This window comes from Apodemus sylvaticus, chromosome 14 (assembly GCF_947179515.1).
Source record: "Apodemus sylvaticus chromosome 14, mApoSyl1.1, whole genome shotgun sequence".
In the NCBI taxonomy this organism is placed as follows: Eukaryota; Metazoa; Chordata; class Mammalia; order Rodentia; family Muridae; genus Apodemus; species Apodemus sylvaticus.
In genome coordinates, this window is record NC_067485.1 from 82,465,145 (window position 1) to 82,537,233 (window position 72,089).

General features: G+C 38.7%; 1 protein-coding gene across 2 annotated transcripts; it reads right to left on the minus strand.

The window, feature by feature from the left end:
- Positions 1-32,342: 32,342 nt before the first annotated feature.
- LOC127665261 (aldo-keto reductase family 1 member C13) lies at positions 32,343-46,835 on the minus strand. Of its 2 annotated transcripts, none has more exons than XM_052157721.1 (9): positions 46,752-46,835; positions 40,378-40,545; positions 39,864-39,980; positions 38,397-38,474; positions 37,776-37,898; positions 36,968-37,077; positions 36,231-36,396; positions 34,265-34,347; positions 32,343-32,385 (listed from the first exon to the last, which is right to left on the minus strand). In XM_052157721.1, the coding sequence occupies exons 1-9, from the start codon at positions 46,833-46,835 to the stop codon at positions 32,343-32,345; spliced, it is 972 nt and encodes a 323-aa protein (XP_052013681.1). The 2 variants fall into 2 exon arrangements, with proteins under 2 accessions (XP_052013681.1, XP_052013683.1); XM_052157723.1 differs by having other exon boundaries at positions 38,397-38,470; positions 39,860-39,980.
- Between the last annotated feature and the right edge of the window lie 25,254 nt (positions 46,836-72,089).

Sequence of the window (72,089 nt, forward strand, 5' to 3'; positions counted from 1 at the left end):
GGTATGCCTTTATATGTTATTTGGAATTTCCCCTGACACTTTTACTATTTTTCTTCATTCTGTGCATTTAGTGTTTTGATTATTATGTGATGAGTGGATTTTATTTTCTGTGTAAGCTTTCATTATGTTTAGATATGTGCATTTAAATTCACAGAAGTTTATGTTCTTGAAGAGGAGTTAAGAGTCTTCAACTATTTTGAATGCTTTGGGAAATATGAATATTCTAGTGAAGAGAAGAATTGATAGCAGAAATATATTTTCTTCATTAACTGTAGGCTGTAACCATGTATAATATCACTGTAACCCTTTCAGAAACATTATACATAACAGGAACTAGAGAACGAGTGAATTGTATGTAATGTCAACTGAAAGTCCAAATCTTCCTCCCATGTTTCCTGGACCTCCCTTCATTTGTATGCTGAGATCATGTTGTGGCTGGTAAAGCAGAATGCAGTAAAACAGGAAATTATGTACTAAGCAAAGAAAAGCCACACTAAAGGGATGGGGGGGGGTGTTGCAGAGAGGAAACCAGGAAAGGGAATAACATTCGAAATATAAATAAATAAAATATCTAATAAAATGAAAAAAATATATTTTATCAGCATTTTTATTTTCATAATAACTTCATGAATATTTTATCACATCTTGTCTGTATAACTGCAAATATCATCAAAAACGAAAAAGAGAAAAGAAAAAGGAGAAAGACTTCCTTTCTTTTTCATTTTCTTTCTTCTCAGTATTTGAACTGATGTGTGCTCATTTTGTACTTTGTTGGTTCATATAGATAATTTCTTTCAAGTAGATCCTATATTAAGTTCATATTATCTGCTCTTTAACCCTCCCAAGTTTAGAGTTCATTCTTACCCTTTTATCATATATGTTATCCAACATTATGTGAGTACAGATACTGTTAGACTTTTTGAACTTTTACTTTACACATTAAACATATATTTAAATATTCTTCATTAACATCAAATGTATTTCAGTTTTAATTGCTTCATAGCATTTAATTTTCTTGGTGTACCAAAGATATCCACCTATTTAAACATTTAACAACATATTTTTCACTTTTTTCTCTCAGTAACATAAAGAAATAGGTGGATCATATTAAGTAGTTATCTGCATTGTAAATGTTATTTTTAATATAAATGTTTGTAGTAAATTAACACAGCAGTTGTATTTCTGTATCCTAGGTTTTTCCCAATAACAATGCAAAAGACAAAGATTTATTTTAAAGCCTCATCTCAATATCTGGGCAGTCTATTAGTTTATATTAAGTTCCCTAAGCAAGTATGGCTACCTCCCAGTCAAGAATCCCAATAATACTTGCAGTTATGGTTTTTCATGTTTTCGCTGAACTCTCAGGGACTCTTTTCTCCTCTTCCTAGTTGCCAACCTGCCTCATGCTACTTCTGTTCATTTATTCCCCTGAATGTCCACTGGTGGACATTCTATTTCTCTTCTATTTTCTCTTCTGCCCAGCCATTAGGTGATCAACATTTATTGACAAGGCAGAGAATAAATGGTAAGAATTGAGACAGGAGATTCTTCACATAAGCACTACAATACCATATTCAGATTGAAACAAGGTATAAGAACAGAGAAGTCAATATTTGAACAATTCAAGGATAACCTTTACCCAATGCTCAAACACATTATGCCTACACTGTATTTTTGCTGTTTAGTTATTGAAAATATGTATGTTTTAACAGGTGAAAGGTATAATAAACTCCAGCTTTTTGATTATACTTTCAAAATAGTTCCCTGCTCTCCACAGCCTGCTGTGTTACCCTTTGACGGTGTAGTTATTCTTATTGTGCCTTATTTGAGTGTAATACTTACAAAGCAAGAAAGGAAGCCAACTTTTTCTTCAATGAGAATGTTAAAAACAATTTTATCTTAAAAAGCTTAGCTCTTGAATTTTATTTGATGGTAAAATTTTTGAGAAATACTCAATAATCATTATTTATTATTGTGTGTACTGCATGGTACGAACGGATTCAAATAATGCAATATTTAAAAGCTGTGTAATAAAAAAAATACAGAACAGAAGGAGAGCGGCGGCAGCAGCGGCTGATCCAGAGGAAGGGCCATCAGCAGTAGAACCAAGCGGACAGGGTCCAGGCAGACCCGGCGCCCACGAACACTGGCCATCGCTGGCCAGCCAGGCTGCAAGCAGCGGCGGATTTACAGTGCCTTTCACCACACAGAAGCCACATCAGAACTCTGCCTCCCGCCAGTCAGTTACCAGGGCTCCATATTGGTTCTCGGTCGCCAGAGAAATCAGACTGAGGTACGCAAATATAACCCGAGACCAACAGCGCGGGGGTCTAAGCCCAACGGGCGTTGGCCTGCACCCAGGCCCTGGGCTGATCGGGGGTCCACCGGGGTGCAAACCCGGCCAGGAGGTTTTTTTCCTCCCGGGCCAGCGCGCGCACCACCACCATTTTGCCTAAGGGAAGCCAGGGAGACCTAGCAGGCAAAACCAAACCGGCTAACAGGCATAGCCCGAGGCGGACATAGCAGGGGTCTCAGACGGTCAGGCCCTGGACTGCCCCCAGGTCCTGGGCTGCTCGGCGGGCCATCTGTGTGCTGACCCAGCCAGGAGCTTGTTTGCCTGGGCCGGTGCGCACCGCCACCATTTTGCCTACGGGAAGCCAGAGAGACCCAGCAGGCAAAACCAAACCAGCTAACAGGCATAGCCCAAGGCGGACATAGCAGGGGTCTCAGACGGTCAGACCCTGGACTGCCCCCAGGCCCTGGGCTGCTCGGTGGGCCATCTGTGTGCCAACCCGGCCAGGAGGTTGTTTATCCTGGCCAGTTTGCGCACCACCGCCATTTTGACTATGGGAAGCCAGAGAGACCTAGCAGGCAAAACCAAACCAGCTAACAGGCATAGCCCAAGGAGGACATAGCAGGGGTCTCAGACGGTCAGGCCCTGGACTGCCCCCAGGCCCTGGGCTGCTCGTTGGGCCATCTGTGTGCTGACCCAGCCAGGAGGTTGTTAGCCCAGCAGACTCTCCCAGCACTCTCAGGGAACTCGCGCACACCACCATCCTAGCCACCTGACACACCCAATTAACACCCACAGCTGAGGGGAACTTTGGACATTGGCCTGCCAGGCTTTTGCCTAGACTCAGGGCCTGAGCAGCTAGGCTAGCCTTGTGTGCACCAACCCGGTTGGGAGTTCTGCTGCCCAGATCAGCCTGGGCGGAAGCACCACATCTCCAAGTTCTGCAAGTGGCTAGCTGGGTTTCCGGGCGGCCAGCTGGGAGAAGTCAGTGTGCTCCAGTGAATCCAGCGGGCCCCAGCGGGAGCCTTCGGGTGCCTGCTTTGGGATCTGAACAGCCTGGGCAGCAGCACCCTGTCTACAAGCAGCAGAGGAGGTAAGCTGTGCACCAGAGGCCAACTGGGAAGGGGCAGCTTGCACTGGTGAGTCCAGCACTGACAAGAAAAACTAACACCAGTGAGAACTAGATGGCAAAAGGCAAACGCAGGAACGTCACTAACAGAAATCAAGGCAATATGGCAACATCTGAACCCAATTCTCCTCTACCAACATGTCCTGGATACCCCATCACACCAGTAAAACAAGATTTGGATTTAAAATCACTGGTCATGATGCTGGTACAGGAACACATGAAGGACATACTTAAATTCAGGAGAAAATGGATCAAAAGTTAGAAGCCCTTGCAAGGGAAACACAAAAATCATTGAAAGAAATTCAGGAGAATACAAAAGCCAACAAGGAGGAAATGCAAAAAACACTTAAAGAAATACAGGAGAACTTTGGTCAACAGGCTGAGGTCATGAAAGACGAAACACAAAAATCTCTTAAAGAAATACAGGAGAACTTTGGTCAACAGGCTGAGCTCATGAAAGAGGAAACACAAAAATCTCTTAAAGAATTACAGGAAAACACAAACATGCAAGTGAAGGAGCTAAGCAAAACCATCCAGGATCTAAAATCAGAAGTAGAAACAACTAAGAAAACTCAAAGGGAGACAACTTTGGAGATAGAAAGCCTTGGGAAGAAATCAGGGGACAGAGATGCAAATATCAACAACAGAATACAAGAGATAGAAGAAAGAATCTCAGATGCTGAAGATTCCATAGAAACCATGGACTCAACAGTTAAAGAAAATGCAAAATGCAAAAAGCTTGTAACCCAAAATATCCAGGAAATCCAGGACACAATGAGAAGACCAAACCTAAGGATTATAGGCATAGATGAGAGTGAAGATTTACAACTTAAAGGGCCAGCAAATATCTTCAATAAAATTATGGAAGAAAACTTCCCTAACCTAAAGAGAGAGATGCCCATGAATATACAAGAAGCCTACAGAACTCCAAACAGACTGGACCAGAACAGAAATACTTCCCGTCACATAATAATCAAAACACCAAATGTTCTAAACAAAGAAAGAATACTAAAGGCAGTAAGAGAAAAAGGCCAAGTAACATATAAAGGAAGACCTATCAGAATCACAGCAGACTTTTCACCTGAGACTATGAAGGCTAGAAGGTCCTGGGCAGATCTCATACAGACTCTAAGAGAACACAAATGCCAACCAAAACTACTATATCCAGCAAAACTCTCAATCACCATAGATGGAGAAACTAAGATATTTCATGACAAAACCAAGTTTACCCAATATCTATCCACAAACCCGGCCCTAAAAAGGATAATAGGAGGACAACACTAATACAAGGAGGGAAACTTCACCCTGAAAAAAGCAAGATAGTAACCTTTCATCAAACCCAAAAGAAGTTAAGCATTGAAATTTAAAAAATAACGTCAAAAATGATAGGAAGTAACAATCACTATTCCTTAATATCTCTTAACATCAATGGACTTAATGCCCCAATAAATAGACACAGACTAACTGAATGGATACGTAAACAGGACCCTACATTTTGCTGCTTACAGGAAACACACCTCAGGGTCAAAGACAAACACTACCTTAGAGTAAAAGGCTGGAAGACAATTTTACAAGCAAATGGTCTCAGGAAACAAGCTGGAGTAGCCATTTTAATATCAGATAAAATTGACTTTCAACCCAAAGTCATCAAAAGGGACCCTGAGGGACACTTCTTGCTGGTCAAAGGAAAAATACAAAAAGAAGAACTGTCAGTCCTGAACATCTATGCCCCAAATGCAAGGGCACCCTCTTTCGTAAAAGAAACTTTATTAAAACTAAAAGCACACATTGCACCTAACACAATAATTGTGGGTGACTTCAACACTGCACTTTCCTCAATGGACCGATCAGGAAAACAGAAACTAAACAGGGACACAATGAAACTAATTGAAGCTTTGGACCAATTAGATTTAACAGATATATATAGAACATTCTATCCTAAAACAAAAGAATATACCTTTTTCTCAGCACCTCATGGTACCTTCTCCAAAATTGACCATAAAATTGGTCACAAGACAGACCTCAACAAATATAAGAAGATAGAACTAATCCCATGCCTCCTATCTGATCACTATGGAGTAAAAGTGGTCTTCAATAGCAACAGAAACAACAGAAAACCCACATACACGTGGAAACTGAACAATACTCTACTCAATGATACCTTGGTCAAGGAAGAAATAAAGAAAGAAATTAAAGACTTTTTAGAACATAATGAAAATGAAAACACAACATACCCAAATCTACGGGACACAATGAAAGCAGTGCTAAGAGGAAAACTCATAGCCCTGAGTGCCTCCAAAAAGAAAATAGAGAGAGCATACATTACCAGCTTAATGACACACCTGAAAGCCCTAGAACAAAAAGAAGCTATTTCGCCCAGGAGGAGTAGAAGGCTGGAAATCATCAAACTCAGGGCCGAAATCAATCAAGTAGAAACAAAGAGAACCATACAAAAAATCAACAAAACCAGGAGCTGGTTCTTTGAGAAAATCAACAAGATAGATAAACCCTTAGCCAGACTGACCAAAGGGCACAGAGAAAGTATCCAAATTAACAAACTTAGAAATGAAAAGGGAGATATAACAACAGAAACTGAGGAAATCCAAAAAATCATCAGATCCTACTACAAGAGCCTATACTCAACACAACTGGGGAATCTGGAGGAAATGGACAACTTCCTTGACAGATACCAAATACCAAAATTAAATCAGGACCAACTAGACCATCTAAACAGTCCCATAATGCCTAAAGAAATAGAAGGAGTCATAGAAAGTCTTCCAACCAAAAAAAGCACAGGACCAGATGGCTTCAGTGCAGAATTCTACCAGACCTTCAAAGAAGAGTTAACACCAATACTCTTCAAACTATTCCACAAAATAGAAACAGAAGGAACACTACCCAATTCCTTCTACGAAGCCACAATTATGCTGATACCAAAGCCACAAAAAGATCCAACAAAGAAAGAGAACTTCAGACCAATTTCCCTTATGAACATCGATGCAAAAATACTCAATAAAATTCTTGCCAACCGAATCCAAGAACACATCAAAACGATCATCCACCATGATCAAGTAGGCTTTATCCCGGGAATGCAGGGTTGGTTCAATATACAGAAATCCATCAATACAATCCACTACATAAACAAACTCAAAGAACAAAACCACATGGTCATTTCATTGGATGCTGAAAAAGCATTTGACAAAATTCAGCATCCCTTCATGCTTAAAGTCTTGGAGAGAACAGGAATTCAAGGCCCATACCTAAACATAGTAAAAGCAATATACAGCAAACCGGTAGCCAGCATCAAACTAAATGGAGAGAAACTTGAAGCAATCCCACTGAAATCAGGGACCAGACAAGGCTGCCCCCTTTCTCCTTATCTTTTCAATATTGTACTTGAGGTACTAGCTCGGGCAATTCGACAACATAAGGAGGTCAAAGGGATACAAATTGGAAAGGAAGAAGTCAAACTATCATTATTTGCAGACGACATGATCGTCTACCTAAGTGACCCAAAGAACTCCACTAGAGAGCTCCGACAGCTGATAAACAACTTCAGCAAAGTGGCAGGTTATAAAATCAACTCAAGCAAATCAGTGGCCTTCCTATACTCAAAGGATAAGCAGGCTGAGAAAGAAATTAGGGAAATGACCCCCTTCACAATAGCCTCAAACAGTATAAAGTATCTTGGGGTGACTCTTACCAAACATGTGAAAGATCTGTATGACAAGAACTTCAAGACTCTGAAGAAGGAAATGGAAGAAGACCTCAAAAAATGGGAAAACCTCCCATGCTCATGGATCGGTAGAATCAATATAGTTAAAATGGCCATTTTGCCTAAAGCACTATACAGATTCAATGCAATACCCATCAAAATCCCAACTCAATTCTTCACAGAGTTAGAAAGAGCAATTATCAAATTCATCGGGAATAACAAAAAACCCAGGATAGCTAAAACTATTCTCAGCAACAAAAGAAAATCTGGGGGAATCAGTATCCCTGACATCAAGCAATACTACAGAGCAATAGTGTTAAAAACTGCATGGTATTGGTACAGTGACAGACAGGAGGATCAATGGAACAGGATTGAAGATCCAGAAATGAACCCACACACCAATGGCCACTTGAACCTCGACAAAGAGGCTGAAAACATCCAATGGAAAAAAGATAGCCTTTTCAACAAATGGTGGTGGTTCAACTGGAGGTCAGCATGCAGAAGAATGCGAATTGATCCATCCTTGTCTCCTTGTACTAAGCTCAAATCCAAATGGATCAAGGACCTCCACATAAAGCCAGACACTCTGAAGCTAATAGAAAAGAAACTGGGGAAGACCCTTGAGGACATCGGTACAGGGAGAAAGTTTCTCAACAGAACACCAATAGCATATGCTCTAAGAGCAAGAATTGACAAATGGGACCTCATAAAATTACAAAGTTTCTGTAAGGCAAAGGACACCATCAGGAGGACAAATCGGCAACCAACAAATTGGGAAAAGATCTTTACCAATCCTACATCAGATAGAGGGCTAATATCCAATATATATAAAGAACTCAAGAAGTTAGACTCCAGAAAACCAAACAACCCTATTAAAAAATGGGGTACAGAGTTAAACAAAGAATTCTCACCTGAAGAACTTTGGATGATGGAGAAGCATCTTAAAAAATGCTCAACTTCCTTAGTCATTAGGGAAATGCAAATCAAAACAACCCTAAGATTTCATCTTATACCAGTCAGAATGGCTAAGATTAAAAATTCAGGAGACAGCAGGTGTTGGAGAGAGTGTGGAGAAAGAGGAACACTCCTCCACTGCTGGTGGGGTTGCAAATTGGTACAACCACTCTGGAAATCAGTCTGGCGGTTCCTCCAAAAACTGGGCACCTCACTTCCAGAAGATCCTGCTATACCACTCCTGGCCATATACCCAGAAGACTCCCCACCATGTAATAAGGATACATGTTCTACTATGTTCATAGCAGCCCTATTTATAATTGCCAGATGCTGGAAAGAACCCAGGTATCCCTCAACAGAAGAGTGGATGCAAAAAATGTGGTATATCTACACAATGGAGTACTATTCAGCCATTAGAAACAACGAATTCATGAAATTCTTAGGCAAATGGATGGAGCTAGAGAATATCATACTCAGTGAGGTAACCCAGACTCAAAAGGTGAATCATGGTATGCACTCACTAATAAGTGGATATTAACCTAGAAAACTGGAATACCCAAAACATAATCCACACATCAAATGAGGTACAAGAAGAAAGGAGGAGTGGCCCCTGGTTCTGGAAAGACTCAGTGAAACAGTATTCAGCAAAACCAGATCGGGGAAGTGGGAAGGGGTGGATGGGAGGACAGGGGAAGAGAAGGGGGCTTACGGGATTTTTGGGGAGTGGGGGGGCTAGAAAAGGGGAAATCATTTGAAATGTAAATAAATTATATCGAATAAAAGAAATTAAAAAAATACAGAAGTCAAGAAAATGGGGTTTGAATGGTTTTAATGTAACACAATGTCAGTAATTACTCTTCAGAAAATTTATGAAAATTCTCAGGAAATTGAAGAGCAAATTTAGCTTAGCTACTATTTTCTGTGTCATTATACAATTAAATTACAGGACTTCATTTATAGAAAATAACAAATTAATTTTTGTTTGTTCACTATACTCACATTCTTCCCACAAGTTGAATGTCAGACAGTTAATAGGAATGCCAGTTTCTTGTTATTCTTGGACTGCATGAAGGCCAAAAGGAAGAAGACTGCATTAATTTAGATGAGTGACAAGTAGTGAATTTCACATATCAGCATATGGAACTCAATGTTATCCTCTTTAGTCTTTTTCAAATCTCTTCCGCTTGAAAGAAACTAGATCGATAATGACAGAAGAGATAGGGATGAAGATTAAAAGAAAATAAATTAAAGATGAATTTAGTTAGTATATCAACAAAAATTGTCAATAAAACGTCAAGAAAGTGGGATTCTGAGTGTTTTTTTTTCGATTGTATTTTTATATCTTATACTTTTTCTTTTTTTCTTTTTTTTATTCGATATAATTTATTTACATTTCAAATGATTTCCCCTTTTCTAGCCCCCCCCCCCACTCCCTGAAAGTCCCGTAAGCCCCCTTCTCTTCCCCTGTCCTCCCATCCACCCCTTCCCACTTCCCCGTTCTGGTTTTACCGAATACTGTTTCACTGAGTCTTTCCAGAACCAGGGGCCACTCCTCCTTTCTTCTTGTATCTCATTTGATGTGTGGATTATGTTTTGGGTATTCCAGTTTTCTAGGTTAATAACCACTTATTAGTGAGTGCATACCATGATTCACCTTTTGAGTCTGGGTTACCTCACTTAGTATGATGTTCTCTAGCTCCATCCATTTGCCTAAGAATTTCATGAATTCATTGTTTCTAATGGCTGAATAGTACTCCATTGTGTAGATATACCACATTTTTTGCATCCACTCTTCTGTTGAGGGATACCTGGGTTCTTTCCAGCATCTGGCAATTATAAATAGGGCTGCTATGAACATAGTAGAACATGTATCCTTATTACATGGTGGGGAATCGTCTGGATATATGCCCAGGAGTGGTATAGCAGGATCTTCTGAAAGTGAGGTGCCCAGTTTTTGGAGGAACCGCCAGACTGCTTTCCAGAGTGGTTGTACCAATTTGCAACCCCACCAGCAGTGGAGGAGTGTTCCTCTTTCTCCACACCCTCTCCAACACCTGCTGTCTCCTGAATTTTTAATCTTAGCCATTCTGACTGGTGTAAGATGAAATCTTAGGGTTGTTTTGATTTGCATTTCCCTAATGACTAATGAAGTTGAGCATTTTTTAAGATGCTTCTCTGCCATCCGAAGTTCTTCAGGTGAGAATTCTTTGTTTAACTCTGTACCCCATTTTTTAATAGGGTTGTTTGGTTTTCTGGAGTCTAACTTCTTGAGTTCTTTATATATATTGGATATTAGCCCTCTATCTGATGTAGGATTGGTGAAGATCTTTTCCCAATTTGTTGGTTGCCGATCTGTCCTCTTGATGGTGTCCTTTGCCTTACAGAAACTCTGTGACCTTATGAGGTCCCATTTGTCAATTCTTGCTCTTAGAGCATACGCTATTGGAGTTCTGTTGAGAAACTTTCTCCCTGTACCGATGTCCTCAAGGGTCTTCCCCAGTTTCTGTTCTATTAGCTTCAGAGTGTCTGGCTTTATGTGGAGGTCCTTGATCCATTTGGATTTGAGCTTAGTACAAGGAGACAAGGATGGATCAATTCGCATTCTTCTGCATGCTGACCTCCAGTTGAACCAGCACCATTTGTTGAAAAGGCTATCTTTTTTCCATTGGATGTTTTCAGCCTCTTTGTCGAGGATCAAGTGGCCATAGGTGTGTGGGTTCATTTCTGGATCTTCAATCCTGTTCCATTGATCCTCCTGCCTGTCACTGTACCAATACCATGCAGTTTTTAACACTATTGCTCTGTAGTATTGCTTGAGGTCAGGGATACTGATTCCCCCAGATTTTCTTTTGTTGCTGAGAATAGTTTTAGCTATCCTGGGTTTTTTGTTGTTCCAGATGAATTTGATAATTGCTCTTTCTAACTCTGTGAAGAATTGAGTTGGGATTTTGATGGGTATTGCATTGAATCTGTATAGTGCTTTAGGCAAAATGGCCATTTTAACTATATTGATTCTACCGATCCATGAGCATGGGAGGTTTTCCCATTTTTTGAGGTCTTCTTCCATTTCCTTCTTCAGAGTCTTGAAGTTCTTGTCATACAGATCTTTCACATGTTTGGTAAGAGTCACCCCAAGATACTTTATACTGTTTGTGGCTATTGTGAAGGGGGTCATTTCCCTAATTTCTTTCTCAGCCTGCTTATCCTTTGAGTATAGGAAGGCCACTGATTTGCTTGAGTTGATTTTATAACCTGCCACTTTGCTGAAGTTGTTTATCAGCTGTCGGAGCTCTCTAGTGGAGTTCTTTGGGTCACTTAGGTAGACGATCATGTCGTCTGCAAATAATGATAGTTTGACTTCTTCCTTTCCAATTTGTATCCCTTTGACTTCCTTATGTTGTCGAATTGCCCGAGCTAGTACCTCAAGTACAATATTGAAAAGATAAGGAGAAAGGGGGCAGCCTTTTCTGGTCCCTGATTTCAGTGGGATTGCTTCAAGTTTCTCTCCATTTAGTTTGATGCTGGCTACCGGTTTGCTGTATATTGCTTTTACTATGTTTAGGTATGGGCCTTGAATTCCTGTTCTCTCCAAGACTTTAAGCATGAAGGGATGCTGAATTTTGTCAAATGCTTTTTCAGCATCCAATGAAATGACCATGTGGTTTTGTTCTTTGAGTTTGTTTATGTAGTGGATTGTATTGATGGATTTCTGTATATTGAACCAACCCTGCATTCCCGGGATAAAGCCTACTTGATCATGGTGGATGATCGTTTTGATGTGTTCTTGGATTCGGTTGGCAAGAATTTTATTGAGTATTTTTGCATCGATGTTCATAAGGGAAATTGGTCTGAAGTTCTCTTTCTTTGTTGGATCTTTTTGTGGCTTTGGTATCAGCATAATTGTGGCTTCGTAGAAGGAATTGGGTAGTGTTCCTTCTGTTTCTATTTTGTGGAATAGTTTGAAGAGTATTGGTGTTAACTCTTCTTTGAAGGTCTGGTAGAATTCTGCACTGAAGCCATCTGGTCCTGTGCTTTTTTTGGTTGGAAGACTTTCTATGACTCCTTCTATTTCTTTAGGCATTATGGGACTGTTTAGATGGTCTAGTTGGTCCTGATTTAATTTTGGTATTTGGTATCTGTCAAGGAAGTTGTCCATTTCCTCCAGATTCCCCAGTTGTGTTGAGTATAGGCTCTTGTAGTAGGATCTGATGATTTTTTGGATTTCCTCAGTTTCTGTTGTTATATCTCCCTTTTCATTTCTAAGTTTGTTAATTTGGATACTTTCTCTGTGCCCTTTGGTCAGTCTGGCTAAGGGTTTATCTATCTTGTTGATTTTCTCAAAGAACCAGCTCCTGGTTTTGTTGATTTTTTGTATGGTTCTCTTTGTTTCTACTTGATTGATTTCGGCCCTGAGTTTGATGATTTCCAGCCTTCTACTCCTCCTGGGCGAAATAGCTTCTTTTTGTTCTAGGGCTTTCAGGTGTGTCATTAAGCTGGTAATGTATGCTCTCTCTATTTTCTTTTTGGAGGCACTCAGGGCTATGAGTTTTCCTCTTAGCACTGCTTTCATTGTGTCCCGTAGATTTGGGTATGTTGTGTTTTCATTTTCATTATGTTCTAAAAAGTCTTTAATTTCTTTCTTTATTTCTTCCTTGACCAAGGTATCATTGAGTAGAGTATTGTTCAGTTTCCACGTGTATGTGGGTTTTCTGTTGTTTCTGTTGCTATTGAAGACCACTTTTACTCCATAGTGATCAGATAGGAGGCATGGGATTAGTTCTATCTTCTTATATTTGTTGAGGTCTGTCTTGTGACCAATTTTATGGTCAATTTTGGAGAAGGTACCATGAGGTGCTGAGAAAAAGGTATATTCTTTTGTTTTAGGATAGAATGTTCTATATATATCTGTTAAATCTAATTGGTCCAAAGCTTCAATTAGTTTCATTGTGTCCCTGTTTAGTTTCTGTTTTCCTGATCGGTCCATTGAGGAAAGTGCAGTGTTGAAGTCACCCACAATTATTGTGTTAGGTGCAATGTGTGCTTTTAGTTTTAATAAAGTTTCTTTTACGAAAGAGGGTGCCCTTGCATTTGGGGCATAGATGTTCAGGACTGACAGTTCTTCTTTTTGTATTTTTCCTTTGACCAGCAAGAAGTGTCCCTCAGGGTCCCTTTTGATGACTTTGGGTTGAAAGTCAATTTTATCTGATATTAAAATGGCTACTCCAGCTTGTTTCCTGAGACCATTTGCTTGTAAAATTGTCTTCCAGCCTTTTACTCTAAGGTAGTGTTTGTCTTTGACCCTGAGGTGTGTTTCCTGTAAGCAGCAAAATGTAGGGTCCTGTTTACGTATCCAGTCAGTTAGTGTGTGTCTTTTTATTGGGGCATTAAGTCCGTTGATGTTAAGAGATATTAAGGAATAGTGATTGTTACTTCCTATCATTTTTGACGTTATTTTTTAAATTTGAATGCTTATCTTCTTTTGGGTTTGATGAAAGGTTACTATCTTGCTTTTTCCAGGGTGAAGTTTCTCTCCTTGCATTGGTGTTGTCCTCCTATTATCCTTTTTAGGGCCGGGTTTGTGGATAGATATTGGGTAAACTTGGTTTTGTCATGAAATATCTTAGTTTCTCTATCTATGGTGATTGAGAGTTTTGCTGGATATAGTAGTTTTGGTTGGCATTTGTGTTCTCTTAGAGTCTGTATGAGATCTGCCCAGGACCTTCTAGCCTTCATAGTCTCAGGTGAGAAGTCTGCTATGATTCTGATAGGTCTTCCTTTATATGTTACTTGGCCTTTTTCTCTTACTGCCTTTAGTATTCTTTCTTTGTTTAGAACATTTGGTGTTTTGATTATTATGTGACGGGAAGTATTTCTGTTCTGGTCCAGTCTGTTTGGAGTTCTGTAGGCTTCTTGTATATTCATGGGCATCTCTCTCTTTAGGTTAGGGAAGTTTTCTTCCATAATTTTATTGAAGATATTTGCTGGCCCTTTAAGTTGTAAATCTTCACTCTCATCTATGCCTATAATCCTTAGGTTTGGTCTTCTCATTGTGTCCTGGATTTCCTGGATATTTTGGGTTACAAGCTTTTTGCATTTTGCATTTTCTTTAACTGTTGAGTCCATGGTTTCTATGGAATCTTCAGCATCTGAGATTCTTTCTTCTATCTCTTGTATTCTGTTGTTGATGTTTGCATCTCTGTCCCCCGATTTCTTCCCAAGGCTTTCTATCTCCAAAGTTGTCTCCCTTTGAGTTTTCTTAGTTGTTTCTACTTCTGATTTTAGATCCTGGATGGTTTTGCTTAGCTCCTTCACTTGCATGTTTGTGTTTTCCTGTAATTCTTTAAGAGATTTTTGTGTTTCCTTTTTCATGACCTCAGCCTGTTGACCAAAGTTCTCCTGTATTTCTTTAAGAGATTTTTGTGTTTCGTCTTTCATGACCTCAGCCTGTTGACCAAAGTTCTCCTGTATTTCTTTAAGTGTTTTTTGCATTTCCTCCTTGTTGGCTTTTGTATTCTCCTGGATTTCTTTCAATGATTTTTGTGTTTCCCTTGCAAGGGCTTCTAACTTTTGATCCATTTTCTCCTGAATTTCTTTAAGTATGTCCTTCATGTGTTCCTGTACCAGCATCATGACCAGTGATTTTAAATCCAAATCATGTTTTACTGGTGTGATGGGGTATCCAGGACATGTTGGTAGAGGAGAATTGGGTTCAGATGTTGCCATATTGCCTTGATTTCTGTTAGTGACGTTCCTGCGTTTGCCTTTTGCCATCTAGTTCTCACTGGTGTTAGTTTGTCTTGTCAGTGCTGGACTCACCAGTGCAAGCTGCCCCTTCCCCGTTGGCCTCTAGTGCACAGCTTACCTCCTGCACTGCTTGTAGACAGGGTACTGCTGCCCAGGCTGTTCAGATCCCAAAGCAGGCACCCGAAGGCTCCCGCTGGGGCCCACTGGATTCACTGGAGCACACTGACTTCTCCCAGCTGGCCTCCCAGAAACCCAGCTAGCCACTTGCAGGACTTGGAGATGTGGTGCTGCCGCCCAGGCTGATCTGGATCAGGAAGCGGAGGGAGTATAGCTGAGAGCTTCCGCCTGAGGCCTTGCCCCAGATTGTGTCTGTGGAGCAGATGGAGCCCGTGTGCAACCCCAGGGAGTGCCGATGGTGTATGCTGCTGTGATCTCCCCTGTGTTCCGCTCACTCCGCTGGGCAGCCGATCCACCAACCGGGCTGTCGCACACAAGGTTAGCCTGGCCGCCCAGTCCCTGAGTCCAGTCAAAAGCCTGGGAGGCCATGGTCCGAGCAAAGTTCCCCTAGGGCTATGACTGTTAATTGGGTCTGCCAGGTTACTAGGATGGCGGGCGTGTGTGCCCGTGCTCCCTGAAAGCGCCGGGAGAGTCTGCTGTGCTAACAATCCCCTGGGCGGGTTGACTCACAGATGGCCCACCAAGCCGCCCAGTCCTTGGGGTCAGTCCTGTGCCTTTTGGGGCCTAGACCCTCTCTTTGTTAGCCTCAGGCTATGCCTGTTACAGGTCTGCCTGCCAGAGCTCTCTGTCATCCTGCAGGCAAAATGGTGGCGGCACGCGCGCAGGCCTGGGCAAAAAACCCCCTGGCTGGGTTGGCACCCCGATGGCCCCCCGACAAGCCCAGGGCCTGGGTGCGGGCCAACGCCCGTCGGACTCAGACCACCGCGGTGTTGGCCTCGGATTATGTTTGTGTACCTCAGTCTGTCCGATCCCCGGAGTCCGGAACCAAGATGGATGCACCTCTCCTGACTGGTAGGAGGCCGAGTTCTCAGTGGTTTTTAATCTAACACAATGTCAGTAATTAGTCTCCTAATTAACGTCCAGTTACCTACCTATGTGAATCTGGAGGCTTTGCTTGGTTCTTAGTTATTCTGCAGGCTACAACTGTTCCATATTAAGACATAAAATTGTCCCTCCTGCGTCTGGCATCAGTGTTGTCACATCACCTGTTGCTTACTCTGGTCAGTGAGCTTTCCCTGTTGCAGACTGTTAACCAAGCTGGTAGGAAAAAGTGAACATGGGCAGTCAAGAACATTGTCTGTCACCTTCTTCACATGGATTTTACTTGCAGTGGGAATATCTTCTTTGTTTCAAAAGTTCAAGAGTTCAAGAACTCTTTTTTTTTTTTTAATTATGAAGAGACAAGATACACAGAAATCATTGTGGCCAAGGTTACTGGAAATATGAGTGAAGTTGCTGTTTTGTTCTGTCATTACCTTCAGTGATTCAAAAAAAAAAAAAAAACAACAACACACAAACAATCTTACCTACAAGAAATGCAGGGATGGGGGATGGAGCAAAGATTGATAGAATGGCCATGCAACAACTGGCCCAACTAGAGTCCCATGCCTCAGCTCCATTTCATGACACTATTAATGGTACTCTGATGTGCTTTCAGACAGGAACCTAACACGTCTGTCCTCTGGGAGGCTCCACTCACAAGCTGGCTCAGACAGATGCAGAGATCCACAGACAAGCATTGGATGGAGCTCTGGGACTCTTTTTTTTAATTAATATTTTTATTTTCTATATTCTTTGTTTACATTCCAAATGATTTCCCCTTTCCCGGATCCCCCCTCCCCATATGTCCCATAAACCTTCTTCTCTCCATCCATTCTCCTATTACCTCCCTCCTTTTTTTCTTTGTCCTTATATTCCCCTCCAATGCTAGGTCAATCCTTTCCAGGATCAGGACCCTCTCCATACTTCTTCATGGGAGTCATTTGTTAAGCAATTTGTGTCTTGGGTATTCAGGGCTTCTGGGCTAATTAATATCCACTTATCAGAGATTGCATTCCATGTGTATTCTTTTGTGACTGGGTTACCTCACTTAGGATGATATTTTCCAGATCAAACCATTTGCCTAAAAATTTTGTGAATTCATTGTTTCTAATTGCTGAGTAGTATTCCATTGTGTCAATATACCACATTTTCTGTATCCATTCCTCCTTTGAGGGGCATCTGGGTTCTTTCCAGCTTCTGGCTATTATAAATAAGGCTGCTATGAACATAATGGAGCATGTGTCTTTATTGCATGCCGGGGAATCCTTTGGGTATATGCCCAGGAGAGGTATATCAAGAGCTCTGGGACTCTTAAAGAAGAGTTGGGGAGAGGATTGAGGGTCCCTTGGGAGATAGGAGCTAGAAGTACAGAGTCAACTAATCTGGACCCTTGGAGACTTTCAGAGACTGAACCACCAACCAAAGAGCATACATAGGGTAGACTTATGGCCCTGAATCTATGTAGCAGATGTGCAGCTCAGTCTTCATGTGGGTCTGGAACAACTGGAGTGGTGCTGTCCCTAAAGCTGTTGCCTATCTGTGGAATCTGTTTCCCTAACTCAGCTGGTTTGTCTGGCTTCAGTGGGAGAAGAAGAGCCTAACTCTGTAAAGACTTGATGTCCTATGGTGAGGGGAAACCATCAGAGGCCTCCACTCTCTCAGAAAAGAGGAGGAGGGATGAGGGTAGGGACGTGGGAAGATGGTCCAAGAGGTGGGGATGGCAATCGGGATGTAAAGTGAATAATGATAAAAAATGACATGAAGTTGGAAGGGCAATGCATTGAGGGAGATACCGAGAAGAGTTGTAGGGGAAAATGGTAGATTGTTTGCTTACATTTCATTGTATATACTTATGAAATTCTCAAGAAATATCGTTTCTTGAGATAAAGAAATATCGTTTGAATTACTATAGATATATAATTGTAGATGGATAAAAAGAAGGAAGTCTGTCTTTAATGTGATGACTCGAAAAAAATCTCTTACATAAAATGGATATTTCTTCTTACTTACAAATCAATAATACTGTGTGTGTGTCTCTCTATCTATCTATCTATCTATCTTTTCTGCCATTTGGAGTTAATGATTGTTATGAAGAGTTAATCTAGCTCTTCTGTCCAAGGTCTTGTCATTCGTGTAACTGACTTGGTGTCTAGAAACTTTGACCTTTCATCATTTCAAATCAGATAAGGACTGGCTGGGCCTGAGTGGTTTGCATAAACAGTTTAATTTGTGCAAACAGTGTCATTTTTGCCTTCTATTGCAAGAATAGAATTTTAGTGTGTTCTTGCAAGCTCCAGTGTAGATCTTTGAAAAATTATTTCAATAGTTTTCCCCTGAAGATTACAATTTACATGTGCTTTAAAGCCCATTGTAGGGAGACATTAGTGTGCCCTCTGTGTCTTTCCTGAATAGGACTTATGAAAACATTTTCTTTCACTTCTTATTTTTAATGTCTATTTTTAAAAAATAGTTGGGATTATAATTACAATATTTCTCCCTTCCCTTTTCTTTTAAACCAAATGGTGTCAACCTCATTGATGTTGTAACTCTTTAATAGAGTTCTCCATGTCGTATTGACTCCCCCAAGCATAGCATTGTATTTGTTGCTACTTCATAACCATAATTTTGCTATCATCATGAAAATATTTGTGTTTTCCCATGGTTTTAGAAAACGCCTATGAAAGGGTCATTTGACTCACAAAGATATCATGACCCACAGGTTGAAAACAGTTGCTCTAAACCCTTCAATATAGCCCTTCCAGCTCTCCTTTAAGTTCATGTATTCTCTATAAACTAATTGCTATTGCATGCATATGTGTATATATAGATATATTCTTTAAGATAATTTGACATATACACATGTGTATATATTCAAGTGTGTATACAGATTGTCATTGGACCACAGATTGATGTGTTCTTCTCTGGGAAAGGCCAACTGTCACTCTCCCAGCTTTCCTAAGTTGCCTCTTTGTGTATGGTTGAGGCCTCATGAACCTTTTCCTGTTCAATGTAGCATGCCTATTGCTGTAATCCTTGTTCAGCTCATGTTTAGGCAGTCCTGTTGGTGACACCTTATAGATGTAGTTTCTGACATTAGTAGGGACAGAATGTCACAGTAAACTACCTGATTCTCTGGCTCTTAAAATATTTCTGCCTCATCTTTTGCAATGTTCCCTGAACCTTAGGTACAGGTGTGTTTTGTAGATGTATCCATTTGGAGTGGTATAAATAATTCTTGGTTGTGTTGAGCCTTAAATAATCCCACTGATTCCTGCTTCCAGAAATACTTTAAATCTCCACATTTTCTACCACTTGGGAACTATGGTATGCCTTCATTTTCATGAAATTTTAATAATCCAATATTTTATTTAAGAATTTCAAAGTATCATTTGATACAGTGATATTTATCTTAGAATCTTCTTTTCCATGAAAATAAGATGAATTAAAGAAAGGGCAACCAGACTGGAAACATCCAAGGAGAAATAAGGAAATGGATGTGAGGTAAAGGGGCCCGTGAGGGTTCTCACCTAGTTGCAGACAGACTTGTATTTGAGCCCAGGCTTATTCAGAATTTTCTCCAGCTGTCTGCTATTAAAGTTGGACACCCCAATGGACTTGACCAGTCCTGCATCCTTACACTTCTCCATGGCCTAGGAATGACCGAGTTATAAAGAGTCCTATTTATATTGAAACAAATGCAGGATGGGTCTGTTAAAATAACAGCATCCATCTCTGCACATATAACTCATTGGAAGAGCCCTTGCCAGAGTGTGAAACACCCTGAATTTGACATCATCACAGTAACATTGAGAAAGTCCCCTAGGGAGACACTGCCTGAATGATCTCTGACAAACCAAAAGACTGAAGATAATAGAGGAAGAAAGTGACAACCACACAGGATCCCTGGGGCCTCGCTAAGAAGCAGTGATGTTCACACTGAGTATCACAGCAGAATCCAGTCATTCCTGTTGTCCTGAATACTCTGCTTCCCTCTGTCACATCATAGGAACTCCAATAACACACTCCATAAACATAACAAATGCCTGCACCCAGAGGTGCATTCCCATATTCTACCCTTGAGGCTCCCTCCCTCACCTCCTTCTTTGTCCCTCTTGCAACTGCTCACCTCCCATGTGGCACAGATATCCACTGTGTCTAATAATGTTTTCCCATGCTCATCTACTGGAAATAGATCTTCCCCTGGCTGGAATAGAAACAGTCTGCATGATGGTCTGAGTAAACATGGTGTCTCATAGGAATAGCTAGAATTGGAACACTAAATATTCATTAAGTAGAGCAACATGCTATGTATTTATATCTACAGAGTGATTTGCATGTGGAATTTTAAGGAGTATTTTGAGGTACTTGAACTGGTCTCTTGTATAAATCATGTAATTTTACATATCTATTATTATTAATTATTGTTATATAATTAATATATATTCTCACAGATCTACCTGTGGCCTCCTAGCTAATATCTATTATTTTGTCACTTTTTATTGATAATTCTCTGTAGGGAGTCATTTTGCCTGCTTCTGTGAATTCCTTCCTGTCAGGCAGAGACAAGTCAGGCCAGGGTCTACTTACAGTTTTACTGGACAGCTGACCCATAGCACGATAAGAGGGGATACATTTGAAATCTAAGGTGAGGGCCTGAATGTTCTGTTAATCTTGGAGGAAGGAACAAGGAGGAATAGGGAGGCCTCCAGATGGGAATCAAATATCAAGTCAGATATCAAAGGTACGTCAGCCATTGTCTCTGCTGACTTTTGACATTGTATCCCATGATACTGTAAAATATATAAAGCGTAAAAGAATGAAACTCAGGGCTGCTGCAGTACTGACAGGACAGTCCCCCAATTTATAACCTTTGCCCTGAAGTCTTTTTTTCTGTCATTTATATAATCCTCATTTCCAGCTCAGAGGATTGCTCAATTTCCTACCAGCTGAACCAGTACACTTCTGCTGAGAGATTTCTCTATCACTGAGAAATTCAATAGCCATACAAACTTGATTTCTAGCAATACTGAAATTGAGTCCTGACCCAGGCCAATCAGCTATTTTTTCTATCTAAGTTTATTTTGGCAAAAAGCAACTATACCCACAAATTAGGGTTATATTCAAGAATACTTCTGATGGTAGAAAACTCCAAGATGCTATAAGGAGGTAATAACTCAGAAAGTTGAACTGTCTCAATGCCACAAGTAAAAGTTTAATTTAATCCAATTATGTACTAATGCAATATAAGAAATGCTTAAACAGTGGCATTTTTGAAGATTAGTTTTAAATCTGAAATTCTAGTAATTGTTTGGGCTTCCCATTTTATGGTCTTTTGTATTGTATAATCTACTTTGTCTAGACTACAGAACACAGCAATTGAGTTTACAGGAAAATAGAAACTTATCTTGAACATTGTGAAAAAGAATATCCCCAGACTTGTCAAAGTTGATTAAGTATATGTTACCTGAAATTCAGTATAATAAATGAGGGATAGAATTTAGATAACCCCAAAGTTGAAAAGCTCACTAAGGAAAAAGTGTAGCACCACTAGGCAAACACTTCCATATGAGGAAATTCCTGAAGTTTGGTTGAACTTATCCAAATGAAGTCAACCACTTACACCTGTTGTTCTTCCTGTCCTAGTTGGGAAGCCTAGCTCTGGCCCAGTGAGGGTGAACGTGGCCAAATATTGTTATAATCTGTTTTACCCACTAGCAGCATCTACACAACCTATTGAGGGCCTAGAATTATCCCAGTTATAATGACCACTACTATGGTACAATAACCCTAAGTGTATAGCAGTGGCATTGATATTTTGGTGGTAAGCAACAGATGTCTAATAGGACTTAAGACTTACTCAACAATGGTGAAAATAGTCCTGGTGTTGAAAACCTAGCCAGCCTTCCAGGACTAGTAAAATCAGGGACCTTCGAGAAGAACCTATAACTACCACATTATTAAACAATTATAATCCCTAACTACATTCTAAATACTTGTTCTTATTCTCAAAGTTAAATTTAATCCCCACTCCTCATCAAGAAAACTTCTCTATGAAGCAGATTTAGACTATCATAGAACAAAATCACAAATAATCAACACACACATTTGTGGAGCCTGGTCCCAAGGGACATTTATAACACAAATCCTGTACCTAAGCCTCATGGGTTATCTATGGCTCTTTACATCCTGATTTGAGGAGATCGTTGGTCAACTAGACTCCTGTTCAGCATTAGGCTCTTAAAAGTTTCCAGGTAACAGGGGCAGTGGTTCTCCACCTATTCCTTGCTGGGTAAAGGCACTGTCATAAGGAATATCTAGATGAGGAACTACAGATTCCTCCAAAGAAGGTTAGTTCAGGGAGTCTTTAAAAGAAGAAAGTTATTGTAATGGTCAGGGTTAGGGTCACTTGGTTATCATCAGCTGCATTTTGGCAATGGGAAATATTGAAAACATCCCTGCTGGGTACTAAATGAAATAAGGACCAAAAGATGAAAGACAAATGTCAAACTGTGAGGAAGAGCTTGTGGGAGCCTATTGGTATAAGTTAAATGTAACTTATTTTTTACCTTTAAAAATCCCCAAGAAAACTTGTCTCTTTTTTTTCTCTTCGATATATTTTTTATTTACATTTCAAATGATTTTCCCTTTTCTAGCCCCCCACTCCCCGAAAGTCCCATAAGCCCCCTTCTCTCCCCCTGACCTCCCATCCATCCCTTCCCACTTCCCCGTTCTGGTTTTGCCGAATACTGCTTCACTGAGTCTTTCCAGAACAAGGGGCCACTCCTCCTTTCTTCTTGAACCTCATTTGATGTGTGGATTATGTTTTGGGTATTCCAGTTTTCTAGGTTAATATCTACTTATTAGTGAGTGCATACCATGATTCACCTTTTGAGTCTGGTGACTCACATACCCCACTTAGTATGATGTTCTCTAGCTCCATCCATTTGCCTAAGAATTTCATGAATTCATTGTTTCTAATGGCTGAATAGTACTCCATTGTGTAGATACACCACATTTTTTGCATCCACTCTTCTGTTGAGGGATACCTGGGTTCTTTCCAGCATCTGGCAATTATAAATAGGGCTGCTATGAACATAGTAGAGCATGTATCCTTATTACATGGTGGGGAATCCTCTGGGTATATGCCCAGGAGTGGTATAGCAGGATCTTCTGGAAGTGAGGTGCCCAGTTTTCGGAGGAACCGCCAAACTGATTTCCAGAGTGGTTGTACCAATTTGCAACCCCACCAGCAGTGAAGGAGTGTTCCTCTTTCTCCAAATCCTCTCCAACACCTGCTGTCTCCTGAATTTTTAATCTTAGCCATTCTGACTGGTGTAAGGTGAAATCTCAGGGTTGTTTTGATTTGCATTTCCCTAATGACTAATGTAGTTGAGCATTTTTTAAGATGCTTCTCCGCCATCCGAAGTTCTTCAGGTGAGAATTCTTTAACTCTGTACCCCATTTTTTAATAGGGTTAAAACTTGTCTCTTTTAATCCAATGTAGGCTATGATGTGTGTGTCAGGATGTGGTCCAAGAGAGGTGTACACTTAATACCTGAAAAGAGCATTAGATCCAGCATAGATGGTTGTAGGCCACCATGTGGTTGCTTGGAAATGAACTCAGGACTTCTGGAAGAGCAGACAGTGCTCTCAAATACTGAGCCATCACAAAGATTTGCCATGAATCTTTGAATGTGCATCAATGTTATTTTGCCTGCATGCATATTTCTATGAGAATGCCAGATTCTCTGGAATTGGAGTTGTGTGCTCATGAGGATTGTGAGTGTCCATGTGGGTGCTAAGAGTTGGACTCAGGTCCTATGGAATACCAGCCAGTTCAACAATTTTTTGCATAAATATTCGAAAAGTAATCTCTTGAATTGTGGAACAAACCCATTTGCCCATTAAAAAGGGGCAGGGACTGAAAATGTTCAACAACATAAGAAATGAGAGGGCCTATCCATGGCCATACTTGTTTAAATAATGTTAGAAGCATCAAAATAACCAGCTCAGGGGAATTCAGTATCTTTTGTCATGAGAAAGGAAGTAAAATGGTTTCATCTGGATTAAAGCTGTAGGAAAAGGAACAAGGCAATGAACGTCCTTGGCCACTCAAAAATTTCAGTATGTGTCACACAAGCAATATAACAGAGGTAGCTGTCCTTAGGTCATTATTTCAAAACAAGAAGAAAACAAGAAGAGGACAAAGAAGAAGAGGAGGAGGAGGAGGAAAAGAAGGAGGAAGAGTAAAGAAAGAAACCCACAGACTGGATGGCAGAGACAGTTAAACAAGGGTTATAAGTAGTGATAGAGAAGAGGAAGTGGGGAATGAAGCATTGACGGTAAAGGATTCTCATATTAGAAAAAGCAACAAGAAGGAAATTATTCAGTACACTTAGTAGTAAGAAGATACAAGTAGCAAATAGAGCAGAGCCCTTTTGTTGGGTGGGGTAGTGAAGGCAGAATGGTGTCCTTTAGCTAAATAAATGGAACCTGTATTGAACAGCAGACTTCCTGGGGGAGGTCTCCAGTTTCCAGTAGTCTCAACTCTAGCTTCACTCTTGTTTCTTCTGAATTCCAATGTGAATAACATAGATGGAATGCACAATAGGGACAGCAGTCTAGTGTTTCATTTTAGAAAACAAGGAAGACTTCTCTTCAGAATTAGAGCAGGCTGAGCCCAGCAGCAATGCCTGCAGCCTGGAAGGCAGGGACTTCTATTTCTCTCTACTTGATAATACTTTCTCTGCCTCTCCTCCAGGGAAGGCACTTCTAGAAAAGAGGCTTTTTTGTATTCCATTTTTTCTCTAAGGCATTTTCAAAAGTTCACGAATATGTATAGAATTTTAATTACACATAAAATCAAATAAATTTGATGTGCGTGCTTCACTGGGCATGCCTGTTTAGGCTGACTGTAAAACTACCAACTATTTATACCATTTATGTTCTGTTCATGGGTATAGTCATGGACCAATCCCTCCCGCCTACATTTTATGTGTGTTTAATTTTCAAAGCCTTTGGCCATGAAGAACTGTCTACTTGACTACATAATATAAGAAACAATGAGCAACAACTACAGGTCTCCCAAGAACTATGGTATTACAGAGTTGCCTTATCCCTCTGTAGCTATCAGAATTTAAAAATCAATGGACCTCAAGAAGTTAGAATTACTCCAGGAAACTTGCACTTGGAGAAGGAAAGGCTGAGGTTATAGGGGCAGTCAGATGGCAAACCTTGTCCCCAGGAGAAAGATTTATCATGTATTAGAACTCCTTTCAGGAGAGAGGGACCATGTCTTGAACCACAGCACATAGTTATACTTGCTGTGCACTGTGATAATGGTTGTTTCAGTTGGGACAACTCAGGTGGCGTGTGCAGATAGTGCTGGTGGATAAAATAGATCCATGACCCTTGAAAAATGATTATTAGCAAATTTAGCTGGGATAATACCAGTTCGCAGAGCATTTTAAGTTTTACAATTTAATCAGAGTTATAAAAGTGATAATAAAAATGAATTTAGCCATAGCAACTCATTCACAAAAATTCTGACCCAAAATGTGTCCTGTTTACAAGATGTGCAGGGACAAATATAGAGCACAGACAGCAGGACTGTACAACCAATGACTGCCTCAAATTGAAGTCCATACAACGGGCAAGAACCAATTCTTGACACTGTTGATATTATGATACTCTGTTATGCTTGCAGACAGGAACCTAGCATAACTGTCCCATACAGGCACTAGCCATCAACAAATAGAAAGAGATACCTAGACCCACACCTGAACATGAGATGGAGTTCAGGGAGTCTTAAGAACTAGTTAAAGGAAGGAATTGAGGGACCCAGAGAGTACACGGCCTCCAGAAGAGGAGCAACTAATCTAGACTTTGTGTGACTCCATAGCCTGAATCACCAACCAAAGAGTGAGCATGGGCTAAAGGGAGGTCACCTACACATGAGCAGCTTGTGTTTCATGTGGGCTGCCCAACAGCCGGAGGTGGGGTAGCTATCCAGGAATCTGTTGCCTGCCTGTCTAAATGGCCTCAGTGGGAGAGGATGAGCCTAGTCCTGCAGTCAACTGATGTGCCCAAGAGAAGGGTTGTATAGCACCTGGTTGGTGTGTGACACTTGGAGGTGGCATCTTTTCAAAGGAGAAGGGGAGGGAAGAACGCGGATAGTTTTTGCATGCAGGGGTACTGAAAAGAGAGGGTAAGTTGATATTCGGATGTAAAGTGAATAAATAAATATTTCAGCCTAAATAGAAATTTAAATAATCCTCAAGACTATTAAAGATCTAATATTTTTAACAGAAACTGTTAAAAATGTATTGCAATAAAATAAAAATAGCTTAAGCTTAGTATTTTAATTTCCTGTATAGATCAATTTCTAAGAATGTCAACTTGCTTTGAATATAAAAATATAAAAATTTTATAAATAACCATTTAATTATAAACAAACTAGTACATATAAATCTACTTTGGTATGCTTTAGTCATTATAAGCTTCCTATAACTCAACTGTGTAAAACTTCTGCATTATTGAGATTTTTATAACATAATTATATGTATGTTATATTCCTCTTCAAAGCATATTTTGGTTAACTTTACATTTTTAACTTTAAATAAAGAAGTGGAAACATAATAAAAAATAAAAAATTGATGTTGTAAGCCAAAATATTCTGGTATCATACTCCTAACTACACATACATACATCCCTTTTGATATCCATGTCTATATCTGGGATGTGGAAGTCTAAGTCTGAGACAACTAGCCTACAGTAGAAAATTAGAAGCCCCAAAACATAATCCACACATCAAATGAGGCACAAGAAGAAAGGAGGAGTGGCCCCTGGTTCTGGAAAGACTCAGTGAACCAGTATTCAGCAAAACCAGAATGGGGAAGTGGGAAGGGGTGGGTGGGAGGGCAGGGGAAGAGAAGGGGGCTTACGAGATTTTCGGGGAGTGGGGGGGCTAGAAAAGGGGAAATTACCTGAAATGTAAATAAATTATATCCAATAAAAAAATTAAAAAAAAAGAACTGTCATTTATCACAAAAAAAAAAGAAAATTAGAAGCCACCTACATGTGACATGATGAATAGGAAGAGTATAATAATAAGGAATATACTCTATTCCTAATTGAGAAAAGACTGGAAGAACATCAAAAGTCACATAGGAGGGTATAGGGTGTGGTGGTTTAAAAAATGACCTCCATAGATTAATATGTTTGAATGCTTGGTCACAGTGTTTCTGAATTTTTGGCTCTGTAGAACCTAAGATGAAAATTGAAAAGAAAAATAAGCCCTTCAACTTCCTTTACTTGGCAAGTACAATTTTGCTTTGTAATTATTGTGCTTAGTCATGGCAGTGTGTTGAGAACATCACAGTAAAAAGAGCAGTAGATGTAGAATGATTAACCACTGTTGTAAACTGCGTGTCAAGGTAGCAACTGAACCTTAGCACCCATTATGACTTTCACCTGGCATACAACTATTGGCATCTATCAGAATAGTCAAATCACAGAAGACTATCTAATTTAATGTCTGACTTTCTCAAAATAATTCATACAAGAATTGGGAAGTATTGCTTGGCTGTAAATTTTAGAGCATTTGTATAGGATTCAAAATGCTGTTGTCGTGGTATGAAATGATTATAAGTGGAGCATATAGATTTACATTAATGAAAAATGTTTAAATACATGAAAAAGGCTTTTAATGAATTTCTTTAAAAGAGCAGGTAAATGTTATCCACACTGCCCATGGTTATATGATATGTGTGATAAAAACAAAAAGACTTGAAGGTTTGAGCCGTCATAATTTCTGAAGTTTTTGAGTGTAAGTGGCTGTTTTATGTCCTACTCCATTTTTTCAGGCATTACAAGCATATTTTTTTTTTTATCATTTTTAATTCTAAGAATGGTTTGTTTACCAACAACTAGGAAAGTCTGAGAGCAGGAGAAAGTTTTTTCCAGGGAAGAGTATACTAAATGGTTATGCTATACCAAATGGTATGTCCCCCAAAAGTGTATATAAGTAACATATAGACACAGGAAAGGATATTTATGTATTTAGAAATATAAATATAAAAAAGAACATATTCATATAACAACCATTTTAAAAGACAATGAATTTGAAAGAGAGCAGGGACATAGGCACATATGGTATATGGGAGGGCTTGCGGGAAGAAAAGGTGGTAGTACTAACTTTAAGCAAAGGAAAGCCCACATACACATGGAAGTGGAACAATGCTCTACTCAATGATAACTTGGTCAAGGAAGAAATAAGGAAAGAAATCAAAACCTTTTTAGAATTTAATGAAAATGAAGGCACAACTACCCAAATTTATGGGACACAATGAAAGCAGTGCTAAGAGGAAAACTCATAGCTCTGAGTGCCTCCAAAAAGAAGCTGGAGAGAGCATACACTAGAAGCTTAACAGCATACCTGAAAGCTTTAGAACAGAAAGAAGCTAATACATCCAAGAGGAGTAGAAGGCAGGAAATCATCAAACTCGGGGCTGAAATCAAGTAGAAACAAAAAGAACTATACAAAGAATCAACAAAACCAGGAGCTGGCTCTTTGAGAAAATCAACAAGATAGATAAACCTTAAGCTAGACTAACCAGAGGGTACAGAAACAGTATCCAAATTAACAAAAATATAAATGAAAAGAGAGAAATAACAACAGAAACTCGGGAAATTAAAAAAACCCGATCCTACTATAAAAGCCAATACTAAACACAACTGGAAAATCTAGATAAAATTGACAATTTCCTAGACAGATAACAACTACCAAAGTTTAATCAGGATCAGATAGACCATCTAACTGATCCCATAATCCCTAAAGAAATAGAAGTGGTCATTGAAAGTCTTCTAACCAAAAAAACAAAAAAACAAAAACACACACACACAGGACCAGATGGTTTTAGTGCAGAATTCTATCAGCACTTCAAAGAAGACCAAACACCAATACTCTTCAAAATATTACACAAAATAGAAACAGAAAGAACACTACCCAACTCATTCTATGAGCCACAATTACCCTGATACCAAAACCACACAATGATCCAACAAAGAAAGAGAACTTTAAACCAATGTCCCTTATGAATATCGATGCAAAAATACTCAATAAAATTCTTGCCAACTGAATCCAAGAACACATCAAAATGATAATTGACCATTATTAAGTAGGCTTCATCATAGGGATACAGGGATGGTTCAATATATGGAAATCCATCAATGTAATCCACTACATAAACAAACTCAAAAAAAAAAACCAACACATGGTCATTTCATTAGATGCTGAAAAATCATTTGACAAAATTCAGCATCCTTTCATGTTAAAGGTCTTGGAAAGAACAGGAATTCAAGGCCCATACCTAAACATAATAAAAGCAATATACAGCAAACAAGTAGTCAACATCAAACTAAATGTAGAGAAACATGAAGCAATCCCACTAAAATGAGGGATTAGATATGGCTGCTCCCTCTCTCAATACTTATTCAATATAGTACTTGAAGTTCTAGCTAGAGCAATTAGACAACATAAGGAGGTTAAGGGGATACAAATTGGAAAGGAAGAAGTCAAATTATCACTATTTGCAGATGATAGGATAGTATACTTAAGTGACCCGAAAACCTCCACCAGAGAACTCCTACAGCTGATAAACAACTTCAGCAAAGTGGCTGGATATAAAATTAATTCAAGCAAATAAGTAGCCTTCCTATACTCAAAGGATAAACAGGCTGAGAAAAAAATTAGGGAAATGGCACCCTTCACAATAGCTACAAACAATATTAAGTACCTTGATGTGACTCTAACCAATGAAATGAAAGATCTGTATGACAGGAATTTCAAATCTTTGAAGAAAGAAATCAAAGAAGAACTCAGAAGATGGAAAAATCTTCCATGCTCGTGGATTGGCAGGATTAATATAGTAAAAATGGCCATCTTGCCAAAGGCAATCTACAGAGTCAATGCAATCCCCATCAAAATCCAAACTCAATTCTTCATAGAGTTAGAAAGAGAAATTCTCAAATTCATCTGGAATAACAAAAAAACCCAGGATAGATAAAACTATTCTCGACAGTAAAAGAAGTGGGGGAATCTGTATCCTGAATCTCATGCAATACTACAGAGCAATAGTGATAAAAACTGCATGGTATTGGTACAGTGACAGGGAGATAGGTCAATGGAATAGAGTTGAAGACCCAGAAATGAACCCACACACCTTTGGTCACTTGATCTTTGATAAAGGAGGTAAAACCATCCAGTAGAAAACAGATAGCCTTTTCAACAAATGGTGCTGGTTCAACTGGAGGCCAGCATGCAGAATGCAAATCTATCCATTCTTATCTCCTTGTCCTAAGCTCAAGTACAAGTGCATCAAGGACCTCCACATAAAACAAGACACACTGAAACTAATAGAAAAGAAACTGGAGAAGACCCTTGAGGATATGGGCACAGGGGAAAATTTCCTGAACAGAACACCAATAGCTTATGCTCTAAGATCAAGAATTGACAAAAGGGACCTAACAAAATTACAAAGTTTCTGTAAGGCAAAGGACACTGTTAAAAGACAAAACAGCAATAAACAAATTTGAAAAAGATCTTTACGAAACCTACATTCGACAGAGGGCTAATATCCAAGATATACAAAGAACTCAAGAAAGTACAAAGCCCAGAAGCTCTGAATACCCAGAGAGCCAAATAACCCTATTAAAAATGGGGTACAGAGCTAAACAATTAATTTTCATCGGAGGAAGCAACTAAAGAAATGTTCAACATCCTTAGTCATCAGGGAAATGCAAATTAAAACAACCCTGAGATTTCACCTCACACCAGTCAGAATGGCTAAGATCAAAAACTCAGGTGAAACAGGTGCTGGTGAGAAAGACGAACACTCCTCCACTGCTGGTGGGGTTGCAAGCTGGCACAACCAGTCTGGAAATCAGTCTGACAGTTCCTCAGAAAATTGGGCATGATACTACTGGAGGACCCCATTATACCACTCCTGGGCATATACCCAGAGGATTCCTCAACATGTAATAAGGACCCATGCTCCACTATGTTCATAGCAGCTCTATTTATAATATCCAGAAGCTGGAAAGAACCCAGATGTCCCTCAATGGAGGAATGGATACAGAAAATATGGTATATTTAGACTATGGAATACACTCAGCTATTAATATCACTGAATTCATAAAATTCTTAGGCAAGTGGGTGGAACTGGAGAATGTCATCCTGAGTGAGGTGATCCAATCACAAAAGAACACACATGGTATGCACTCACTGATAAGCGGATATTAGCCCAGAAGCTCTGAATACCCAAGAAACAATTCACATATCAAATGATGTCCAAGAAGAAGAAGAAGGAAGGAGAGGCCCCTGTTCCTGGAAAGGCTCAGTGCAGCAGTGTAGGGGAATACCAGGACAGGGAAGTGGGAATGTGATGATTGGGGAACAGGGGAGGGAAGAGGGCTTATGGGACTTTCGGGGAGTGGGGAATCCAGGAAAGGGAAAATCATTTGAAATGTAAATAAAGAATATATAGAATCAAAAAAAAAAAGAAAGAAAAATTTAAATAGTAAATGAATTAATTTTAATATAATTTTTATTGATGCTTTGTGAATTTCAAACATGCACCCTAATCCCACTCACATTCTAGTCCTTCCATATCTGCCATCTGTCCGTATAACATTCACCCCTATAGAAAAGAAAAAAATTAAAAAACTCTCACCATGGATGCTTAGTCACACAGTATACACTTATGCCAACAGCTTTTCTTCCAAATGTTCATTCCTAAGTAGAGCTATGATCAACTCTCTCCTCCTGATATTTTCCATCCTGACTTTTAATGATCCTACTAAGGTAGTTCTCATGTCCCCTCTTTAGCTGAACCTACCTCAGGAATGCCTCACTCTTCAGTTCTAAGACTGCTAAGCAGCTAGAGAGTCCTTATACTGTTGGTTAACCTTGTCGACTGTGCCTAACCTTCAAGACAGAGACTCCTGGACTATGTGCAGTGTTTTCTTATTGAATCATTGAGCACCGCATACTCATAAATGTCTATCAGCCATTACCCAAACTGAAAATACTACCTACCCCAATACTGAAATGTTAATAAAATCAGAATATTTATCTCCAAATACCACCCACAACTACCAACACAGCTACTTTTGTGTCATAATGATCCAAGAAACACAATAAAAGCAAACAAACAAAAAACCAAAGAAAATATTTTTGAAGAGAAAATTGTATATTTATTTTAAAGCATCATCAAAATTAAATTTCTTTTCTTTGAGGTCATTAAGTAAAGCTTCAGCTGAATGTGAGTTGCTAAGCAACACAGATTTATCAGAAACGACATGTCCATCCAACTGCATCTGAGTCACATCACCAGCATCACGGTCCACACACAGGGACTTCAGGAAGAAGTCATGATTAGGTTCCCATGTTAATATTCCTCTGAAAATGGGTACTCTGGGTGGCCAACAAAGCTAAATAGGAAATGAAAACAAACATCAGATGTATGGTCTTTATCTGCAGTGTATAGGTATAACATCTAGGAAGCCACCATCAAGGTGAAAGCTAATTGTTTCATTCCCTGATCAGTTGCAGAGTGAGATATTCCTACAGTCATTTACAATGCTTTATAAGAAATGTTTTTTTTAAATTTTATTTATATATTTTTTAAAATTATGTCCCTTCACCTAGAACAGAAAACACAAACACCAGTCTTCATAACTATTCATCTCCCTTAGCTTCCTTCATGCATCAATCAAAGAAAGAAATGCCAAAAATCCTTTCCAGCTTTAGTCTCCAGTAAAAGGAGAAAAGCATTATGTCATCTTTAGTTCAACACAAAAACATCGTACCATGCGCACTGATGCCTACCACTTCCACTTCCGTTTAACTCTTAGTAATCCATTAATTATTCACTCACTTCCATCATCTACAATGCACTGAATTAGATCGAGTTAGAAAATGTCAGTAAAAAGAAATGTGCTTTCCAGTCCAAGGAAATAACAGCAACATTTGTAAACCTCTATATATGTATAACAATCCAAAATATGTAGTGATAAAAATTATTAATTGTTAAAATTTGGGAAGAAATATTTATTATTTATAACAGTGATTTAATCACTGAGTGACATCTCTTCTAGTGCCTTTATTCTGCTCTACAGTAACAAAAGTATAATGATAATATACATATACACAAATTTTACATTGTAGATTTTGTAATCCTCCTTCAAACATTGTCATATTTATTTCCACGGAGAATAAATATTTTCACAAGCAGAAGGTAGGTAGACCATAGATAGATAGATAAATAGATAGACAGACAGACAGATGATAGGTAATAGATAAACAATTCTAGATTATGATAGGTGATAGATAAATATGCACATATATGTGTGCATATGTGCTTTCTGTGTCATCATTCATAGTCTATGTTATGGAATACTTAATCACACTGTGAACCCCAAGACTTTGTTTTTTGCTGGAAAAACCTGTTTCTAGTTCAGATGTGGCTCAGTCTTAGCACTCTATTAGTTCAAGAGTTATCTGCTCTTGAAAACAGGATTAACTAAAGCTAACTATAGGTCTGGAGGCTGAGCAAGCACCTAGCTGACAGGAAGTGAACATAGAAAAAACACATAGAAAGTAAGAGGAAATCAGGAGGGCAGACAGAGAGGGTCACAGGAAGCAGAAGGAAAGGACATTTAGTTTGAGGCATTTTTTAGAGAGAGCATGAAGAAAGCTTCCTTTTGAAACATCAGCTGGGGAGGAAGGTCAGCTGGATGCTTCCTCTGCCTCTCTGAGCTAGCAGGCTTTCACTCCAGCATCTGGCTCCCAAGTCTTTATTGGTAAAATTGGATGATTGACATATTGTTAAAAAATATTTGATCCCCAATGTGGGGGCTGAACCCTGGACCCTCAGACTGACTCCCTGTCAACGGATTGCTCGCTTTGTCTCTTGACCTATGGTTGACTTTATTTAACCCTATTTACAATAAGCAGAAAGCTCTTGGATTAAAGTTACATGATTTCCAGTAAAGAACACAATCTTGGGGTTCACAGCATGATCAGATACTCTGCAACAAACCTATGTCCAATACCAAATCCTGTAACCATAAGAGCATGAAGGGAACTTAAGGTCCTTGCATGGCAATTAAAGCTCTTTAATTATTTCTGGAAGGCACTCTTCTTATTTTTGAATATGACTTTTAAAACCTTAACTGCATTTTGTGCAGTTGTGTCCATATTTAAGAAACTTAGAATTTTATAAATTCTCTCCATGGGAAACTATGGATGAGGAAATAAACTACTTGAATTGAAATACATTGAGCTGAGGTCTTATTCAACATTACTTACGAGTCTCCTGGAAGGTACCGAAAGTTTTTGTTCAGGCCATCTAGTGTTTTCATGTCCTCAGGGGACAACTGAAATCCAAAAACCTGTCAGAAAAGTACAGAGGTGTTAGCATTAGAATGACTCACATATTAAGTCTCAAAGGCAATGTATTTATTACTTTCATAAAAATGATGAACTTTGTTTATCAAAACATTCACAGTTAATCAATAACAAGTAAGAATGAAAGATATTGCTATTGAGATATATTAAAATTGCATAATACCACAGACAAGAGGTAATCTCGGGAGTAGCTTGGGAGAAAAGAAAAAACTGAATTCATAAAAAGACTATGGTCTACAGTTTCCAAGAAATCTAGAGCAAATTTTTGAAATATCTCAGAGAAATTGTCTTTTATGGGGAGTTAGAGTTCTGTGATTCATCAATAAGTAATTAAAATATAAACAATGCTTTCTCAATGTTATGGAAGATGAGACTTAACCAAACTCATGTAGAATAAAAGAGCTGTCTTTAAAAGATGTTCTTATTTAAATTCGAAATGTTTTATCTTTAAAGTGATTTTCAATATATGCTTACATATTAAAACATGCACATTGTTAGGTCCTTTGGCATTTTAACAATATGGAGACAGAGAAAGATGGAGATTTGTCATCAACTAACAACTATTAACAACTGATAAATTTAATATGAAGTACAATCTGAGCTCTGGGTGAGAGTAAATAAATTAATTGAGCAGAGAAAAGAACTCATAAATGAATCAGTTATTTGAAAATTTGATTCATATGTGGATTTATATTTTACAACCCAGAACAGTGTAGGGGGAAATAACACAAACCCTTGGTAACATTGGGAAGTAGACTCTTGTCTAACAAGCAGAAGTATGTGAGCTCAGTCACATAGGAAAAGTATGAAGTATGTGCACCCAGTTCATGAAAAAATGAAAAGAGAATGAAAACAATTAAAATTTGGAAGAAGATAATTCAGCAAATACTTATGAATTTTGAGATAGTAATGAACACAATTGAAACTATGTAAATGCATCTGACTGATCATAATCCACAGTTCTTGGTCTGCACATTGTTCATGTGGAGTCTATTTTCTAAACCTTTAATCTTGGCTGCTATGTAACTTGTGCTGGACATTTGAACTTTACAGATGGACCAACTCTGTGTTTGTCATAAAAGGTTTCTCATTGCTTTGGCTTAGAGATAAGTGCAGGAGAAAAACCAGGGAAACTTGTCAGTTGTATGAAACATATATGGAATTGAGGAAAAGCTCAATCAGTCATCTGAGCTTGAGAGGCCTTATCATCCTGAAAATATGGACAATAGTTCCCTGAAGCTATGTGAAAGAACACAGTGTAGACAGGCAATTTTCACTAATTTCAGGCTAAATTAAGGTAAGTTTTTAATATCAACAAACACTAAGGTAAAAAATTCTATATATTAAATTTCTACTTAAAGTAAGTTTCTATAGTAAATGCTAATATTTTACAGTATAATAAATTATACTTGACATTTAAAAAAATAACCAAGGTAAAATAAGTAACCAAGGTAAAATGAACATACAATTGACTGGTATATATGCATGTATGTATGTATATATGCATCTGTATGCATTAGAATATTTGAGTGATGCAACAAAATAATAGTAAAACAATAGAAATTTCTAGAGTCAAAATTACTGAGTCTAGATCCATCATTTCACAAAATAAAGAAGTCCACGGGAAAGGGTTACACAGTACTTGGCTGAAAATGCAAACCAAATTCTATATCATTTCCATCATTAAACCTGTCAAGTCATGGTGGGTTTATGTCATAGACAAAACATTTCTCAATGCTCTTGAAAACCCATGTGCCTAGGAAATGCTAGGGATATGAGCTTGATCTCAAACATATTCTGGTAGATTTGAAGGAAGCAAGTATATGGAAGATACTGAATAAGAACCCTAAGGACCAAATATCAACACCTGCAAATTCTCTCTCATCTCATTCTCTTTGAAACTCTGGGCCAGGGGCACGACCCCACGCTGAACCAGATATCGAAGTGCAATCAGGGCAGGGCTTCGCTTGTTCTTTTTGGCCACATCACAAAGAACTGGATCATTCAACAGAACTGGGGAGTTCTGGTCCACCCTAGAAGGAAAGTACGAATGAGCTCATGAGGCCAAGCTTTTTGTTATATCACAGTACTTCAAAACACAGTAGAGGGCTCATTCTAGACTGGGTGTGATAGATATGGACAATTCTCAACTGGAGCAAATCTAGAATAACTTGTAAGATGAGTCTCTTAAATGACTTGGGAGATTTTCTTATTATAAAAATTGATTTGGGAAGACCCATTTCAATTATGGCTGGGACCATTTCCCTGAGCAGGGAATCCTGGCTGTACAAAGGGAGAGAGTGATCTGGGTCTTAGTGTCCATCATTCTCTCATCTTGATCATAAGGAGAAATGATCTCCTACTTCAAGCTCCTGACACCTTGACTTCCTCCTTTTATTTTCTGTGCCCTTGAATTATGAACCATAATAAGCCTTTTCTCCCTAAAGTAGCTTTTGTCAGAGGATTTTATCAGAGCAATAGGAAAAGAGACTGAGATACTGATTAGCCAGGTTCTTCTAAAGAAAGATTCCCCCTCTCCCTGAGAATTGAGTTGAGGTTCTAATTAACAGTCTTCCTTCAGGTTTTCTTCTTATATTTTATTACCATTCTTTATATCGTTGGGTTCCCAGAGCACCATAAGCAACTAGAACAATGTCTTTTGATTTGCAGTAATCCAGTAGTTTACTCTGGTTCAAATAAAGGTGACATTCAACCTATGATAGAATATGATAAAAAGATATCAGATTTTTTTCAAATGCTCATATTATGATGAATAGAAATGCTTAAAGTCGATAAAATAGAATAGAATATATGTAATTTGACACAAGAATTAAAAAGATCAATGTGTTGCAAATTTTTTTGAAGGACAAATGTACTAATTTGTGAGCATTCTTCTGATAACACTTGGTCTTGCAAGTTTTTGTGTCAAAAAATATAGTTAACGAACAGCTAGAGGGTTCACTGGGTAAAGAAACCAGCTGCTAAGCCTAATGTAATTCTGAGGATGGACCACAGTCAGAATGTGAGAGGCATAAACTCTGTGCAAGTCCTGACCACTGACTAATTTTTATCTTAATCCATTTTTCAATAAACTATCCCATGTCTGTTCACTATTCTTATTTCAGGGAGAAGGTCACTTTCTCCTGTCCTCAAATTCTGCCTGATGGACCAACACTAAATCTACACATTGTTTATCAGGTGGGCACCATAGTACCTCTCTCTTTTAAGCAATATTCTAAGAGTTCAAGGCTAAATTTAGAATCCCTAGCCTCTTTGAAAAAATTATATTGTACTTAGAATGTTTTCTTTCCCCACAAGATGAAAATCACCTGGAAAGAGGGCAACTAATTGTGCATCAGTAGTTCAGAAGTGAGGAAAAGCCTGAGCAATGGAGAGGAATGCAGAGCCTCACCTGGTTGCAGACAGGTTTGTACTTCAGTCCTGGCTTGTTAAGGATTCGCTCTAGCTGCTTGTGGTTGAAGTTAGACACCCCAATGGACTTGACCAATCCTGCATCCTTACACTTCTCCAACATCTGGTGATGAGAAGGGGCAATAAAGGGTCATACTAAAAACTGACTATGTGAATAAAAACATAGTATGGACTAGTAACAGGAAAACTTGTCCCGAGCTAGACATATTATTCAGTGGTAGACACTTGCCAATGTGTACAAGACCCTACATTGACCACAGGCACTAAAGGTGTGAGCAGTGAATTGGCCAGGTGTTCACTGGATTTAAATCCAAAGAAGTCAAAATGAGGATGATCATAAAGTAGAAAGTGTCATCCAAAGAGGAATTCCTGTAACATCACTAGAAAATCAAGGATATTCTTACTACATAAGATGACAAAATACCCATCTGCCTTCTGTCCTGCGGCCTTCTTCATTTCACCCATTTGCATTTTAGTAATGCATACCCCAAGTTCCACGCCACCAAATATCTATGAGTAAAATAAGTTTCGACATCCAGGGCAAAGTGAACTGATTCTCCCTTCCTCTGCTTGCTTTACTGTTGTTTCAAAGAGTACTCACCTCCCATGTGTCACAGAAATCCACAATGTCCAGCAGAGATTTCCCTTGCTCATCTACTGGAAAATCATTATCCCCTGGCTGGAAGAGAAGTAACTTTAATACAATTTCACAAAACATGTATCTCCTCTAAAGTAATGTGTTTAAGACTATTTTGGAGGAGCTAGAGAGATAGTTCAGTGATTAAGCACTGGCTGCTCTTTCAGAGGACCTGGGTTCAGTTTCTAGAACCTACAAAGTTGGTCATACCATCAGTCATTCCAGTCCCATGGGACCCAATGCACTCTTCTGGTTTTCACATGCACCAAGCATGCACAGAGCAAACAGACATACACATGAGAAAAACACCCATTCACAACAACCAATAATGAGTTTTTAAAAACATTTAAAAGCTGGGAAGTGGTGGCTGAGGCCTTTAATCCCAGCACTTGGGAAGCAGAGGCAGGCGGATTTGTGAGTTTGAGGCCAGAGTGAGTTCCAGGACAGCCAGGGATATACTCTGTCTTGAAAAACCAAAAATAAAAAATTAAAAACATTTAAAAGAATATCTTGGAAATAAGAGAGTAAGCAGCTATAAGGGAGTGAGACATCATTCTATATAATATGTTTTAAAGCTGATATGCATGTAGAATTACATTATTTTTGGAGCTTACTTTATTGCATTCACTTGAATTCATCGTATAAATAATTATATATTTTCTTATAATAATTTTAATTTGAAAATTATAACATAGTTAAATCATTTCTCTTGCTCCTTGTCCTCCCTCCAATCCTTTCCATGTATGTTTCTCAAACTCATTGCTTCTCTTTCTTTAATTGATGTTACACACACACACACACACACACACACGGGTTTATAATGTTTATACCCAAATAATATTTCTGAACTACTAGATGAGTCCTCCTAGTTGGCTTGTATTATTTTGTCTATTCTTTTCTTTTAGAAACAGAAATGCTTTATGTTCATTGGGAAACTCATTACATAGCCTTGACCTAAGACAAGAATTTATATCTCTCCTGACCCATGACAAGTAATGAACATGAAACATGTGTGCCCAAAGACAGGAATGTGAGGCCAGTATGGACTGTACACAAGACTGATTTTAGTAAAGAAACATGCTGAGAAGCTATAAAATGCTAGTGACCTTGAAACTGAAACTATCTTGAGGCCACTTTTGACACCAAGAGAGAAAACAGGGACAAGACCTAAGCAAATATTTAGTAATACAATGTACATGATGCATAAGCACACATTTTCCTGGAAGTTAATTCTAATCTGTGTTTCTAGACATTGCTTAGATACCTCATTTCATAATCTAATATACTCTTTCTGGAATCTACTCAGAAGTTTAGTAACATATAAATTAACATTTTATAAAATTATGATAGAAATTTATCTCAACCATTCATAAAAATGATATCCACGCCCCTATGCAAGGATATATACATTTGACAATACAAATCACCTACCTTCATTGCCACTGGGTAATGTATAATGTAAAGATCAACATAATCCAGTTGAAGGTTTTTCAATGATTTTTCCAAAGCAGGCTTGACCAGTTCTGGTCGAAAGCAAGTGCACCAAAGCTACAGATGTTGAAGAATGTTAGTTGTGCTAGATTAATAGATTGCCCAAATATGCATAGTCATTTATCCTAACACTGATATTTTTTGTACTTGAAGGAAAGTTTTAAGCATTTCTCTTAACTTAGTGTTTCATTTACTCTTACTTAACCATTAGAACTCAGCTATAGTTTTGGGGTTAATGTTAGCTCATTTATTAAACAATAAAAAAATTACTCAAGAAATAAAATATATACTAATAAATAATGCCCAATAACTAAATTATTTTCATGTAGACTTAAATCTGCCTTTATTTCCTTTACCCATTAATTCAATTGACATTTTAACCAACTTTTGATGCAGTGATATAATTTCTGCTGCCTTACCATATTTCAATAATTTGCATACTTGCATACTATACCTTCGTAGTGATGAACAGGTCTTCTCTCTTTACAACACCTGCTTTAATCTTGCTTTGAATGGCCTGTCCTATCTCCTCTTCTATGTGGTATACATAAGCAGTATCAATATGGCGGTACCCAGCCTCTAGAGCTAGGCATGCAGCCTCCAGTGACTTACTTTTGGGAACCTAGGGAAGGAACCAAAGGAGGTATTTAGGGATGCATGTTCTGAGAGCTAGCTCAAAGTGAGCCTAGATGGGGGTTTACTATATTAGAAAGAATTTTGTCTTTCAAAGTCATCCTTAGACCACTTGTCAGGTAAGAGCCTAGTACTGTGATTGTATAAAACACAATAAAATGTCCAGAGATATTGTAATTGTCACAGAAAAGTATCTTATCAGAATCAATATTTGCCCATATTTTGTCACATGTTTGAACTATGAGGTAAATTGCTTTCTTAGGGTTTTTCTTCATTAACAGCAAGACTTTTATATCGAACCTCCCTATACCCGGGTAATCCTGGTTACTTACTGGAACTTTTGGATGCTCAGACTGGGTTCAGTGACCTACTCGAAAATCATACTAAATGTATGTCGTAGGATGACTAAGCAAAATGAACACATGGAAGTTTGCTTGGTACATGGCAATTATAGACACTCCTCTGGCCCTTAGCCTAGACACTCTTACAAAAGGATGAGAAAGCAAAGATCACAGGTAGTAAGCAAGGCCAGGTTAATAAAAGGGACTTGGGCAGAAAGTACTGACCTATGTTAGTCTTTCTACATATCTATTCTCTTTGTCTGACAGACCTAAATTCATGCAGGAAAAGTCTAATGTAAGAATTTATTCTTATTTAAAGTAACTTACCTACTTCATATTAGAGATTATTTATTTTGGGTGTCAGCCTCTTCTACCAGAGATCATTTGTTTTAAAAGGACATGGATAGAATTAAAGCTAACATTATTGCCTTGGCTGCCAGAATTGGATAATGATATGACTGGGTTTTTGTTAAAGGTTTAGGGTGTGGGCTGGGGAGATGTCTCACTCAGAACATGCTTGCAAACTTTGATATCTTAGTTTAGACCCACATCTCTCTTGTAACGCAAAATGTGCCATGCAGGCCCAGTACTTGAGGAGGCAGCATCAGGGTGAGCCCTGGAGCGCATCCCTGAGCACTGCAGGCTCAGTGAGAGAGCCTGCCTCACACTTTATTATGGGAGAACAATGGGAGATGGCTTTGACTTCTAACATTCCCAGACACACACACACACACACACACACACACACACACACAAACACATATACAATCACACAACACTTACAAGGGGTTTTAAAAGTTAATCACAGTAGCTTTTCTGATTGTCTTAAGACTTTTTATAGTTATATTTTCTCAATAAAAGACAGGGACTAAAATTCTGGCTTCTACCACCTTGTCTGGAAACCAGCCCCGACTTATCCAAGGATAAGAACACCATGAGCTATCAAAGCTAAAGCTTCAGTAGTGGCCTTGACCTGTTCCTGTGTTTTGTGCAACTTTGCAAAAGTAACAAATCCTGTGCATATCTGCAAATTTCTCTGGAGTATAACAGAAGGAAGATGGACAAATTTGAAGTCAAGGGAAGAGGCCATTTTTCACACAATTAAAAGGTCTCAGGAGGCCTAGAAAACAAGAAAGTCTCTCCAGGTTAGCAAACAGTCCACCTTGATGTTTTTCATTCTGAGGACACCCATGCTCTAATTCCAACATATACTAATGAATACCAGTAATTAACACTTATCTTTACTAAGTCCTCCTTCTCCCCATCATAATGATGCACTATAGATTCCAGTAAGTTTCCCATAGTTGAGTGTTGTATATAGGGAACCTCACTTAGCTCTGGTAAATATTCACTGTAAGATGCCCCAAAACAAAATCAAAAAGTATTGTCAAATATTTGTTTCATGTATTAGTCTACAGCAGTGGTTCCCAACCTTCCTAATGCTACAACCCTTTAATACAGTGCCTCATGTTATGGTGATCCCAGTCACAAAATGATTTTGTTGTTATTTCATACTGTAATTGTGCTATTGTTATATATCATAATGTAAATATCTGATGACCAGAATATCTTATATGCAACCTCTTGAAGCTTTGGATTTCCAACTCACAGATTGAGAACCATTGATCTACAGGAAGCCACGCTGAGTTACCATGTTCATTTCTGGCATCGTGCCTTTTTAAAATGAAAAAATGGTGTTGTAGATTGTGGACATAAATAGAAATCCCCTTTCACACTGCAACCAAGAAAGCTGATAGACAATCTGGTTACTTTTTTCTCCTCTATCAATTTGTGAAGTATGGACATAGGAAAAGCATAGTGCCCGGAAATGTTAGGTCATGGGTGTGCCCCTTTGAGCCCAGAGCTCACAGTGAAGTTCACTCTTAGAGCTGACAGGCCCCAAATGGGAATAGTAATTCATAGGAAGTCCTACGCCAAAAAAGTAAATCCAAGAAAAAACAGGTACAGCAACATTCTACCAAGTACAGATTCCCTAGGTGACAGCAAGAATAACAGAGAAGATAATCAAACTTTCTCCCTGTCCTGAAGTCACTGACTGAGTTATACCAAATGTGCCATTGAGGCATGTACCTCATAGTTCCATTATATGCTGCATTAATACTCACCACCAGAGAAAATTTCTTTAGAGTTTGGCCTCCCCCTTTTCCCCCATTAAGCCTGCCTCCCTATTGATTCACCAGGAGCAGGGCTCCTTCCTGAGGCAAGAGCAAGTATCAGGTGCCACAGCACTCCTTACCCAAATACCTCTGGGAAAGAGCTGGTCTCTCACTTCTGCTCTGAGGGACCCACCTGGAGCCCTTGGGCCACAGGAATTGAGGAACAGTCTGGGACAGGATCCTTCTGGTTTCCTGTTTGTGTCTGCACCTAGAACTGACCCTGTGTCACAGCTCTACATACCCAAATACCACTGGGAGAGAGCTGGTCTCCCAGGAGTGCTGACACACCTGTGAGCAGAGGTAAGACCACAACTATTGCTCAAATCCCTGACCCAAATAGGATCTGCCAAGAGTCAACAGGACCTGTTACAGGAACCAAGGACCAGCAAGGGACAAGATTTTTCTGGTTTCTGTCTGTACCCTGGAGAGATCTGGTTTCCTAGGAGTACTGACACACAGGCTTGCAGGAGGGACAAGTCACAGCCAGAGACAACAAGACCAGCTAACACCATAGACACTCAAATGGCAAGAGGCATGGGCAAGAACATCAGCAACAGAAACCAAGGCTACTTGACATCATCAGAGTCCAGCTCTTCTACCACAGCGAGTCCTGAATACTCCAACATGCCAAAAAAGTAAGACTCTGATTTAAAATCACATCTCATGATGATGATAGAGGACATTAAGAAAGACATAAATAACTCCCTTCAAGAAATACAGGAGAACACAGGTAAACAGGTAGAAGCCCTTAAAGAAGAAACACAAAAATCCCTTTAAAAATTACAGGAAAACAACCAAACAGGTGGAGGATTGAACAAAACCATACAGGATTTAAAAATTGAGTTAGGAACAATAAAGAAATCACAATGAGAAGCAACCCTGGAGATAGAAAACCTAGGAAAGAGATCAGGAGTCATAGATGCAAGCATCACCAGCAGAATACAAGAGATAGGAGAGACAATCTCGGATGCAGAAGATACCATAGAAAACATTAACACAACAGTCAAAGAAAATGCAAAATGCAAAAAACTCCTAAGCCAAAACATCCAGGAAATCCAGGACACAATGAGAAGACCAAACCTAAGAATAATAGGAATAGAAAAGAGCAAAGATTTCCAATTTAAAGAGCCAGTAAATATCTTCAACAAAATTATAGAAGAAAACTTCCCTATAACCAAAAGAAAGAGATACCCATGAACACACAAGAAGCTTATAGAACTCCAAATAGATTGAACCAGAAAAGAAATTTCTCCTATCACATACTAATCAAAAGTCCAAGTGCAAAAAATGATCAAAGAATATTAAAAACAGTAAAGGAAAATGTCAAGTAACATATAAAGGCAGGCCTATCAGAATTACACCAGACTTCTCACAAGAGACTATGAAAGCTAGAAGGTCTGGGTCAATGTCATACAGACTCTAAGAGAACACAAATGCCAGCCCAGGCTACTATACCCAACAAAACTCTCAATTGCTATAGATGGAGAAACCAAGATTTTCCATGACAAAACCAAGTTTACACAATATCTGTCCACAAATACAGTCCTACAAAGGATAATAGATGGAAAACACAAATACAAGGAGTGAAACTACACCCTAGAAAAAGCAAGAAAGTAATCTTCTTTCAACAAACCCAAAAGAGGATAGCCACACGAACAGAAAAATATTATCAAAAATAACAAGAACTGCTTGGCAGTGGTGGTGTATGTCTTTAATCCCAGCACTCTGGAGGCAGAGGCAGGCAGATTTCTGATTTTGAGGCCAGCCTGGTCTGCAGGGTGAGTTCCAGGACAGCCAAGGCTATACAGAGAAACCCTGTCTTGAAAAACAAACAAAACAAAACACAAACTAAGAACTGTAGTTCTTAAAGTATTATTTACTTTTATTGACAGTCCATCCTCTTTTGTTTCTGCTGTTCAAAGCAGGGTGTAAGACCTTTGCTACTCATATGGTACTATTTTTTTTTTTTTTAGGTAAAATCCTTGCAAGCCTTATTCCTGTAACACCCTCCATATTTCCAAACCATCAGTCTCCGCATTCTTAATACTTTGCACAAAAGAAGCTACTACAATTCTAATTGTCAAAGATATTGCTTCTATAAAAATTTTAGTAACTCACAAATTAACATCAACCAAACTTGACATACCATGCTGTATAACTGAATATAGAATGTAATGGCTGAGAAGCACGGTGTTCTTATGTAAAAATCTAACAGTGTAAAACCTAACATGGAGTGCAGGGATTTTCTCTGACTCTTACCTATTTGTGAGACTAATTTTCTCTTACTGGGTTGCCTTGCATAGCCTTCATGTGATGATCTTATTATAGCTTGTTGGGCTGTTTGATTGATGTCTCTGGGAGCCCCAGCTCTTTTCTGAGGGAGTCAGTTGGGGAGTGAATCTGGGGAAAAGCAGGGATCATGGTGGAGGGACTTGGTCAGGATATAATATGAAAGCTAAATCTATATGTTGTTGTTGACATTACCCAGTATGTTCATTATTACAATTATATGAAAAAAAGTAAAAAACTGAACATAAATATATAAATCAATTCTAAATTTTATGTTGTTTACACTGAAGGTAGAGCGATGGTCATCACCATGAGAACTGGCAAAATTTCTGTCACAATATTGTTGTGTCCAAATATCATCATCCCTGACATCTCTTACTATCATCATTACATCATAGATTTAAAAGTTAGCCAGGAATTTCCACATGCATCTTCTGAAATCCAGTAATTCCCTGTTTTGCCAGGTAAGGAGGGCTGCTGCTACCAGAGAGACAACACACACTCTTTGAGTTCCTGTCCTTGGATTCTCAAAGATGAAATACCTTCCAGGACATTTCAAGGCATAGGCTCCTCCCCAACATATCCAAGTTCTGTAAGGTCAGTATAATTGTGGCTTCTTCTTTTTAATGTAGCATCCTAGAGGCTCAGGGTTCTGAAAAGACCTGGAAACTTGGGGTAGAGGATCGTATATCTATAAATGTTGCTTGTGCCAAAAGAAAAGAAACAGATTCTGAGGTCTTCAGGCAGTGGTGTGGGTACCCCAGATGTCTGCCTCTTAGACAGGAATGAAAGGAACCCAGTTCTGACTCATACTCCCAAAAATCTGTGTCCATTAGGCCAGTGAGCTGAATTGAAGACTAATATTAATGTACATCTATAGTCCAGGCCAGGACTACCTTTCAACTTCACCAAAACAGAAGAGGGAATAATCTAACTCTGGCCATAAATTTTAGAAGTGTCCATATGTTGAATGAGGAATAATGAATAAATTAACCACAAATTAAATGGTCATTTTAATTTCTATTTTTGTTTCAAATAAATGAATCATTTATTGTTTCTTTAGTTGCTTATAGACATAATTGTAATAAATCAATGAGTGATCATGTAATAAGCATTTCAAAAATAAATATGATTTCACATAAGTGAGAGAAAAAAGAGCAAGTATAGAACCAGCTTTTTTTGCCTGAATCCTGATGCACCGTATCTGAAGGGAACCAGCTCACTCTCCTACATACAGCTACCAATTGCAGTTACTGCTGTAACCTCTATTTAACAAGAACAATCAACAAGTGTGGACACATCAGACCTTGATGCAGGGAATATCTATCTGTATCTCTTGTACATGGATTAGCTCTAGCCTAGAGATACTGGGACTCCTGTATTCTTACCTCATTGGGTTTATAGGTGCCAAATCCCAGGGCAGGAATGAAGTGACCATCGTTTAGTTTGACACACTGCTGTTTGGAACTCATTGTGTCTCACTCCCCTGGCTAAGCACTTCCTGAGTCTTCTGTTGCCCTGAAGGGAAAGTGGATAGCATTATATATAAATCCAGTCTAGTAGTTAACAAGGGACACTCCCTTTCTGGAAGTTAGCCATGCCTACTCACTGGCTAATGTTTAACCATCTTTACTCCCAAGTTAATGATTAATCAGTTCTACTGTCTGGCTAATGGTCAGCAGTACTGTTGTGTGCCTACTGTTTAAATACTATTATTGTCTGTCTAATGGATAACCAATAGAAGGGAGTAGTGAGAAATTTAAAGCAGTATTGCACATATAAGAAGAGAAGCCATTCATTTCATATAAGGGTGAATTTCAAATAAAGTATGATATAATGAAAAAAATTGTTTTCTGTGTTTTTTCTCTTCTTTATCTCATGTATATTATTAGAGAAGAGATTGATTTAACAATTATTATATGAAAGACACTTATTTTCATTTGGCAATTATAAAGGTTCTACTTGATCATGCATCACTGAAAATAATGGTCTACCACATACCATACAACATACCGAACAAAGAAGTCACAATTGAGCTCTTAATGTGATAGGGACACAAACTACTCCCAATATTTCAACCCAAAATATTTTGTCCTGTTTACAATAAAGGCAGGGATAAAGATGAAGCAGAGACTGAGGGGATGGCCAAGGAATACCCAGTGCAACTTGTGACCTATCACATGGGCAAGCACCAATCTCTGACATTATTAATGATACTCTGTCATGCTTGCAGATAGGAAGCTAGCATAACTAACTTCCGAGAGACTTAACCTAGCAACTGAGTGAGACAGGTGCAGCAGAGACCTATAGCCAAACATTGGATGGAACTCAGGGACTCTTGTGGAAAAGTTGGGTGGGCGAATGATTGAGTATCCTGAAGGGGATAGAAATTCTTCCTATATTACGACAAACAAAGCCAACTAACGTGGACCCTTGGGAGCTCTCAGAGACTGAACTACCAATAAAGATCATACTCTGCCTAGACCTAACCCTCCTCCCCCCCATTTTTAGAAGTTGTTTAGCTTGGTCTTCATGTGGGTTCCCCAATAAGTGGAGTAAAGCTATCCCTAAAGCTGTTGATTTTGTGTGGAATCTGTTCCCCTAACTGGGTTACTTTGTCTCACCTCAGTAGGAGAGGATACACTTAGCCTTGGAGAACCTTGATGTGCCAGGGTCGGGGTATATCCAAGATACCTCCATACTCTCAGAAGAGAAGGGGAGGGGAACGGGACTTTGGAAAGGAGTGGGGGTGTAGTAGGGTGGACCAAGAGACAGCAATCAAGATGTAACATGAATAAATAAATTATTTACTGGAAAAAAACTCATAAACTGAATTTAGCCTTCTCTCAGCATTTTATAAAAAAAAATGAGATCAACTTTTAAACTGGAAAAATTTAAACTTTTGGAACTGCATTTTTTCCTGAAATTTTTCTATTATTATTGACAGAAGTGCAATCCTGAAATACACAGTAAAGGAGACAGCACAGAATAGTGCCTAGTGGTTGATAAACAATTGGCAGCTACAGGAATTTCTTTTCTGCAACATGCAACATGACTTAAATACTACTAATGGCTTCATTTCTTAGATCAGTTTAAAATAATTGCTTCAAATGTTAAATAATTTTTTGTACATATGCAAGTGTATCAGAAGAATGTGTCCAATCTCTTGGGGACATAATATCCAGGATTTATGTTAGATCTAACTCTTTATCTGGGTACTAGGATAAAAACACTGGCCACACGACTTCTTAGCAAACACTCTTAACCACTGTACGATTTTTCCAGTCCCTGATTTTAGATTACTAAAAATAAGATGTTAAAATGCAGATCAATATTTTATATTTTATATCCTCTTTCAACATCCATAAAATAACTAAATTGAAAAATAATTTACCATGAGATTTAGAGTAGAAGAATAAATTTCATTTTATTTTTTTGAGGTAGGGTTTCTCTGTGTAGCCCTGGCTGTCCTGGAACTCACTCTGTAGGCCAGGCTGGCTTTGAACTCAGAAATCCACCTGCCTCTGCTTCCCAAGTGCTGGGATTAAAGGCATGCACCACCACTACCACTTCCCGGTTGGGAGAGTAAATTTAAAGTATTGATGAGATAATTTTTTTTAATTTATTCAATTAAATCTAAAATACATAGATTTGCACTAATGCAGAACATATGTGACTAGAATACATGATAATTTTTAATGCCAAGTTTCCATTTCATGTGTATTATATACCAGGCCAGGCTGAAATGTATAAAACTTCATTCTTTTAAAAGAAACAGTTACTGTGATTATTAACTTTTCTTTATGCTTTCTAATATTCTAGAATTAATGTCTATCAATTTGGAGTCTGAAGAAGGTGCTTACTAGAAAGTATGTAAGAGGACAGAAGAGATCGCTTGGCTCTTAAGAGCATCATCTCCTTTTCCAGTGAACTAAGTTTTGCTTCCAGAAACTTCTTGGTGGGTTACAAAGTTCTGTTATACAGAGACCTGATGCCCTCTTCTGGCATCCATGAGTACTACATGAATGTGGTTGACAGAAACAGGCAGGCAAAATACCTATTCACATAAAAATACATCAACCCACCCAAAAAAATGTCAACCCCAAATTTGTCTTGCCTACAAGAAGTCCAGGAACAGAGAATGCCAGGGGCCATCCTCACCTAGATCTCGATGCCAGGAGATCTTAATACCAGGAGTCATTCTCACTTAGATCTCCATGCCAGGCGCCGTTCTTATATAGATCTCAAAACCCCCTCCTTTTGAAGCTCATCTGTGGATAGGTTACTATTGCAACCCCTTTCCACTTCACCTCCTCATGACCCCCTTTTTATCATGCCAAGAGTCCAGCAGCAATAACTAGCCTTTCCCAGAAATTCTGAGAAACTGTTTCTTAGAAATGATGCCAGCCCCCTGAGATTGTTCCCCCTTAACCCCTCCCTACACCTTTCCCTTTAAATTGGCTTGTGTAAAAAATAAAATTTGACAGCTTGATCAGAATGCTGACTTGCTGTCTAACTTCTTGTGTCTCTTGTCTCTCACTTTCCTCTTAGGTAGTTCCTGGGACCCTGTTGACTGTCCTGCAGGTCAGGACACTCTGGCGCCCAACAGTGAGGTACCTGTGGAGCGATTAAGAGGAAGGAGGCCATAGGGAGAAAAAGGGGAAGAGCTCTTTGTGTACAGCTCCTGGAACAGATTAGGTCAAGGCATGGTTGACCCACTGGCGCTTGGCCAGGGGAAAATCTCCACAGCAACAACATCTCAGAAGGTGAGACCCCCATGGGAAAAGAATTTATACAGCTTGTTTTAAGGCTCAAGACACAAGGGGCTGGGTTAAGAAAAGGAGATCTTATGCACTTCTTTGAGAAGTACTTAGGGTCTTAAGTATTATGTTGGACAAATTGTCCCTGGTTCCCAGAGTAAGGAACCATAGATAAGAAAAAAAAAGTAATTATTTTAGAGATTACTATGCAACTATTGGTCCAAACAAACAAACAAACAAACAAACAAACAAAAAATGTTATCTGCTGGCAGTCCTGCTGGTTGCAGTTTACACAGAGGAGGCTGATTTATGGTGCCTCACATTCGTAACTAGGAGTCAAACAGCTGGAGAAAAAACTGCTTCTTAAAGGTCCAGCAGTTCTGGAATAAATGGACTAAGATATTTCTCCTAAAGATTGGGTTCAAACAAGCAAATCAGTGGCCTTCCTATACTCAAAGGATAAGCAGGCTGAGAAAGAAATTAGGGAAATGACCCCCTTCACAATAGCCACAAACAGTATAAAGTATCTTGGAGTGACTCTTACCAAACATGTGAAAGATCTTTATGACAAGAACTTCAAGACTCTGAAGAAGGAAATGGAAGAAGACCTCAAAAATGGGAAAACCTCCCATGGTCATAGATCGGCAGGATAAATATAGTTAAAATGGCCATTTTGCCAAAAGCAATATACAGATTCAATGCAATACCAATCAAAATCCCAACTCAATTCTTCACAGAGTTAGAAAGAGCAATTAACAAATTCATCTGGAATAACAAAAAACCCAGGATAGCTAAAACTATTCTCAGCAACAAAAGAAAGTATGGGGGAATCAGTATCCCTGACCTCAAGCAATACTACAGAGCAATAGTGTTAAAAACTGCATGGTATTGGTACAGTGACAGGCAGGCGGATCAATGGAACAGGATTGAAGATCCAGAAATGAACCCACACACCTATGGCCACTTGATCCTCGACAAAGAGGCTGAAAACATTCAATGGAAAAAAGATAGCCTTTTCAACAAATGGTGCTGGTTCAACTGGAGGTCAGCATGCAGAAGAATGCGAATTGATCCATCCTTGTCTCCTTGTACTAAGCTCAAATCCAAATGGATCAAGGACCTCCACATAAAGCCAGACACTCTGAAGCTAATAGAAAAGAAACTGGGGAAGACCCTTGAGGACATCGGTACAGGGAGAAAGTTTCTGAACAGAACACCAATAGCGTATGCTCTAAGAGCAAGAATTGAAAAATGGGACCTCATAAAATTACAAAGTTTCTGTAAGGCAAAGGACACCATCAAGAGGACAAATCGGCAACCAACAAACTGGGAAAAGATCTTCACCAATCCTACATCAGATAGAGGGCTAATATCCAATATATATAAAGAACTCAAGAAATTAGACTCCAGAAAACCAAACAACCCTATTAAAAATGGGTTACAGAGTTAAACAAAGAATTCTCACCTGAAGAACTTCGGATGGTGGAGAAGCATCTTAAAAAATGCTCAACTTCATTAGTCATTAGGGAAATGCAAATCAAAACAACCCTGAGATCTCACCTTACACCAGTCAGAATGACTAAGATTAAAAATTCAGGAGACAGCAGGTGTTGGCAAGGATGTGGAGAAAGAGGAACACTCCTTCACTGCTGGTGGGGTTGCAAATTGGTACAACCACTCTGGAAATCAGTCTGGCGGTTCCTCCAAAAACTGGGCACCTCACTTCCAGAAGATCCTGCTATACCACTCCTGGGCATACACCCAGAGGATTCCCCCCCATGTAATAAGGATACATGCTCTACTATGTTCATAGCAGCCCTATTTATAATTGCCAGATGCTGGAAAGAACTCAGGTATCCCTCAACAGAAGAGTGGATGCAAAAAATGTGGTATATCTACACAATGGAGTACTATTCAGCCATTAGAAACAATGAATTCATGAAATTCTTAAGCAAATGGATGGAGCTAGAGAACATCATACTAAGTGAGGCAACCCAGACTCAAAAGGTGAATCATGGTATGCACTCACTAATAAGTGGATATTAACCTAGCAAACTGGAATACCCAAAACATAATCCACACATCGAATGAGGTACAAGAAGAAAGGAGGAGTGGCCCCTTGTTCTGGAAAGACTCAGTGAAGCAGTATTCGGCAAAACCAGAACGGGGAAGTGGGAAGGGGTGGGTGGGAGGACAGGGGGAGAGAAGGGGGCTTATGGGACTTTCGCGGAGTGGGGGGCTAGAAAAGGGGAAATTATTTGAAATGTAAATAAAAAATATATCGAATAAAAAAAAAGGAAAAAAAAGATTGGGTTCAAAATGCTTTTCTCCCTTGGGGGGAGAAGTATTTGTTTTAAATTTATGAGAATTGTGTAATAGTTTCATTTTTATTTCTAATTGGTCTTAAAGGTATAAATGTTTAACATGTCTTAACTATAGAGTATTGGCTCATAAATTATTGGACATGATTTAAAAAATATAATGATGGTTACAAAAGGTAAGTTTAAAACTGATAATTCAGGGTTAGAGCTATCTTAAACAACATGTGGCATGACAGAAGCCAAGTAAAACAGGCCTCTAAGATATTTATAAATTGACATAATGTTTTATGTGGTTCTCATCCTAAAAATTAGACTTATAAGGAATAAGATTTAAATAATGTCTCTTCAATAAGTTACACTGTCATACATTCAAACATACAAGCTGATAGACAAACTTTGCAATGTGAAAGTGATGTGTTTGCCATTATTTTTAGGAGAAAAGATTGTTTAAAACTGGGGTTTCCTTTTGTTATTTGACCTTCATACAATAGGTTCTGTTTCAATATCCTGTGGTGTGTTGAAGTCTCTCACTATTATTACGTGGGCCTCAATGTGTGTTTTGAGCTTTAACAAATTTCTTTTAAGAATGTTGGTGACATGCATTGGGACATAGTTGTTCAGAATTGAACTGAGGCTTTCTCTTCATTGATTTTTTCTTCAAATGAATATGAAATGTCCTTCTCCGCCTCACTTGATAACTTTTGGTTGAAAGTATTTTATTGAATGGCAACTCCTGCTTGCTTCTTGGGACCATTTGCTTCAAGACTTTTTTCCATCTTTTTACTCTGAAGTAGTGTATGTCCTTGTTTATTGAGGTGTGTTTCTTGTATGTAGCACTATGCTGGATCTTGCTTACATATCCAGTCTGTTAGATTATGTCTTTTTATTGGGGAATTGAGTCTGTTGATATTGAGAGATATTAAAGATAGTTGATTGTTGCTTTTTGTTATGTTTGTTGTTATAGATGGCTTTATGTATATGTGATTCTTTCTGTTTGGTTTTGTTGTGAAATGATTAATTTCTTGTTTTTTATTCAGTGTAGGTACCCACCCCTTGTGTTAGAGTTTTCCTTCTAGAATTCTCTGTAGGGTTTGATTTGTAGAAAGATAATGATTAAATTTGGATTTGTTCTGGAATATTTTGGTTTCTTCATGTACGATGACTGAGAGTTTTGCAGGGTATTATAGCCTGGGCTAGCATTTGTGTTCTCTAGAAAGACTGCATGACCTCTGTCCAGTGTCCTCTGATTTTTAGTAACTCTGTCGAGAAGTCTGGTCTAATTCTGCTATGTCTGATTTTATATATTATTTGGAATTTCCCCTTACTACTTTTACTGTTCTTTCTTTAACCTGTGTTTTGATTATTATGTGACAAGTGGATTTTTTTCTGTGTTGGCTTTCATTATGCTTAGGTATGTGCATTTAGATTCACAGAGGCTTATTATGGTCTTGAAGAGGAGTTAAGAGTCTTCAAATATTTTTTTTAATTTTATTTTTTATTTACATTGCAAATGATTTCCCCTTTTCTGGGTCCCCACTCCCCACAAGTCCCATAAGCCCTCTTATGTCCCCCTATTCTTCCATCCACCCCTACCCACTTCCCTGTTTTGGAATTCCCCTACACTCTTGCACTGAGTCTTTCCAGAACCAGGGGCCACTCCTCCATTCTTTTTGGACATCATTTAATTTGTGGATTATGTCCTGGGTATTCAAAGTTTCTAGGCTAATATCCACTTATCAGTGAGTGCATACCATGATTGATCTTTTGAGACTGGGTTACCTCACTTAGTATGATGTTCTCCAGCTCCATCCATTTGTCTAAGAATTTCATGAATTCATTGTTTGTAATGGCTGAATAGTACTCCATTGTGTAAATAGACCACATTTTCTGCATCCATTCCTCCGTTGAAGGACACCTAGGTTCTTTCCAGCTTCTGGCTACTACAAATAAGGCTGCTATGAACATAATGGAGCATGTGTCCTTATTGCATGCTGAAGAATCCTCTGGATATATGCCCAGTAGTGGTATAACAGGGTCCTCAGGAAGTGACATGCCCAGTTTTCTGAGGAACCGCCAGACTGATTTCCAAATTGGTTGCACCATCTTGCAATCCCACCAGCAGTGGAGGAGTGTTCCTCTTTCTCCACATCCTTGCCAATACCTGCTGTCTCCTGAGTTTTTGACCTTAGCCATTCTGACTGGTGTGAGGTGAAATCTCAGGGTTGTTTTGATTTGCATTTCCCTAACGATTAATGATGTTGAACATTTCTTAAGGTGTTTCTCAGCTCTCCGAAGTTCTTCATGTGAAAATTCTTTGTTTAGCTCTGTACCCCACTTTTTAATGGGGTTATTTGGATCTCTGGGTTCTACTTTCTTGAGTTCTTTGTATATATTAGATATTAGCCCTCTGTCGGATTTAGGGTTGGTGAAGATCCTTTCCCAGTCTGTTGGTTGATGTTTTGTCCTTTTGACAGTGTCCTTTGCCTTACAGAAACTTTGTAGTTTTATGAGGTCCCATTTGTCAATTCTTGATCTTAGAGCGTAAGCAATTGGTGTTCTATTCAGGAACTTTTCCCCTGTGCCCATGTCCTCCAGGGTCTTACCAAGTTTTTTTTTTAATTAGTTTCAGTGTGTCAGGTTTTATGTGGAGGTCCTTGATCCATTTGGAGTTGAGCTTGGTACAAGGAGATAAGAATGGATCGATGCGCATTCTTCTGCATGCTGACCTCCAATTGAACCAGCACCATCTGTTGAAAAGACTATCTTTTTTCCACTGGATGCTTTCAGCCCCTTTGTCAAAGACCAAGTGACCATAGGTGTGTTGGTTCATTTCTGGGTCTTCAATCCTATTCCATTGATCCGCTTGCCTGATATTGTACCAATACCATGCAGTTTTTATCACTATTGCTCTGTAGTAGAGTTTAAAGTCTGGGATATTGAATCTCCCTGAAGTTCTTTTACTGCTGAGAATAGTTTTAGCTATCCTGGGTTTTTTGTTATTCCAGATGAATTTGAGAATTGCTCTTTCTAGCTCTATGAAGAACAGGGTTGGGATTTTTATGGGAATAGCATTGAATCTGTAGATTGCCTTTGGCAAGATGGCCATTTTAACTATATTAATCCTGCCAATCCACGAGCATGGAAGGTTTTTCCATTTTCTGAGATCTTCTTCGATTTCCTTCTTCGGAGATCTGAAGTTCTTGTCATATAGGTCTTTCACTTGTTTGGTTAGAGTCACCCCAAGATACTTTATGCTGTTTGTAGCTATTGTGAAGGGGGTCATTTCCCTAATTTCTTTCTCAGTCTGCTTATCCTTTGAATATATAAAGGCTACTGATTTGCTTGCATTGATTTTGTAGCCAGCCACTTTGCTGAAGTTGTTTATCAACTGTAGGAGTTCTCTAGTAGAGTTTTTAGGGTCACTTAAGTATACGATCATATCATCTGCAAATAGTGATAATTTGACTTCTTCCTTTCCAATTTATCCCTTTGAATTCCTTCTGTTGTCTAATTGCTCTAGCTAGGACTTCAAGAACTATATTGAAAAGATATGGAGACAGGGGGCAGCCTTGTTTAGTCCCTGATTTTAGTGGGATTGCTTCAAGTTTCTCTCCATTTAGTTTGATATTGGCTACCGGTTTGCTGTATATTGCTTTTTACTCTATTTAGATATGGGCCTTGAATTCCTGTCCTTTCCAAGACTTTTAGCATGAAAGGATGCTGAATTTTGTCAAATGCTTTTTCAGCATCTAATGAAATGATCATGTGGTTTTTTTCTTTGAGTTTGTTTATGTAGTGGATAGCATTTATGGATTTCCTTATATTGAACCATCCCTGCATCCCTGGGATGAAGCCTACTTGATGTGTTCTTGGATTCGGTGGGCAAGAATTTTATTTAGTATTTTTGCATCGATATTCGTAAGGGAAATTGGCCTGAAATTCTCTTTCTTAGTTGGATCCTTGTGTGGTTTTGGTATCAGCGTAATAGTGGCTTCGAAGAAGGAGTTGGGTAGTGTTCCTTCTGTTTCTATTTGGTGTAATAGTTTGAAGAGTATTGGTGTTAAGTCTTCTTTGAAGGTCTGATAGAATTCTGCACTGAAACCATCTGGTCCTGTGCTTTTTTTGGTTGGAAGTCTATCTATGACCCCTTCTATTTCTTTAGGGGTTATGGGTCTGTTTAGATGGTCTATTTGATCCTGGTTTAATTTTGGTAATTGGTATCTGTCTAAGAAAATGTCCATTTCCTCCAGATTCTCCAGTTGTGTTGAGTACAGGTTTTTGTAGTAGGATCTGATGATTTTTTGAATTTCCTCAGTTTCTGTTGTGATATCTCCTTTTTCATTTCTAATTTTGTTAATTTGGATACTTTCTCTGTGCCCTTTGGTTAGTCTGGCTAAGGGTTTATCTATCTTGTTGATTTTTTCAAAGAACCAGGTTTTGGTCTTGTTGATTCTTTGTATGGTTCTCTTGGTTTCTACTTGATTGATTTCAGCCCTGAGTTTGATGATTTCCTGTCTTCTCCTCCTCCTGGGTGAATTAGCTTCTTCTTGTTCCAGGGTTTTCAGTTGTTCTGTTAATCTTCTAGTGTAAGCTCTCTCGAATTTCTTTTTGAAGGCACTCAAAGCTATGAGTTTTCCTCTTAGCACTGCTTTCATTGTGTCCCATAGATTTGTGTCTGTTTTGCCTCCATTTTCACTAAATTCTAAGAAATCTTTGATTTCTTTCTTTATTTCTTCCTTGACGAAGGTATCATTGAGTAGAGTATTATTCAGTTCCCATGTTTATGTGGGCTTTCTGTTGTTTTTACTGTTACTAAAGATAAAGACCACTTTTACTCCATAGTGATCTGAAATAAGTCATGGGATTATTTCAATCTTCTTATATTTGTTGAGGTCTGTCTTGTGACCAACTATATGATCTATTTTGGAGAAGGTACCATGAGGTGCTGAGAAAAAGGTATATTCTTTTGCTTTGGGATAAAAAGTTCTATATATATCTGTTAACTCCAATTGGTTCAAAGCTTCAATTAGTTTCATTGTCTCCCTATTTAGTTTCTGTTTTTCTGATCGGTCCATTGTTGAAAGTGGAGTGTTGAAGTCACCCACAATTATTGTGTTAGGTGCAATGTGTACTTTGAGCTTTAGTAAAGTTTCTTTTATGAATGAGGACACCCTTGTATTTGGGGCATAGTTGTTCAGGATTGAGAGTTCTTCTTGTTGGATTTTTCCTTTGACCAGCAGGTAGTGACCTTCCATGTCTCTTTTGATGACATTAAGTCGAAAGTCAATTTTATCTGAAATTAGAATGGCAACTCCGGCTCGTTTCCTGAGACCATTTGCTTGTAGAATTGTCTTCCAGCCTTTTACTCTAAGGTAGTTTTTGTTTTTGACATTGAGGTGTGTTTCCTAGTGATCCTTTTGTGTCCCTGCAGACAGCGAGTTTGGCTGCGGGGCTTCTCTCCTTCCACAGCTTCCTGGGCCGTCTTCAAATATTTTGAATGCTTTGGGAAATATGAATATTCTTGTGAAGGGAGGATTGTATGGCAGAAATTTATTTTCTTTATTAGCTCCAAGTAGGTGATAACCCTGTATAATATATCCTTCACCCTTTCAGAAATATTATCTATAACAAGAACCTGAGAAAGAGGGAATTCTATGTATTGTCCACTGAAAGTACAAATCTTCCTCCCTTGTTTCCTGGACCTCCCTTCATTTGTATGCTGAGATCATGTTGTGGCTGGCAAAGCAGAATGCAGTAAAAAAGGAAATTATATACTAAGCAAAGAAAAGCCACATTTTAAACGCCCCTCTGAGAAAAGTTCTATCTTGTGATTTGTTATTTATTCTCTTGATTTTGTCTTTTGCTGAACAAAAGTTTTAAATTCTAGTGACTATCAACATTTTTCATTTTGTTTCCTATAACTTCTAGATATCACAGTCTAATCTAGCATCAAAGCCCTTGGTTTTATTGTCTTAACATAAAAATTGAAATCTTGAATCAATTTTAGTATGATTTTCATATATTATATGAGATAAAGGTCTGAATTCTTCGAGATTTCTATTTTACTCAATTCTGCCAGTAAAAATCCATCTTAGTCTCAATGAGAGGCTTTTACATCTTGCCAACATCATTGGGTAACATACATGGATATTCATTTCTTGGTTCTTAAATGTATTATGTGTTTGTCTTTATTTCAAAGACAATCTTGTAAATGTGACTTATCTTTTAACTGTACTTAAGCATAAAATTTTACTTAGCAGTGGTGAATCATCTGATCTTGATAATATTTAAATCTGTGAAGGTTGATATGTGAAATATATGTATACACACATACAGCATTCTTTCTTTTCAAAAATTGATTTCTCTTTATAGAAAAGCATTCAACCTGTTTTTAGAGGTTTTAAAGCTATACTCACCTTACTACACAACAGCACAGTAGAATTCCTTTCTATACCAACTACTCCTTGGTGTGCATTAATAGTCTTTTGCTCTTTCTCCCAAACTCTCTCAGCTTCTATAATGGCCATTATCGTCTTAATTTCCTCCAAAGAATCACTTTTACAAGTGCTACAAATTTGTGATTGAGTGCTGCCATGTATTGCTTATCGTTTTTGCCTTGACATGTAGTTCTAGTGATAAAAGTATTCCCAGGTTCATATATGTGGAAGCAAATGATCAACAAAGCCATTTCAGATGAATAGTTTTCTGTCATATATATATTCAATGCTTCTTTACTTATTGCTCAGTTAATGGATGATGGATACCTAGATTCTTGTGTCAGATGTCAAAATACTGATACTTTTCTGTTTCTCTTTCCCATTTTCTTAGAATATCTTTGCCCCTTCCTTCAGTCTAAGGTAGTATTTGTCTTTGATGGTGAAGATTGTTTAATGGAATCAATCCTGTTTTCTGATTCATTCTCCTATTCTGTTCTTCAGTGGCAAGACCCTAAGGGGTTGGGAGAGGAGATCAGAAAATAAAAATAAAATGTTGGGATCATGACATAGTGTATCAGTTGTATCTTATGCTAAGTAAGCTTATTAAGAAGTACAGTTTTTAAAAACAGAAATACAGTTTTCAGTATATACAGTTTTCTGTATAAGTATATACAGTTTTCAGCAGAGAAATATGGTAGAATAAGCAGAAGATTATCATGAAATAGATCTAAGTTATCAGGAAGTTAATCAAGTAGGATAACTCAAGTATACCACACACAAAACAGATAGAGGCTTTGGAATTGATAATTATATCACCTTTGGTTGGGAAGAGTTGAGTTTCTCAGAAGGAAGTTGGAGCTCCCAAAGACTCTGGCTCACTAGATTATTACTGGCTTCATAAAACCTACTTCTTGCTTTAGAAAAGGATTTGTGTTCCTTCTCCATGCAACTGGTCCTCAGGGAGGCCCTCAGATCAGCTTGACTCTCAATATCTTCAATTCAAGAATAACTTTTAATAACTGTCATAGGAATCACATTTACCATGGATTCCTTCAGTTATTTTTTTGTCATGAAATACTTTTTTTTCTCCCTCATTACAAATGAATAATTTTGCTGGGAATATTAGTCTAGGTTTAAAGCTGTGGGCCTTCAGAATTTCAAGTACATATCCAAGACCTGATTGCTTTTAAAGTTTTTGTTAAATAATTGCCTTTATTGTCCTGAGTTTATGTGCTACTTGGTGTTTTACTCTAGCATCTTTTAATATAATTTATTTTTCTGTATATTTAATGTTTCAATTTTGATTTACCATGAGGTGTTTTTTCTTGGTCTTGTCTATTTGCTGTTCTATTAGCTTTTGAACCTAGTTTGGTCTCTTTTCATAGATTTGAAAAACATTCTTTTATATTATATTGAAAATGTATTTTTGGTCTTTGGTATGATGTTTACCCCTACTAAGCACTGGAAAGGGGAGAACTCTTCCATTGCTGATAGGATTTCAAACTGGTACAACCGCTCTGGAAATCAATCTGGGTATTCCTCAGAAAATTGGAAATAGATTTACCTTAATACCCAGCTGAACCACTGTTGGGCATATATCCAAATGATGCCCAACCATACAATAGGGACACATGCTCCACTATGTTCCTCATGGCATTATCTGTGATAACCAGAAGCTGGAAACAACTCAGATGTCCCATATTGGAAGGATGGATATAGAAAATGTGTAAATTCTATTTACACAATGGAATACTACTCAGCTATTAAGAACAAGGACATCATGAGTTTTGCAGGCAAATGGATGGAACTAGAAAATATTATCCTGAGTGAGGTAACTCAGACCCAAAAGGACATGCATGGTACGTACTCACTAATTAGTGGATATTAGTCAAAAAAGTACAGAGTACCTAAGATATAATCCACAAAACCCAAGAAGGTTAACAAGAAGAAAGGTCCAAGGAAAGATATTTCAATCTCACTTGGGAAGGTGAAGAAAGCAATCCTGGGAGGCAGAGAGAGAGAGGGACCTGGATGGGAGGGGGAGGGGAAAGGGACCATGATAAGGTATGGGGATGGGGGAGACAGAAGTCATGAGGAACAGCAGGATGAATGGAAATATTCAACCTTGGAGAGGCGTGGAAGGTAGGTGACCCTCTAGAAAGTACCAGAGACATGGAAGTGAGAGATTCTCAGTACTCAAAGGGAGAGAACTTTGATAAAATGCACAATAATGGGGAGAGGGAACTTGCAGAGTCCATCTCCAGTAGAAAGACAGGACATCAAGTGGAGAGATAGGGTTGCCATACCAATGTCAAAAACTCTGAACCAGAATTGTTCCTGTCTAAAAGAATTATAGGAACAAAAATGGAAAAAAGACTGAAGGAAAGGTGGTCCAGTGGTCAGCTTAACTTGGGATCTATCTAAAGGGGAGACACCAAGGGCTGACACTATTACTGATGCTATGGTATGCTTATAGACAGGAGCCTAGCATGGTTGTCCTCTGAGAGGCCAACCAACAGTTGACTGAGACAGATGCAAATACTTACACCCAACCACTGAGCTGAAGTCAGAGACCTCTTTGGTTGATTTAGAGAAAGGCTGAAAGAAGCTGAGGAGAAGGGCAAGCAATCCCATAGGATGACCTGCATTCTCAACTATCTTGGACCCCTGAGATCTCTTAGACACTGAGCTATTAACCAGGCAACTTGTCAGAGGCCCCTGACATATATACAGCAGAGGACTCCCTAGTCTGGCCTTAGTGGAAGATAAAACATCTACGTCTGGAGAGACCTGAGGCCTTAGGTAGTGGGGATGCCTGGTAAAGGGGGCAGGATATTCTCTTTGAGACAGAGGGGAAGAGGAATAGGATGAGGAACTGTGGGATTATGGTCCAGGAAGGGAGTAACAAGAAATGTAAAAAAATAAATGTAACAAAAAATGAAGATAAAATATACTGTAAATATTTGGGTGCTTTGCACTGATGCAATCTCTCTGGTTATAGCAAATGGTTTTGGCAAGCATGCCCTCACAATAACTGTACATTACAACAGTACCAAGGTTGACTTAGTAAGAACTTTCTAGTTTAATAATGAATGCCATCTGTTGCTTGGATTTTTAAAGAGCAAATATAAATAAAATAATTTAAAATGACATCTCAAGAAAACTTAAATGACCCATTCATTTTTTAAAAAAATATGTCCTTTTCTTTAATTAAATGAGGGTACCTTGTTGCTACCCTCTGGTAGTTTGTCCTTCCTATGTTATATTCTAACTGTGAAGCTTTCCACTGAGATTTGTATTTGATTAAATTGTTTTTAATTCTTTGACTAGAATTTCATAAACATCTTTCTCATTTTGGAGTCATTATTCTGGGATTGCTAATTTTGGAGATGGCAGGGCATCTTGAAATTTCATGTGATCTGTGTTTTGTACTTGGACTTGTAACATTTGGAATTCAATCTTTGGCTCATCCTTTTCAGTATTTCAAAAAGTCTTCTTTGACAATGTGGGCCCATTGTAGAAGACAATATCCACTCGCCTCATTGAAGAGAGAGGTCCATCTCTTCCTGGCATGTAGCCTTCACCCCTAAGTTCAAGCTTCTTAGGAGCAAGACGGCACTCATCAGGCTACTGTAAAGAGATATTTGTACACCAATCCAGTCACAAAACCCATTATCTATGATCTGTACTGCTTGAAAGATGTGCTAGGGAAATGGTGGCACAGAAGTTGTGGAAATGGCCAACCAATATCTGGTTTAACTGGAAGCCTATGCCAAAAGAGGAAGCCCACGCCCTTCCCTGCATGGATGGCCAGAAACCAGAGACTGGATGCATAGAAACTGTCTCTCCTAAAAAAATCAATGAAATGATTTTTAATGATATTCTGCTATAATCATAAATCAGCACTTTATGCAGTCATCATCAGAGAGGCTTCCTCCAGTCACAGGTTGGAGTGTCTACAGAGACCAGACATATGGAGAGAGAGCCTAAATTAGAGGTCCCCATCTGGTACCTCTCCTTAGAGTGGGGTGATCTTGTGGAAGAGGGGAAAGAAAGATTGTAGGAATCAGAGGGGATGGACAAAATGTTCCCCAATCAACCAAGCATGGCTCACATGGCCTTATAGTGACTGACTTGGCAGGCACAGGTCCTGCATAGATCTGTACCAGTTTCTCTCCATATATGTTGTGGATGTTAGCTTGTGGGTTTTTTTTCTTTTTGGTTGTTGTGGGTTTTTTTTGTGGTTCTCATAGCAGTGGAAGTGGGTGTTATGTCTGACTCTTTTGCCTGTTCTTGAGATCTTTTTCTTCTTACTGGGTTGATCTTTCCAGCCTTGATATGAGGACTTTTGCCTCTTCTCACTGTATCTTGTTTTGTTCTGTTGGCTGTTGTCTTCAGAGGCCTTCTCTCTTGTGATGAGGATATGAACGGGAGTGGATCTGGAGAAGAGGGAAGTGGTGGAGACTGAGAGGAGTGGCGAGAGGGAAAATTATGGTTAGGATTTATTGTATGAGAGAAAGTCTTGCCAAAAAATGAGGGGAAAATGTCTTCTTTCAAGGAGAATGTTTAAAATATTGTGGGAGGACTACACTGTATTATGATTAATATGTCATTTTGATGTGTTAGGTTGGTGATATGAGTCTCAAGCTCTGTCTTCATACCGCACCTGAGAGTAAAGTGTCAACTATAACATGAGACAATATTCAGGGCTATGCTCCTTATTGCTTGGCTTCTTTTGTGGATTATTACCTTCTTATCCTAGCTCCAACTGTTGAGAGTTTCCTCTGTGGTGGCCAGTCACTTTGTATCACCTCTGTTTCTGAAGACTCTTTCAAACCTGTGTGTGGCTCTGCTCTGACATTAGATGGAAACATTGCACTGGCTCTGGCTCCAGACCAGGCTGTGGCTTGGGCTCTAGAGTTTCATGTCTGGAAACAGCTATACAAGTGGATTCTGCATTTTAGAGTAAGCATCTGACACTGAGATGGGTGAGTTCTTGACTTGGTCTGGGGTGCATCCTCAGCTTAGCTTGCCTCTGTAAGGTTGGGTGTCCTAAGAAGACACATGGAGATTTTGCTGGTAGAGTAGGTGAGGTAATCGCAGCTGGGCAAGTGGATTTGCATATAGAATTCATGGAGATGAATTCTAGAGGCTGGGTAGGGACTGTGTGCTGGAGCTGCAGTTCTCTCACTTCACAATGACCTGTGTGATTTGGTGCACATCATGAAAGAGCTGTAGTTGTAGGTCTCACGCTTTAGAAAAAAGTCCAAGTTTGTGGTGAGAGAAAAACCAAAGTTGTGATGAGAGATTGAGAATGGGCTGGGGTTGGGGTTATGACCTCACACAGCTGGTTTGAGTTCACATAGGCTCAGGGGTGAACTGCTGGGGTGTTGCAAAATTCTATTTATTTTCCTAGCTGTTTCTCTCCTAGCTGCTTAAAAGAGCCTGAGATGGAATTTATAATTTCATAAGTCAATATTTGTTAACATCATTATGTAACCTCAGTTTACAGTGGTTACACAAGATTCTACCCAGTCATGACCACATAAGTGTTATAAGTATTTTCAAACCTAAATGCTCCACTCCTTATTTGTAGGACTAAAATACTGAATTGATGGGAGGAACCTGGGCTCTGTTGTTTACTCTTCTTAGATATGTTTCTTCTGACAAAAACTGCTGTGTAGTCTGTTTTGTTGTTTCACTATGGGCAAGGAACACTGACACTATGTAAGGGCCAATTCTCTGGAGCTTGAAGATTCTACTTTCTCCCATCCATCAATTTCCTCAATAGCTATTATTGTCTTCCATTCTTGTCGAATCATTTCAACCCAAATCAATTTTGATCACAATCAATCAAAATAAGCACATAGAGGTGGTACTAGAGAGATGGTATTAGAAAAAATTCTGCAGAGAAAAAAATGTTACTTTTATTTCACTGTGTAATTAAAAACGTAGTCCCTTTCCTCTAGGTTGGTGAATGTAGCTCCAATTGCCAGGAAGTTGTTATAAGTAGCATGAATCAGCCAGAAGTTCTATGTCTCATCAGAATCAGCTCCACCAGCAGCAGCAGCAGCATTATCCACATTTAGGAGTTTCAGATAGATGTCATGACAAATGATTTCATATTAATATTCATCAGAAAATGGAAAATTGGGGTGTTCAGCAGCACTAAAATAAAAAAGAAAAATACTCAATGTGGTCTCAATGAATCTGATTTAAACATGTAAGATGTGTAATCTTTGTTATTATACTTTATTATTATTTCTTACTGGATCTGACACTAGAATAAATTTGGATTGCTTTATTTTCTGATTTGAGAATCTACTTTTCTTTTTTTTTAAAGATATATTCATTTGTTATATATGAGAACACTGTAGCTATCTTCAGACACACCACAAGAAGGCCTCAGATCTCATTACAGATGGTTGTGAGCCACCTTGTGATTGCTGAGATTTGAACTCATGGCCAATGGAAGAGCAGTCAGTACTTTTAACCCCTGAGCAATCTCTCTACAGACAGAATCTACTTTTCTTTTCTTTTTTTTCTATTTGTGTATTGTTAAAGTAAGTTTTTTATTCATTAACTTTATACCCACTACTGAATTCCTGTTTATTGTATTTATAGGTGGGGAGAAAAGAGTCACAGAAGGTATTATTTGTGTGTGTGTTTAGGAACCTGAGCAACCATTTACTCTAGGACTACTTTTTCCTGATGCATGAAGCCCTCCTATATTTTAATTTCTCCCTGTTAAATAGTGACATCATAACATTGTGTTTTTGCTGTTTCTGACCAAGTGATTTCAAAAAGTTGTATGAAAGATAATTTTCTGGTGTAGTTTTTTGTTCATCCTAATACTACATACATCTTTTCAAATATCTTATATACAATTATATAGTACAGAATGCCCCATCAATCCATTTGTGGTATTCCTAATCTATCATGAGAAAATGTATACACTTTAGTTTAGTCAGATATGCAATAAATAAAAGTTTAACAGTAATCAGTAAAGAGTTTCTCATGTTAAATACCATTGTGAATATGTGATTCCTTTTGTGCAATTCGGTTCTCCATTTTTAACATGTGATTCAATTGCAATGACTAAAAATCTTGCACAAAAATACATGCTTGGGAAGAATATAATTAACACAATTTTCTCATAAAGTAACTTCCTGAGAACTGATAAACTAAATTTATGAACACCTTTGATTGTTAAGTAGTCTGCAGAAACAAAATCTTGCATCTGTTTTGGTTAGGTAAATTTTAACACAATCAGAATTCTTTAAGGGTATATTTTTTACCACAAGGAAGAAAATTGACTATTAAAGATCCTTTCTTTTAGCTGGGCAGTGGTGGCACACGCCTTTAATCCAAGCACTTGGGAGGCAGAGGCAGGCGGATTTCTGAGTTCAAGGCCAGCCTGGTTTACAGAGTGAGTTCCAGGACAGCCAAGGCTATACAGAGAAACCCTGTCTCGACAAAACAAAACAAAACAAAACAAAACAAAACAAAACAAAAACAAAAACAAAAACAAAAAACAAACACACAAACAAACAAACAAAAACAAAAAAGATCCTTTCTTTGACAATATATTTTAACTTCTCATCTGCCTGTTCTTTGAAGCTGTCAAAGCCAAAAACCCATAAACAAACAAAAATGCAATAACCTACATTAGTAAACATTCCCGTTTAACACGTTGATATTTTTACTAAAGGAATAGTTATTTTTGCATTTCAACTTCTCATATCCATGACATTCCACATAAATTGCATTATTGCTTTTGTTATTGTTTAGTTTTTTATTAGATATATTCTTTATTTATAATTCAAATGTTGCTCCCTTTCCTGGTTCCATCCCTGAATTTCCCACAACCCATCTCTCCTTCCCTTGTTCCCAAATCAACCCTCTCCTGCTTCTGTGTCCTGGTATTCCCCTACAGTGCAGCATTGAGCCTTCCTAGGACCAGGGGCCTCTCCTCACTTTGATGCCCAACAAGGCCATCCTCTGCTGCCTATGTGTCTGGAGCCATGGGAAGTTATTCTTTGGTTGATGGTTTTGTCCCTGGGAACTCTGGGAGTACTGAGTGTCTCATGTTGTTTTTCCTTCTATGGCACTGCAAACCCCTTCAGCTCCTTGGGTCCTTTCTCTAGTTCCTCCATTGGGGATCCAGTGCTCAGTTCAATGACTGGCTGAGAGTGTCCCCCTCTGTATTTGTCAGGCACTAGCAGAGCCTCCCAGGTGACAGCTATATCAAGCTCCTGTCAGCAAGCACTTGTTGGCATCCACAATAGTGTCTGAGATTTGTAACTGTATATGGGATGGATCCCTATGTGGCGTAGTCTCTGGATGGTCTTTCCCTCAGTCTCTGCTCCACACTTTGTTTCTGTATCTCCTTCAGTGGGTATTTATTCTGTGAGATATTTTGGCTATGAAATCCAGGTGATGGTCTTACCCCATTGCAAGAGGATGCCAAATTAGAGGACCACTTACTGGAGGGGTTTTTAAGCTACCATTTGAGCAGTTTGAGTCCAGGTGGAGAATGTTCCTACCCATCATGAAAAGGCACCTTAAAAAACTAGCAAGTAATTATATCCTCCCCCAACAGATTGGATATTGGCGAAGTCAGTTTTCCCAGAGTTTGTGGGAATGTTGGTCTCTCCTTTGGACCCCTTCTTGGGTAAGAGTTCTCTGCTTTAGATTCACTTCAGTACAAAGCTGGTATCTGGCTGAGACATACCAAGTTATCCTGGGCATTCTGTGTATAACATACCTTGATCTGAACCACTCAGAATGTTTTGTGGATCCCAGATGAGTAGTCTGGTGAAAGTTAGTTACCCAACAGTCCTGACAGTTGTTTTAGAAGAATGATCTTTCCCTCTGACATCTCCATTGTGGCATGTCATCAGAATAGCAACAGGTCATACTGGTCTTAAGGTTGTCTTTTGGGGAGCCAGATCAGAGCCCCAGTAGTTGAGATTAGCAATTTGTATGGAAGCCAGTCAGATAGCCTCTAGGAGGGTCAAGATTTTCTTATACAATTTTTGCTATCCATGAGAAGCCCTCTTTTTGTATATATCATACTGTGGACATGGATGGTATTTAAACGTACTGATTGATGGTCTGTATACTGTAGTGGAACCTTTTCTTTTCCCTATCTGATAGCGTGGGTTCAGATCAATCAGTTGTGGTCTCTGCACAGAGGTACATGGTTTTGCTAAAGTAACTATGGAAGCTCCTATGTACCTAGATTCATTTTTCATCTCCTGACAGTCTTGTATGAGTGCTCGAGGCTCAGAATATAGCTGAATTGATGATGGTGGGTTTCTCAAACCACTCTTGAGGGTGGGCTAGGAGTAGAACTTAGTTCTGGGTCACAGTCACTAGACAGCCAGTGTTTTGGTTTTCCATGAAGAAGCTCCTCAAACGTGTCATGGGGTGCTGTGAGTGTAAGATCTTGATCAAGAGATAACTTGTTTGCTTTCTTTTATTAAATTAGCAGTAGCGATCACAACTCTTAAATAATTGGACCATCCTGGCTATAGGATCCAATCATTTGGACAGGTATGTCATAGGGCATTTCTATGGCTCCAATGTTTGGGTTAAAATCCCTTTTACCTTTTGTTTAGTCTCAGTATAGATTAGGAGCTTAGAGACCTCTTTGTGCTGATGTACAGAAGAATCCTTGCTATTTCCACAAACTCTGGTATTCAGAGGCAGTAATATTCAGATGCAAATAGGAAGACTCAAATCTCCTTCTTGGTCTTTAGAGTTGAGATCTGAAGAATGGCAGCAACCCTACTCTGAGATGTGCTTCCTTTGCATCCCTTTGGCTGGTAGCCAAGAAAGCTAGCTTATAACAAAGTTAGGCTTTATTAGCCAAAAGTTTGTAACCTAAGGTTTGTAACTCATACAACAGTTCCTCATTGTCCTTTTTGACCTATTTTCCTGGGAAACCTCTAATGGAAGGGCAAGAAGTTTGTATTTAGTGTGTTTAAACCCCAGTGCAATCTGGTCTAGGTATGTTGCCTTCTGTAAATTCCCAGTGGGTCTGCCTATTTAAATGCAATGGTATGGTGACTCACCCCTGCCAATGGGATTCTGACCAGTAGTGCATCTTTCAGGTCCACAACAGTGCAGTCCTATTTCTCTTGAAGAGCCAGATTCCTGAAAATCAGGGGTCCTAGATTTCTTCATAGGTTGGAGAGGCATATTCCAGGGTGGCTGGCAGGGCACTAGATGTCTCTCTTTAAGCCAGGAAAAATGGACCATAATTTCCCTCTGTGTTTCCAAGGTCATTGGCTATTGTTTAACCTGGGCAGAAGTAGGTGATCTACTGGTTGGTTGAACAATGATAGGAGTTTGGTGTTGGGCCAGTCCTAGGGGATTGATTGCTTCTGACAGGGTGAGACACCAAAAGTTTGCTGGGCATCTGTAAGTTTTATTGCATCTCATCTTTAGAGAAGGTTATGGTAGTTTTCAGTTTATGCAAAAGGTCTTGTCCCAATAATTTTTTTTTGTTGTTGTTAAACATTATTTGAGGTATTTTCAACGATTGGAACCTATGTTACAAAATAGATTCTTACCCAAACTTACGGGCCATAGAAATGCCCCGTGATATACCTGTTGAAATGATTGGGCCCTATAGCCACAAGATGGTGCACTTGTCTAAAAGCTGTGGCAGTTACTGCTACTTTAAAATAACTTATATAACTTTTTTTTTTTTTTTGGTTATATCAGGGGACAGCTGGATGACAAATTAAACCTTTTTAGTAGCTGTCTTTAATCCTTCAGGTTTCACATTTATTGCTGAGCCATCTTGGCCACTCATTCACTGTCAACATAGTCGTGGAACAGAATAAGATGACCAGAGTGGAAACATCCCCGTAGTGAATGTGGGTATACTGTGGGACAGGTTTCTGTGAGGGTTCTTCCTAGGTGTCTTTATGAGAATTTTCCCAAGGAAGACACAAAACCTTCATCCCACCAGCTTTGACATAGAAAATCTCTTAAATCGCATCCTAAAATGTCTCACACTCATCACATTCATCCCTATGGAAGCATACCACATATTCTGCTTGTCCAAAGGAAATCCGATACACATATTCGCTGCTAGCAGAGGCAGTCAAGGCACAGCTAATATTCCCAGTAGCTATGAAATAGAAAAGAAAATCTAGATGTCCATAAGAGTGAGACTGGGAAGAGGACTTGAGTGGATTCTGCTATGATGCTTTAAATCTTTGGCACACAGACCTTTCCTCTGTATCAGAAACAAACTGTGTGGGAAAAATTATAGTCTTTAAATTTGCATTTAGAAATGTGACTTGCCATCATTATGGAAGAGGCATTTGCTGTATCTGTTATCACTTAAAGCACAAGTTTATTCTTTGTGGACATCTATCTGTCTAATGTAGCATTTTAAATTACTGTCTTTTCTTTACATTTGGGTCATGGCTTGAGAATTTATTTCTTAAGGGTAGAGCAGAACATCAAATACATGCATACTCATACAGTTTAATAATTTTAAAAACTTTCTTTCCTTAATAAAATTACAAGGAAAGGATGGGGGTGGTTTTCACATTCCTCTCCCAACACCAGTCTGACTTTCTTTGGAGGCAGGGAATTCATCAAGATGAAATTTTAGAAGGACACATTGCTTTCTTTGACCCTTTCCACTACTTTGGTTACTTCAAAACAACTAAGTTCTGTCATACTCTTCACAGTTGTGCAAAAGGTGTATGCATGAATGCAAAATTCAGCTACCATTTCCAATGTCACACAGTTGAATAGTTTAAGGGAGATTGTTGACTCTTGACTTGCTTCTAGGCTACTAAATTCTCCAATTTACATACGTCATGTTATAGTATCATCTTTATCAATACGGGAGCCAATGGTTCATAGAATCTTCCATAAGGTCAAAGCTCTCCCAGTTTTTATATTTTACATGCATGTAAATCTCCCACAGTCATTAGTATTATGTGCTAAATTCTACTTACCTCAATTTCAACATATACTGGGAATTTCTGGAGGCATCTCTGCAGGAGAACAGAAGTACTCTTCTGCCTGCTATTCTATGCTTCTCTTCTCCATTCACTTCTGACACACCTATTTGCTAGTGTTTCTTCTTACTGAAAACAAGGAAGAAAGATGTCATGTACTGTAGAAATAAACAGAGGAACAACTCCCAGTTTTATTAGTATCAAGTCAAGGGAGCTGTGAGGCAGCTCTGTGGAGTAATGGCTTTCAGATTTAGAATGAAGCTGGGAAATGAACTGAACATGGAGAACAGTGCCCAGAAAAATCAATCACCAATGGTCTAATCAGACCCCATTAGAGTAAATTTTTGTTCTTAACATGGAGTAGCACCAGGTAGCAGAAACTCTGAACTAGAGATGAAAAGGGAGCATTCACCTCCCACATATCATGTGTCAGTTTTCTTTTGAGATGCTCCACCCTTAACCCTTCATCTTTTGTTACCTCTGGAGTTTGATAAGTGCCATAGCCCAGTACCGGCATGAGGTGGCCATCACTGAGTTCCACACATTGCTGTTTGAATCTCATTACTGGTCACTCTTGCGATTGTACTGAGACTATACTTTTTCTTTCATTTACACAGGATTAAGAAGCAAGGGCAGAGTCTAATTCCTAGCATCTGTTCCATGTTTGACCAAGAGCATGTGGGGGAGTGAGGTTGACTCACTCCACAGCAACTATGGAGAGCAAGCAGAACCCATTACATATTTTATGTAATTGTGGTTTTGTCCATAAGCTAGAACTACTGACACTACAATGATTAGTTTTAAATAACTTTTCTCTTCATGGTCTCCACATAACTATAGTAAATATAACATTGGATAATTACCAACAGCTAGAAACTGTCAGAATTGTTTTTAATCTTTTTTAAATTTCTCCTCCCCCTGCCTCTCCCATCTGTCTCGGGGTATGCAAGTGCACATGGCAGTGGGAAGGAGTCATCATATCCCTTGGAGCTGGAGCTATAAGTGTTTGGAAGTAGCCTGACAGAGAAGACTGACCTGAACTTTGGTCTTCTCACACAGAACAAGCTCTCTTATCTATATGCCACGTTGACAGCATCAGAATTTTTTGTTCTTCATATAAAATTTGTGCATTATAATGAGAATCTGGTTATTAATTATATATCCCATAAAACATATATGATATAAAATATTATAAAATAAAAAATCCAAATATAA

What these genes read in the sequence shown, in the direction of transcription:
- LOC127665261 (XM_052157721.1), bottom strand. Translation starts at nt 46,835, where the DNA reads ATGAGTTCCAAACAGCAGTGTGTCAAACTAAACGATGGTCACTTCATT. An exon ending in ATTACCCAGTGGCAATGAAG is followed by an intron (nt 38,475 to 39,863) that starts GTAGGTGATTTG and finishes CTTCTCTTCCAG; the next exon opens with CCAGGGGATAATGATTTTCC. An exon ending in CGGTACCTTCCAGGAGACTC is followed by an intron (nt 32,386 to 34,264) that starts GTAAGTAATGTT and finishes TTTCCTATTTAG; the next exon opens with CTTTGTTGGCCACCCAGAGT.